Below are 72,089 nucleotides of genomic sequence, written 5' to 3'. Positions count from 1 at the left end.
GTTTAAAAAAAAGAACAAAATAAATCAAAAATCGAGCTACATAGTCCAGCTAAAAAAAACACCATAATTGCCAAATTCACTTGCAAGCTAGAAAGCATGGGTCAAATCTTCTCCACTTGTTCCTCCTTGATCCCGTTATTGCCGTCAGACGGAGGCAGCCTCTGCAATAAAATAGTTCCCACTGAAACGCTATTCTGTCATGAATCAGGTATAAATCAATCTCTTGGCTCTCAATTGTTAACTCTGGGAGACATGGATCGGCGATTCGGTGGGAAACAATCGACGGGAACTCCTTCGTTTGCATGGTCGTGCACCGTCGTCGTTGTGTCGCTACTTGCCGGAGCTTCCGTTTTTCATAATGGTCATGCGCCGTCGTCATTGTAATAGCCCAAACTGTGTATCAGTAATTATCTCGATCAATTACACTAATTTAATTACCTTAATATTTGATCAAAGTTGAGGCTATTACACTAACCAATTTTTAATTGATTAAGTCTTATTTGAAATTACAGTTATATCATCACAATAAAATTTATTTAGATCGAGATTTAACTGTACAAACACGCAAAATAACACTAGTAGCTAAATGAAAGTATTCGCCCTCTAATCTAATAAATTGTATTTTATTTTATGTTAAATTGTAGTTAGTATCTAACCACCTCGTATCACATGCCCATAAATTCAAAATGATTTTTTTTTTTGAAACCAGTCGAAAATAAATTCAAAATGATGAAGCATGTGAAAACATTCAATTGATCTTTTGAGTAAAAAAATAATAAAAATAAAAATAAAAATCATCAATTTAATCAATTATTTGATCAAGAATCATTATCCATTATAAAATTTCGAAATCATCGTTCCACAAACATTAGATATGAAATTGGGATCAATTATGGTTTAAAAAAAAAGTACAAAATAAATCAAGAATCCAGCTACATAGTCCAGCTAAAAACACACCATAATTGCCAAATTCACTTGCAAGCTAGAAAGCAATGGTCAAATCTTCTCCATTTTGTTCCTTCTTAATCCCATTATTACCGTCGGACGGAGGCAGCCTCTGCAATAAAATAGCACAACAATCGCATAGAAAGTCCTTTGAGGCATTTTATCGAACAGGTCGTATGCGACAAAGAAAACCCATGCATAAAGGGCAAGAGGCATACCAGATCAGGCTTGTAGATATTATGAACTACGGAAGCGCCGACAAGTAGCGACACAACGACGGTCATTCTCGCGTTCTTGAATCGATTGGAGTGGAATGATAAATCTATTTCTTCGCCTCTTTGAGAATAAATCAGAATTCTGGTCGAAAATGGTTGGATCTATGAGATTAGAACAACTAGTACATCTAATTCGATTAAGGTATGAATAATCAGGAATCCTATCTTTTTTTTATCAAAAAAATCTGAAGTAAAGAATCGATGGCGCACGACCATGCAAACGATGGAGTTCCCGTCGGTTGTTTCCCACCGAATCGCCGATCCATGTCTCCCAGAGTTAACAATTGAGAGCGAAGAGATTGATTTATACCTGATTGCGTTTCCACGAGCCCCTAGCTACATGTGTTATAAAATTATATTTTTGTATAATTCGATAAATTTTATTCTTTTTATTATTATTTTAAATAAAATAAAATATATAATAATAATAATAATAATAATAATAATAATAATAATAATAATAATAATAATAATAATAATAATAATATAAAAAATATCCAGATTTGAAAGCAAACATAGTCATTCAAGTGAGATTAAAATTCAGATCCAACGCCTAGAAATCTAACCTGCGAGAATTGAAGAGTTGAATAACAATCGGGCAGAAATCGAACGTTGATTTTAGATCTGTTAGTGTTGGGAGTGTTAATGAAGCGTTCATTGACAACGATCGCCAAATCTTAGCCGTCGGATCCTAACATGTACAAATTTTCAACTAAAATATAATATAATATATATAAGATATTAAAAGTAATGTAAATTATGTAGTAAAAAAGTTATATTGCAAACTCATTCAATCGCAAATTATTTCTCAAGAATCAAGCCATTAAAATTAATTTTGAATTTTCTAACATTTAATTCGATTTCATTGAATTGCCAATAATTTATGAAATATGAACACAACAATTTATGAAATATATTTATGTTTAGTACAACTAAAATTTTTAGGTTTTTTCTGTTACTTTGGTTATTTTTTCTTGAAAACCAAAAACCAAAATTTAAAAGCCAATTCTTATTTTCAAAAAAAAAAAAAAAAAAGCCAATTCTTAAAGAGTTAAAACTAAAATCGGTCAGAGAACCAAAATAACCAAAATTCCCGGTTCACCAACCTTTACAATTAGACTCCAAACTGTGTATTAGTAACTATCTCGATCAATTACACTAATTTAATTACCTTAATATTTGATCAAAGTTGAGGCTATTACACTAACCAATTTTTAATTGATTAAGTCTTATTTGAAATTACAGTTATATCATCACAATAAAATTTATTTAGATCGAGATTTAACTGAACAAACACGCAAAATAACACTAGTAGCTAAATGAAAGTTGATTCTCATTCTAATCTAATAAATTGTATTTTATTTTATGTTAAATTGTAGTTAGTATCTAACTACCTCGTATCACATGCCCATAAATTCAAAATGATTTTTTTTTTTTGGAAACCAGTGGAAAATAAATTCAAAATGATGAAGCATGTGAAAGCATTCAATTGATCCTTTGAGTAAAAAATAATAATAAAAATAATAATAAAAATCAACAATTTAATCAATTATTTGATCAAGAATCATCATCCATTATAAAATTTCGAAATCATCGTTCCACAAACATTAGATATGAAATTGGGTTCAATTATGGTTTTAAAAAAAAACAAAATAAATCAAGAATCGAGCTACATAGTCCAGCTAAAAAAAACACCATAATTGCCAAATTCACTTGCAAGCTAGAAAGCATGGGTCAAATCTTCTCCACTTGTTCCTTCTTGATCCCATTATTGCCGTCAGACGGAGGCAGCCTCTGCAATAAAACATCACAACAATCGCATAGAAAGTCCTTTGGGACATTTTATCGAGCAGGTCGTATGACAACAAAGAAAACCCATACATAAAGGGCAAGAGGCATACCAGATCAGGCTTGTAGATATTATGAACTACGGAAGCGCCGGCAAGTAGCGACACAACGACGACGGCACACGACCATGCAAACGACGGAGTTCCCGTCGGTTTTTTTCCATCGAATCGCTGATCCATGTCTCCCAGAGTTAACAATTGAGAGCGAAGAGATTGATTTATACCTGATTCGTGGCAGAATAGCGTTTCCACGACCCCCTAGCTACATGTGTTATAAAATTTTATTTTTGTATACTTCGATAAATATTATTCTTTTTATTATAATATTGATACAAAGGATAAGAATTAATCCTTTGAAATAAATTAGTAAAAATAACAGCAATAATGTATGTAAGAAAAATAAAATTAACAAAATTAATAAAATAACAACAATAATAGATAACTAGTCGTTAGCTTTAATATTTTACTTAAAAAAAATATTTTGTTATTATAATTAGATTGAAATCGTGATTTATATATTTCAGTAAAAAAATACTAATCCCGCATCCTGTTACGCATATCATAGAATATATTGACATTTCAGAAATGAATAACCTCATAAGTCATAACTTAATATTAAGAAAAATTATTCATGAATTCAAAATTATAGTTCTAAAATTGAAATACCGCTATATTATACTACAAAAAAAAAAAAAAAAAAACTCCTTACTTTTTTAGCCACGGTTTTATCAACGGTTTTACCTTTGGCTAAACAGAGTGTTTTTTTGGTAGTGTATAATTACAAGTTACAATTTCTTTTCCTTCTCTATTCTGCTCAATATTATTCCAAATTTATTCTCTAACTAGATCAAGAAAGCTTCTCAAGAATCAAGTTATCAACCCTTGTGTTTTTGATCAACTGTCGCTTGCGTTTTTCCGAGTACTACACGTAGAAGACTTGTGCGTAACATGAGATGAATCAAACGCTTTCAGACCAACGCCCAGAACATCAACAAATTTTCTCAATGCATTCGCCAGCACCGTAATATGATCATCTACGTGTCCTGTTCATGATATAAATTCGATCGATATTTTGTACCACATGTCTAAGTTCGATATATATTTATGAGTTGATTAGTTTGTGCTCCTTATTACTCTCTGATATGATATTAAACTATTTGCTACTCTGATCTAGTAAGTGTTAACACGACCGCACAACACTGTGTTCCGGAATGATTAAATTTAGGGGGAGCTTTAGTTCATAAGATAGGGGGAGTATTTGCACTTGTGTGTGTGTGTTTTGTCCAGAAAGGCAAAAAGGGGGAGTTACATGTTTTGCACATGTCTTTTAAATTATTTCCTTATTTCATTCAATTTCTATATTTATAGTTTTGTCTTTCTTAGACAAGTTTTAAATTGGTAATTATTGTTATATCTTGATTCGAAATATTTTATTCTGATGATATATTGTTTCTAAACTTTGTAGGCTCTTATTTATGGAAACATATAGAAGATCTATTTAAAGGAGAGCATGGACCGATCGGAAGAACAACGAAAAAGAACGAGAGAAAAGAGTGAACGTAGAGAGCAAAATTCACAGATAAATTACCGCAGAAATTCTGAAGCATTGAAGATCAATCATAGAAGAATTTCTGAAGAAATAATACTACTACGTTGTGTTGCCGAGTAGTGTTGAAAACACTGAAGAATACACGAGTGAAGTGTTGTTCTGAAAGTGGTTCTTTATTTTTTATTTTTCGGCTTAGAACTTCCTATTGATGTTTTATTCTAGTTCTTACTAGTTTTTAGGAAGTCATTTATTTTTTCAATCTGTTGAGGAAAGTAGTTTTTCATAAAACAATCACTAGTTGGTTTTTGTAAACTGATTTGATTTTCTAGTGATTATTTCGCGATGAGGCATCGTACAAGTACTTAGTACTTGTGCATAAATATCTGTGTTATTTACTTTTGCTGTTAGTTAATTATTCTGCTGCATAGTGTTATTGTGAAGTGTTGACAACTCTGAAAAATAACACGCACTCGAAAAGTTTATTTTTGGTATTACTGTGATTTCAGACTGTACAAACCTTACATATACATCTGTACTCATTGATTCATTCGAAGGTATGACCGGTGGTTGTAGTGGAAAAAATGCATAGGAAGGTGGCTGACATTGCAAATTGGCTGCTCATGGCTCGCCAATATTCAAGTGGACACACATAAAATGGAGCTTGAGGGACATTTCTCGGAAAATTAAACAAACTTTGTGAGCTTTGAAAATTAAGTTGATATTGTGAAACATTTGAAAAATTTTGTGATGGTATTGTGTGGGAGCAGTAGATTGGATAGGAAAAATAAGTTTTTTAGTCCAGTAACTTTACTCCCTTTGGGTTTTGATCCATTAACTTTTTTGATGTGGGTTTTGGTACACTAACTTTGCATTTTTAGTGTTTTTTGGTCCAACTGCTTACGTATCAGCTTCTTATTGGTCCACGTCATCATTTTGTACCAATCAAAAGTTGACACGTATGCAATTGGACCAAAAAACATAGAAAATGCAAAGTTAGTGTATCAAAACTCACATCGAAAAAGTTAATGGACCAAAACCAAAAAACTTTGACAAGTTAATGGACCAAAAAACTTATTTTTCCGATTGGATATTAGGACGATACAGAGAATTTTGTGCGGTAGTGTTTTCTTCGATATTTTCAGAATTCAAATAATTTCTTAAATACCCAAAAAATTTCATTCATTTCGAATAAACTGATGGAGTGACTTGGTGTTTTGTGTATGAATGAATTATAGAATAGATGAAAAATATGAAAATTTTGATGTTTATTAATAGGAAAAAAAAAATTAAACGGCTAGTTCGATCTAATAAATAAAAAAAGTAGAAGAGTGAATTAAATTTTTAAAAAATTGCAACTAACATACGAATTTAAAAAATAAAAACAAAAACAAAAAGGCCAATGGTATGTATATATATATATATATATATAACGATAATATGTATATATATTTTTAAATAATAAAAAAATAGTTAAAAAAATAAGAAAGAAGAGGACAGTTTTGAAATCAAGAGCGCCCTATACGGTCATATTATTTTAAATATTCATAAATAATAAAAAAATAAAATAAAAATAAAAGAGAGTAAAGAGCACTATTGATTTAAGGGAGAATTGGAGATAAATCCCCAATCAAAATCAAAAGTTTAAAATCAGTCCCCTTATCATAACTCTTTATTCTGCACTCCCTATTGACCCAAAAACTTTATTTTAACTCCCTGTTTCATGTTTTATCTCATTTTCCCTTTTAATTCTCTTTTTTTTTTAATTTTATTTTCCCATTTATTATTATTATCTCCTATTCCTTCACTTTAGTTTTCCCCCCAATTTCACGTCTCATGTCAATCCCTAGCCAACCCCACCGATTTGCATCGCTTCTCTTCCCTCCCAATTTCTACGACGTCCAGTGAAGAAAACTAAATCTTGTGCCACCAATTTTCTCATCTTCTAGTCAACATCAAGAATCCATCGGCAGTAGGAACCCACCAATTTGTGACACCTATGGGAAACGATAGAAAGCAGGCGACAAGGGACAACGATTGGAAGCAAAGAAGCGAGGAAAGTGAGTTTCTTGTTATCTACTTGTTCGATTTGTTCAATATCTTATGAGATTTGTGCTTAATTTGTTTAATCAGTGTTTCGCTTCAAATCCTCTCATTTTTCTGAATCGAGTTTATGACAATCATGTCAAAATATCAATTTTTTCACCTATCCTAGTGTATCAACCAGTGTCACTATCTTTATTTGGAATTGGAACTTGGAAGTCTTTTTATTTGTTAGTGAGTGCACATGTGAGGACGATACTGGAAGTAACTTCGGTTGAGCCTAACCCAACCTTTTATCTCGTCTCTGCCAATTGCCATTCACTGTAGTCGAGGTAAAAAGCTTGAAATTTACTTAATATTGCTTGTTACAGTCATATGTTTCAAAGTAAGTCAATCTGCTCATCTGTTGAGAATTGAGGATAGCTTCCGAAATTCTTCATTGGCTTAACCTTGGGGCTCAAATTTTTATTCCTAGCCTTTTCTTTCTTGAAAATGTAAGGGAAGGATGAATTTGGGTGCTAGAGTGTCAGATATTCTAACACGTTCAAGTGGTGGTGAACCTGTTTTTTGCTTCAGTAACTGAAAATCCCTTTTGTTGATGTTTTTAGTGTGTGAGTTGGAGAGAATTCAGTGTCAGTTGAACATGTTTTTGTTTTTTTATTATGTATTGAGGTATAGTTATTGATTTTTATGTTGTTTTTCGTTATGACTTATGACACACTGCTTTATTTTTTTATTTAGAAATGGTTCGAAAACAAGTAGGATCTAAGGTGAAAGCTAATACCCGGAGGCCGTATGAGGCTCCAAGACGTTGTTCTGCTTCACTATTTCGGAATACGATGGAAGACCTTTCGCCTATAATCGAGAGAAGACAACTACAGTGGATCAAAGATTCTCCATTCTCGGAATGGTTGAAGATTCCAAACCTTAGCTTTAGTTCTTTGAAGGTCGAGGAAGTGTTAAAAAGGTTTGATGTTCAGTCTTTGTCCTTCAAATTTGGAGATGGTAGTGTATCGGTTCTTTTTAAGTCGTCGGAGTTTTCCACTGTGATGGGGTTAAAATATATTGGACAGCCGGTGAATATTGATTTGAAAATGGAATCTTCCTTCGTAAATCGTTATTTTGGGGATAATGTAAGCAAAGTGATCCGGTCAAGTATTCATTTGAAACTTCTTGAACTAGCATGTAAGAAGAAGAAAAAATATGTTGAGGACTTTGCGAGGATGTTTATCTTATATTTATTCAATTGTGTGATTTTTCCGGTTGGAAATTATTCGACTCCATGATTTATTATGCCATATCTTGATGATCTGGATCATTTTTTTGATTACTCGTGGGGTGATGCTGCTTACCGATTCATTTACGAGCAAATTGCTGCCCATATCGGTGATGGACAAAGTGAAGTGGAACGAAAGAAGTACTTAGATGGTTGTTTAGTCGGGTTGATGGTTAGTATTTATTGTACTTAATACATTAATCATCTAACATTTTCTTCTTGTTCATACTTAATCTAATAATATTTCAACGTAGGCATGGTTGTACGAGAGTGTACCTTCGTTTGCTATTCAGGCAAGTTTTAGGTAATTTTCCCGTGTTTTTTGTTGGGCAAAGTGCAAAATTCCTAACAATGCCGATTCTGCCGAAGAATTTTTTAACGCAATTACGAGGATGAAGGTCCTATTTGATATGTTTTTTTTATATAATATTATCCAAAATAATTATAAGGTTCTAACGTTGCAATTTTATGTTATAAATAGGTTGTTCCTGTAGTTCCATTCCCTGAAGAAAGAGTGTTTGTTGAGGAGCTATTTTCCAGCGGTGTGGTACGTAAATGTGATGCGACTTTATAAATTGTGCAATTAATTGTAATGTTCTTATTGTTTGTTGATGAAATGTGTGATTGATTTGTTATAGGTAATGTCAACAATGAATGAGTATGTTCTGAAAACTGATGTCACTCATTTGGAGAAGATTGTTAGGGAACAGTCATATGAGATTGAGAAGTTGAAACACAAATATGGTTCGAAGAATGTTGATGGAAAAATTAGTGGTCATGAAAATTCTTTTGGTAAGGATCTTGATGGTAATTTCAATGACTTATATAGTGTGCAGATTGAGACACAAGTTCCAATAAATCATGAAGATGTGAATGATGTTGCAGATGAAATGGATGGTGGAGTTGGTAAGTTAGAGGAGACGGAAGGTGAGAAAATGGAAATAGAAAATGAAATTGAGAAGGAAATTGAGAATATAGTTGATGATGTGAATGTGGATTCTAGTAAAATGACCTTGAAGTACGATGAAGAAGCCTCCGGCCAAAATATTGATGACCATGTTTCAAAGTTGCTGGTTGACGAGAGCGATGCAGCAAGTGGGTTTGATCCGAAGAAGATCACAAACATGAGAAAGAAAGTAGAGCGCGCTAGCAGGAAAAACAAAGAGAGTTTGATGAATGTTCCAAGAAGAACTTCAAAACGATTGAGAGAAAAATCCAGTAGTTTGGTTGGTAGTACGACAGAGGTTAGTTGTAATATATTACTTATAGTTGTTTATTTTTCTTTATTTGATATACGACTTATATTGTTTCTGTTTTAATTGTTATGTGTTTCATTAGGATGACTTCCACGTAGATCTTGATCGTATTGTTGAGCAGGTCACGTTGGACGTTGGACAGGTCGTTAAGGATCCTTTGCAATTATACAAGGATCAGACAGATTTTCGTGGACATAATTTTGTGACTGAATCGGAGAGAAATGTCATTTGTTCTTTCCTGTCAAGAGAAAAATTAGAGTAAGTCTTCATGTTTATTACATTGTTATTTTAATTAGTGCACTGATTTTCTTTTGCACAGTTGCATGGTGTGGAATGACTCATACCTATCAGTGGAAGGACCTCAATTATGTGATATGTTATTTGGAAAAGATGTACGAGGAGAGATAATAGAATGCTACCTGAAAATTTTTTGTCGCTCCAATAACCATGATCTCCCCATTTATGCGGTTCAACTTTGGGTTCAGCTTATTATGAGCTATCTTTTTAGTTAATTTTATTTCATCTAGTGTTCTTTTATTTAAGTACTTAAGCACCATAAAAATTGATTGTTGACAATTTAAATATTTTCGTAGCGTGATGTATTACATGTACTTGGTAAGCACTACAATAACAAACCACTTGAGGATCATCAATATGTGGATTTCCTCTCCAAGTGTACAAACAGTACTGTGGTGAAGCTACACGATCTAGAAAAGGAAGTAATGGAGATATGCAGATATGTCTTATTTCCTATTGGTGTGAGATCTCACTGGTTTTTGCTTATGTGGAATAATACAAAAAATGAATTTGTGGTGAGGAACTCAATAGACAGTTCATATGACAGGACAAGTGTAGTAGCCCGTGCCCTAATTGAGTAATTAAAGGATTAATGCTAATTAATTGAATTGGGTATTGGACGGATCGGAAGCTCCGAAGGCACGATCGGAAGCTCCGAACAGGATCGGAAGCTCCGATGAGCGATCGGAGGCACCGATCGATATTACGTCAGGCATGACGTGTGGTTGGATCGGAAGCTCCGATCAGGACCGGAAGCTCCGATCACCCCTATCCGGAGTCAACAAGTGATATTTTGACACGTGGCAGATCAGGATCTTTGGAAGCTCCGATGACAGGATCGGACGTTCCGATCGAGGTTCGGACATTCCGATCAAGGATCGGAAGTTCCGATCGTTGTCTATAAATAGAAGGCCGAGACTTCACTTTCATTTGCCAATTCCGAGTTCTCCTTTCCTTTCTAGTCCTTTTGGAGCTGTTCTGGTCTTCTTAGGCTTGGTCCGAAGGTCGGAGAGGCGTTCGGTAGTCGTAGCGGAGTCGTGCCCAAGTTCTGGAGGCATCGACATCAAAGGGCTAACGACGGACGAAGGTATAGCTTTTGCTCCCTATAAATATTTAGGAGTATGCAATAGCTTAGTTAAGGCTTTTAGAGCACTTTAATGATAGTAGTATCATTTGGCAGTGTAGAGCAGACTATAGGCGTGGACCTAGAGTTGGTAGAGCTTGCACTGTTTTGAGGTACGAAAGTACTGTTCGAGATATCCTGACTGAGTATGCATGTATTATGTGACCGCATGATTTATATGCCATGATATTATGCTGCATTCATTTGCATCTTGCTGTATCTCCTTCGAGATGTCTGTTAGTAGGGTTGTACCCTATCCTGTTAGTGGATGGACTTCCATCGATTTGGGTCCGGCGTTTTCACGGTTATCTCGGTATGGGAGCCACCTCCTGAAGCGACGGCACAACGTGCTACATACCAGGGTCCGGTCTGTCTCTGTTATCTGATCCTTGACCTCGAGTCTATAGGGAGTTCACTTTGCATGCATGTATACTCATACTCTCGCACTGAGCGTTTTATGCTCACGTCTCGTACTCTGTATTTTCTGGACACCCTATTCCATGGGGCAGGTTTGCGATTGGACGAGGAGGGTGGATCCAGGAGGGGCTAGTCAGTGTTTGGCCAGCTGGAGCTTCGTCTAGGTTTTATTACTGTTGTTTGGGTTTATACAGCTATTCGATTTGGTTGTATATTATTGGATACTTACAGATTCCTTTACTTGGGATTGTATAATGTTATTGGATTCCGCAGTTTTATTCTGATATCTGTTTTATTAAGTTAATTGCATGCCTAAGTTCTGTTTAGTAGGTGATCCGGGTAAGGGTCACTACAACAAGTGCGAGGCAGTTTGTAAGTAATGCATTATTTTACCTTTCTAATTATGTGATGCAATTAGTTTTAATATTACAATAATTCGTTTTTGTCCAGGTTGAATTTCTATTAGGATACTTGAGGATTTTCAAGGATATTGATCTTTCCAATTGCAACGTGGGATTTCCAAAGTGTAGAGCCCAAGGGCCTAATCCAGATTATGGTGTGTTTACTTGCCTATGGGCAGAGTACTATGCTCGTGATGACCCTTTTACATGGAGTAATCAGAGTGAATGCAACATAGACGGTATAAGGGCACACGTTGCCGCAACCATCCTAAACGACGAATATGGTTTGATGGGGAAGAACTAATGAAAATGAAAATGAAGTGAACAATTGTGTTGGTGTATTCTGTACTATACTTTGATCGGATGGATAATTTTGTTGATGAAGTTGGTACTGTATTTTGGTAGAATTGATGTTTAATTTCTATTTATAACTATGTTGTTGAAGTTGGATGTTTGATTTTGGTTGAATGGATGTTTAATTTTGGTAAAATTGATGTTCTCATACAACAATTAGGCTTTATTATACTTCATTTTCAAGCAAATGGTATTGCGTTTCTGATCACGCACCAACACCATAATATAAAACATGCATGGAAGATGTACCAAAATTAACAGATTCTCATACCAGAATAAGAGGTTATTATACTTAATTTTCAAGTAAACATACTACGTATTGTTAGAACCTAATGGGGGGGGGGGGATTTAGGTTCTATTGGCAACTTTAGCAATTTAAAGCGATTATGCAAATATACAAGCGAAAGACTTAAAGCAATTAATAATAAGTGCGGTAAATAAATGCGTAATATAAATAAAGCAGTAAAAGGGATAAGAGATGTTTATGGAAGTTCGACGATAAATCGTCTACGTCTCCCCTTCTTGGTTAAGATCGATTAACCAAGGATCCACTAGCACTTCAAACGACTTGGCTTTGATGGCTCCAAGGATAGCTTTACAACTTGACACAATCACCGCGCCGATACAACTCAACACTTGGCCTTAAGGGCTCCAAGGATAGCCTCAACAATCACACAACACTTGGCTTCACACTCAAGTGTTTACACCAACGATTTTCACAACCCCGAATACAACTCGATATATGAATATATTTTGAAAGCTCAAAGGGGCTACAAATTGCTCAACAAATAGCTCAAATAATGCTTAAGAGGATTGAGAGACTTGAAGATGTTGGGATGCTTGAAATGGTCTCGGAATGCCTCTATTTATAGCTGAAAATTCGGAATCGATCGGAACTTCCGTTCCCAGCATCGGAGCTTCCGAAATTTGAATTCTGAGTCACGCGGTTTGTACAGGATCGGAACTTCCGATCCCACTTTGGAGCTTCCGATCGGCGCATTAAATATGTTGTCGGGCAAAAGTCTTCCGGACAAGATTATCAGGCCGCCGTTGCAGATCGGAACTTTCGATCTATGATCGGTGCTTCCGATCTCGTCACTTCGTAACTTCTGTTCTGTTTCCGAACAATATAAAATTCCTTGAAAATAGATCGGAGCTTCCGAACCTTGATCGGAACATTCGATCGTCCCTTAGCTTCCGAAGGTCCTTCTGATCCTGATCGGAGGTTCCGAACTCCAATCGGAGCTTCCGAACTCGTAGCAGTATAAGTCTTTGAAATTTGTTTCTGATCTTGAATAAACTTGTACGCAATTGAGCCTTGAAAATTTTAACTCTGTAATAAGCTCATTGTAAACATTAGTAACATTTTAACCTAGTTTGGTTAATCATCAAAACATAAACAAAAGGGCCTTGTTAATGCATTAAAAACATTAATCTCACAATCGAGATTTATATGCGTTTAAGGCGTAACAATCTTCCCCTTTTTGATGATCACAAAACTTGGTTAAAAATAGAAAATAAAAATAGACAGTAAAAAGCATATAAGTATTTAAATTGCATGTAAAAACTCCCCCTGAAATAAGCAACAAAGTTTTTAACAAATAAATAGTTTTTACTCAATTTAACTGATTAACCAATTAATTCTCCCCCTTTTTGTGATAAGCAAAAAGTAATAATAAGTGAATAAAAGAAAATGAATATAAACTATTTTATTCCAATAGAATTTAAATTTTACATAAGACCAAATACAACTTAAAATGCAAAATAAAAATCTAAGAGTCATCATTGCGAGTCAGCGGAGGATAGCGAGAGGTGAACTCATCAAATCGGGTCTCCAAAGAAGCAACTCTAGCAGTCAACTCGGAAAAGTGAGTGTGCATGCTCGTCTCCATACGATGAAGTGTCTCTAATAGACGGTCTCTAGGGAATTGGTTTGCTGGGGTTGCAGGGACCTCAGGAGTTTGAAAAGGAACATCTTCAAGGTTGGCCGCAAAGGCCTCAAAGCCGCAAGATGATGGAATATCAGAGTTAGGAGGACCAGTCGGAAAAACTTTGATTTGGATAGAGTGGGGAAGAGAGGAATATGGTAAATGAAAGGCAGAAATAGGTGAAAATCTAGAAAATGCTCTTCCTCGATCTTCAACCCTTCGAGAGTACACAGGATTCCAGGATAAATCCATCCTGGTGATAGACTGATGGTTAAAGATGTGACTTGGTGGGTTTCAATAGAAGGTATCCCCTCAAATTCAATATCAAAACGACTCAAAATCCAGTTGATAAACCGGGCATAAGGAAAAGAAACCTTTTTCACCGTCTTTACCGTGTGATGCATAGTTTGCATAACAAGACGCGGAAGGTTAAAATGTCGAGATGAAATGATATGAAATATGTGAGACCTCGATTCTAAACCACTAATCTCGGATTAAACAACAAGTAAGCGAACAAGAATCCAAGAGTAAAACAATTCAAAGTTTTTTTTTTTTTTTAAACGCCGCGCGCCCGCGCGAGGAACCAAGCTCGCGCGTGCGCAGGCTTCAACAACCGAGACCAACCAAAGGCTCGCGCCCGCGCGAGGTACCAAGCTCGCGCGCGCGCGGGCAAACAATTCAGAGGCCCAACGGAGGCCTCGCGCGCGCGCAAGGAACGCCTCGCCCGCGCGCGGAAGGCCTGGGCAGAAATGCTCAGGCTGCAAAAAATAAAGAAAGGATTCCGCGCTTGGTCCGACATGCCTTCAAATACAAATGCAATAACAGGGTGTAGGGAAACATGCCATAACAAGTCATGCTTTCAGAAGGCCTAAAAACAACCAGAAGTCTAAATCGATACAACAACAACATACTTCGATTTTAGATTACAATCCGAATACAAACTAATTCGAATAACAAAACATATCAAGTTCGAGTTCTAACATGCTTCAATCTTAAACTAGATAAACATGCTAATTCGACTTCTAAACCGAGTCTCACTTCTACTACTTGCCCTCGAAGCTAACCATGCCTCTTCTGACTTGTTCCTGCCCCACCTGTTGCCAAGTACACATACAAAACAAAGCAACAGCCGAATAACCGGTGAGAACGACATTCCCAGTAAAAGCAACATAACAAGTAATACAAGTAACAAACATGCTTTCAATACAATAACGAAATCAATAACATCGTAATGAAATGCATGTCTTTAAACAGGGATATCAAATCTGATAACGAGGGATTGCTGCTGTGCCTTTGGGATCCCGAGGATAAGATCACGTAACAACTCACCGACTCTCCCAATCGAGGTGGTGCCACGTATCTCACTCCTCTAGACTTTGAGCAACTATAATGAGTATGCTAGCACCAGACGAAACGACTACGACCTGGGCCACTCATTCATAGTTCCCAAACGTCTAAGAAAAAAGGGCGGTTCTGCCCGCTGAAACAAGATTGGCTCAAGATGAATGCATAACAGAAACATAAAACATAATCCTTTTAGCAAAAACCAATACAATCAAACAATACACAAGTTCCTCATGCTAGAACAAGTGTAGATGCAAGTATGTGATTTCAAAAGGGAAAACTCGAGAACCACAGTCCCGAGTATGCTATCCCGCTACGATGACTGCTTTTACCTTTCAATGCAGTAGCTCCAACTCTGGATAAGCTACAAAAGAGATTGTATAAACAACTACACAATCTAACAACAACAAGGCACCGGTTCAAGGAAAACTCTTTATACCGTTCTTTGTCCAACTCTCGACGAACAATGCTGCTAACACAGGGCTCGACAAACTCCAACGAATCTGTAAGAATTCAAGAGTTGATCAACAACCACGATCACTCACACGCCAAGACTTCAATCAATACAAAAACGATTCGAAAACCCAAACTCAAACCGACGGCATAACGGCTATAAACTGAACAAACCGGAAATGCAGACAACAGTTCAATACTGATATCAACTCATATCAATGCCCAAAACAACAATAACAAAGCAAACCCATCAATCTAAAAATCCACATTTTCGAAAAAGGCTTCCAAAAATCATAACAAATCCGAACGTCGCTCTAATTCAAAACCGACAGATAATAAACGATCCGAACTCTGTCTAGAACAACATACTCGAATCTCGAACGATTCTAACAACATCCAAAAACTAGAATGTATCGGATCAAAGAAGAACTTACGATATAACAGAGCTCTCACTGCAGTGATCACTAATCTGCCTTCAGAAATAAATTCCAACGGCCGGATCGAGCTCGGACTGAAATCAGAAAGCTTGAAAGCTCAATGAATCGACTTCAATGGAGGGAGGCGATGCAATGGAGGTGATGGAGAAGAGAATGGGTCCAAAAGCCTTATAAATATCTATAAAAACCGATAATTGCGTTTTAGTCCCTGAAAAATCCAATTTTTGCAAAAAGGACCCTGATCAAAATCAAACCGGCTCGAGAACTCTGTAATCTCTGATTAACTCAAATAAATTCAATTAAGATAAAAACGGGGCGTTACAATTCTCCCCCACTAAGAAGAGATTTCGTCCTCGAATCCACAAGAACCATAACTCATAAGATAGAATAAAGAACTAAAGACAGTAAGAAGAACTCACGTCATCCGAATAACTCCGGAAATCGCTGTCTCATGTCAGATTCTGTCTCCCAAGTCGCTTCCTCGACGCCGTGACGGCTCCACTGCACTTTCACCAATGGAATCAACTTGGTTCTGAGTTGCTTTTCTTTCCGATCAAGGATCTGAATCGGTCGCTCAAAATAGCTCAGGGTCTCGTCTAACTCGGCTTCTTCAGGCTGAAGGATATGATAAATATCTGGTTGATACTTTCGCAGCATAGAGACGTGAAAAACGTCGTGAATACCAGATAAAGACGGAGGAAGTGCAAGTCTGTAGGCAAGATCGCCTATTTTCTCGAGAATTTCGTACGGACCGATGAATCTCGGAGATAACTTTCCTCTCTTACCGAATCTGACGGTGCCTCTGAACGGAGAAATCTTAAGGAATACACGGTCTCCCTGCTCAAAACTTAGAGGTCGACGTCTGACATTCGCATACTTTGCCTGTCTATCTTGAGCTGACTTCATTCTGGTCTGAATGATCTTAACCTATTCTGCCATAACTCGAAGCATATCCGGCCCCAAATCTGGTGACTCAGATAAATCATCCCAAAACAACGGAGATCGGCATTTCTTACCATACATTGCCTCAAAAGGCGCCATACCGATACTCGCTTGGAAGCTGTTGTTGTAAGAAAACTCGACAAGAAGCAAAGAATCCTGCCAACTAGTGCCAAAGTCTAGCACTACCGCTCGCAGCATATCCTCCAACGTCTGGATAGTCCGCTCTGACTGTCCATCTGTCTGAGGATGATAAGCTGTACTCAGATGCAATCGAGTACCAAGTGCCCCCTGAAGACTGTGCCAGAAGTGAGAAGTGAATCTAGGATCTCTGTCTGAAACGATCGACTTCGGCACACCATGCAATCTCACAACATTGCTAACATACAACTCAGCCATCTGATCATGACGATACGTCATCCTGTACGGAATAAAACACGCAGACTTCGTCAATCGGTCGATCACTACCCAAATAGCATCGCATCCTCGAACGGATCGTGGTAGCTTCGTGACAAAATCCATAGAAATGTGATCCCATTTCCATTCAGGAACAGATAGGTTGTGCAAAAGACCACCTGGTCGCTTCCGCTCTGCTTTCACTTGCTGACAATTCAAACACCGAGATACAAATCTCGCAACATCGTCCTTCATTCTCTTCCACCAGAACTGACTCTTCAGATCGTTGTACATCTTACGACCTCCAGGATGAACGCTAAACCGACTGCAATGAGCCTCTCGGAGAATACGCTGTCTCAACTCCGAAATATCAGGCACAACAATACGATTATTCACGAACAAAACATCATCTCTAACCTGGAATTCAGACTGATGGCCCGATCTGACTTTCTCTACTGAAATCTGGATGCTCGGCTCAGACTTCTGTGCTTCTCTGATTGCAACAAACATCTCTGGCTCGGCTTGAATAGCAAACACTCTGATAGTCTCCCTATCTGTTTCAAACTCTAAACCAGAAGTGCAACAATCATCGATCAACTGGGAAACACCCATAGTAGAAAGAGATAAAGAACAAAGCTTTCGGCTCAAGGCATCTGCAACTGCATTAGACTTCCCCGGATAGTACTTGATTTCACAGTCGAAATCCTTCAATAGATCTAACCATCTCCTCTGTCTCATATTCAGCTCTGCTTGAGAAAACAAGTACTTAAGACTCTTATGGTCAGAAAAGATCTCGAAAGACTCACCATAAAGATAGTGACGCCAGATCTTCAGAGCAAAGACGATCGCAGCTAGTTCAAGATCATGGACAGGATAACGAGTCTCATGCGGTTTCAGCTGCCTCGATGCATACGCTATCACATGCTTATGCTGCATAAGAACACAACCCAAGCCTCGGTTAGAAGCATCACAATAGACTGTGAACCCTCCAGTACCCTTCGGAATAGTAAGAATTGGAGCACTGGTCAGTCTCCTCTTTAGATCAACAAAGCTAGCCTCACAATCTGGAGTCCAGACAAAAGGCGCATTCTTCTGAGTCAGCTGGGTAATAGGCTTGGCAATAGACGAGAAACCCTCGATGAAACGACGGTAATAACCAGCTAAACCCATGAAGCTTCGGATCTCAGGTACTGATGTCGGTCTAGGCCAATTCATAACCGCTTCGATTTTGCTGGGATCGACAGAAATCCCATCTTCAGAAATAATATGACCGAGAAAGACAACTCGATCTAACCAGAATTCGCATTTCGATAGCTTGGCAAACAACTGCTCAACTCGTAAAATCTGCAAGACGATTCTCAAGTGCTCTGCATGGTCAGTACGGTTCTTCGAGTAGATAAGAATATCATCGATGAAAATAATGACGAACTCATCTAAATAACGCTGAAAGATACGGTTCATAAAACCCATAAAAACAGCTGAAGCGTTAGTCAAACCGAACGGCATGACTATAAACTCAAAGTGACCATACCTCGTTCTGAATGCGGTCTTAGGAACATCTTCCTCTCGCACTCTCAGCTGATGGTAGCCTGACCTCAGATCAATCTTAGAGTAGACAGAAGAACCCTGCAGTTGATCGAACAAGTCATCTATTCGGGGTAAAGGATACCTGTTCTTAACTGTAGCCTGATTCAATTGACGGTAGTCGATACAGAGCCGCATAGAACCATCCTTCTTCCGAACGAATAGAACAGGAGCACCCCAAGGCGATACACTAGGTCTGATGTATCCCTTGGCAATCAAATCCTCAAGCTGCTCCTTCAACTCTCTCAATTCAACAAGTGCCATACGATAAGGAGCTTTTGAAATAGGTTGAGTACCTGGCACTAAGTCAATGCTGAATTCAACCTCTCGAATGGGTGGCAATCTAGGAACATCTTCCGGAAACACATCAGCAAAATCTCTAACCACTGGTAAGTCAACCAAAGCTGGGCTAGATTTCAGTACATCAACCGCATAAACCAAAAATCCTTCTGCACCTCTCTGTAACAAACGAGTCATAGATAACACTGAAATCAAAGGAATTCTAGATCGAGAAACCTTACCAAAGAATTTCCACTCGTCTGCCATTTCAGGTCTGAACCTGACAACTTTCAGAAAACAATCAACTATTGCCCTGTACTTAGTCAAAGCATCTATACCGACAATACAATCAAAATCTGACAACCCAAGCACAATACAGTCGAATTCTAACAAATTCCCCTCGAAACAAAATTCACAGTTCCTGACTAGTCGGACAGAAACAATTCCTCCACCCAAAGGTGAAGTAACAGCTACTACTGTAGGCAACAATTCAGTTGGCAAAGCATGCAATAACACATATTTCTCATAGATAAAGGAATGGGAAGCACCTGTATCTATCAAGACATGAGCAGAATGACCGAAAATCGAACAGTTACCTGCTATGACATCGTCAGGTGCTGCCTGAGCCTGATCCTCTGTCAATGCAAAGACTCGTGCTTGCTGTCTCGGAGGCTGATTTGCACTAGAGCTACCTCCCTGTCTGTTCTGCTGTTGCTGGGGTTGGAAAGAGTGCACTGCAGACGACTGCCTCTCCGGCTGAGCTGCAGGTCTAGACGAACTCCCACTCTGAGCTCTATCTCTATTACGTTGAGGGCACACTTTAGAGAAGTGTCCCGGTTGCTGACATGTGTTACAATTGCCGAAGACTCCCACACACTGATCCGGTGAGTGTCTTCCTCCACACTTGCTGCAGTACAAGGATGATGACCCAGAACTCGGTCCTGAACCGAATTGCTTCGAACCACTGGAACTGGACGAACTGTTCCCCTGTCTCTTGAACTGTTTACCTCTTGCCTTGTACTGATCTTTTCTGTTTCCCCCACTGTTTCCACCTTCATACCTCTGCTGCTGGTTCCGATGTTGAGGTGGCTGATTCTGGTACTGAGATGGTTGGTTCTGATACTGCCTCTGCTGCTGAGGTGCCCCCTCTGATTACCTCTTTGCCTCCACAAGCCTGCTTCTGCTCCCTTTGCGTAATTCATGGCATCCGCAAAGTTGCTAGGCCTGTTGGTGTTAACCAACGTGAAGACATCGGGGTTCAACCCGTTGATGAACTGATCTGCCTTAGCTTCTTCATCTCCGGCAATTAGCGGTGCAAAACGCAACAGACTATCGAACTTAGCCACGTACTCTTCAATGTTCAGATTCCCTTGCCTCAGATTTGCAAACTCTGCTCCCTTATCCTTACGATACGAGATAGGGAAAAACCGCTTATAAAACTCAGATTTAAAAAGAGTCCAAGTAACCTCTGTACCTCTACTCTCAATTGCTTTCTTTGTCATGATCCACCAGCTCTTAGCACCACCACGCAGCTGACGAATTACTAACCTGATTCGGCGGTCATCTGTGTAGTCAATGGAATCAAACAACTGATCCATATCATCCAACCAACTCTCACAGTCAACTGGATTTTCTGAACCCATCAACAATGGCAGATTGAACGACTGAAACCTCTTCAGCAAGGTTTCCATAGGAGTCGCTGAAGCATCCAACTGATCAACCTCAGTGCTAGCTTGCTCAGTCGCAGGGATAACTGGTGGTGTGTTTCTGTTTATCACTCGACGAGGACCCATCTGATAATCAAAGGTTAGCACACGAGATATCTCAATCGCTACCATCAGTGCCCTTACAACCGCTTGGAATACCGAATACCAGTCGAGAACAGAAACAGTTATATCTCAAGTAGATCATGCTTTATTAATTTAAATCACACAACCATGTAATTCAAATAATGCTCAAACAATAAAGCATGCTCGCATGGAATTAAGTACACAATTAAATAATTCAAACACATGCGAGGAGTCATTACACACAGACTCGATCTACCCCGCTCACTCTAGTTCGACCAAGAATCTTAACGGCTTTGATACCACTTAATGTGAGACCTCGATTCTAAACCACTAATCTCGGATTAAACAACAAGTAAGCGAACAAGAATCCAAGAGTAAAACAATTCAAAGTTTTTTTTTTTTTTTTAAACGCCGCGCGCCCGCGCGAGGAACCAAGCTCGCGCGTGCGCGGGCTTCAACAACCGAGACCAACCAAAGGCTCGCGCCCGCGCGAGGTACCAAGCTCGCGCGCGCGCGGGCAAACAATTCAGAGGCCCAACGGAGGCCTCGCGCGTGCGCGAGGAACGCCTCGCCCGCGCGCGGAAGTCCTGGGCAGAAATGCTCAGGCTGCAAAAAATAAAGAAAGGATTCCGCGCTTGGTCCGACATGCCTTCAAATACAAATGCAATAACAGGGTGTAGGGAAACATGCCATAACAAGTCATGCTTTCAGAAGGCCTAAAAACAACCAGAAGTCTAAATCGATACAACAACAACATACTTCGATTTTAGATTACAATCCGAATACAAACTAATTCGAATAACAAAACATATCAAGTTCGAGTTCTAACATACTTCAATCTTAAACTAGATAAACATGCTAATTCGACTTCTAAACCGAGTCTCACTTCTACTACTTGCCCTCGAAGCTAACCATGCCTCTTCTGACTTGTTCCTGCCCCACCTGTTGCCAAGTACACATACAAAACAAAGCAACAGCCGGATAACCGGTGAGAACGACATTCCCAGTAAAAGCAACATAACAAGTAATACATGTAACAAACATGCTTTCAATACAATAACGAAATCAATAACATCGTAATGAAATGCATGTCTTTAAACAGGGATATCAAATCTGATAACGAGGGATTGCTGCTGTGCCTTTGGGATCCCGAGGATAAGATCACGTAACAACTCACCGACTCTCCCAATCGAGGTGGTGCCACGTATCTCACTCCTCTAGACTTTGAGCAACTATAATGAGTATGCTAGCACCAGATGAAACGACTACGACCTGGGCCACTCATTCATAGTTCCCAAACGTCTAAGCAAAAAGGGCGGTTCTGCCCGCTGAAACAAGATTGGCTCAAGATGAATGCATAACAGAAACATAAAACATAATCCTTTTAGCAAAAACCAATATAATCAAACAATACACAAGTTCCTCATGCTAGAACAAGTGTAGATGCAAGTATGTGATTTCAAAAGGGAAAACTCGAGAACCACAGTCCCGAGTATGCTATCCCGCTACGATGACTGCTTTTACCTTTCAATGCAGTAGCTCCAACTCTGGATAAGCTACAAAAGAGATTGTATAAACAACTACACAATCTAACAACAACAAGGCAACGGTTCAAGGAAAACTCTTTATACCGTTCTTCGTCCAAATCTCGACGAACAATGCTGCTAACACAGGGCTCGACAAACTCCAACGAATCTGTAAGAATTCAAGAGTTGATCAACAACCACGATCACTCACACGCCAAGACTTCAATCAATACAAAAACGATTCGAAAACCCAAACTCAAACCGACGGCATAACGACTATAAACTGAACAAACCGGAAATGCAGACAACAGTTCAATACTGATATCAAATCATATCAATGCCCAAAACAACAATAACAAAGCAAACCCATCAATCTAAAAATCCACATTTTCGAAAAAGGCTTCCAAAAATCATAACAAATCCGAACGTCGCTCTAATTCAAAACCGACAGATAATAAACGATCCGAACTCTGTCTAGAACAACATACTCGAATCTCGAACGATTCTCACAACATCCAAAAAGTAGAATGTATCGGATCGAAGAAGAACTTACGATATAACAGAGCTCTCACTGCAGTGATCACTAATCTGCCTTCAGAAATAAATTCCAACGGCCGGATCGAGCTCGGACTGAAATCAGAAAGCTTGAAAGCTCAATGAATCGACTTCAATGGAGGGAGGCGATGCAATGGAGGTGATGGAGAAGAGAATGGGTCCAAAAGCCTTATAAATATCTATAAAAACCGATAATTGCGTTTTAGTCCCTGAAAAATCCAATTTTTGCAAAAAGGACCCTGATCAAAATCAAACCGGCTCGAGAACTCTGTAATCTCTGATTAACTCAAATAAATTCAATTAAGATAAAAACGGGGCGTTACAAAATAGAATGTATAAATCTAAATATTTGCAAGTGGAGAGGTCTCAACTGCGAGGAACGATAGAAGTGGTAATGAGTTTTTGAATGATTTGAAAATCAGGACAAAGACTCTTGAGGTGGATACAATCATCAGCAGCAGCCAGCATTAGCTGGACGACCAAGAATGGTAGAAAGTAACAACTCGCGATCAAAAGTAGGATCATTTTGAGGCCAGTTTTGCGAGAAGTATTCAACGGGTCCATTCCTGGGAACATCAAACCAGGAGGACAAATCAGCAGAAGAAAAATGAATATGCCTGCCTTGAACAATCGTGGCAATGGTGATCTCATCATGACCTAATTCGAGTTCAAGATTGGCATAGAACTCGTGAATGAGAGAAATGTAGATGGAGTCAGGGACAGATGGAAGAAAGAAAGATTCCCACTGTTGAGCCTTGATAAGGTCCAACAAAAGGAGATGAGACTGGGCCAAATAGGCGGAATCTAAGATACGACCAGGATGAATAGTATGGTCCTGATAGTCTTCGGGAATGGGCCTAAAGATAGCAGGCTGGGTCGGATCATGGGATTGGGCTTGGCTTGTAGTGGCTAAAGCACGACGGTGTTTGGATGCCATTTAGAGAGGTTTGGATCGGATTAAAGGGAGAAAATAAGATGATTTCTAAGTGTGAAAAATCGGAATGAGCGATCTGATATTTATAGGGACGGAATCGATTGGAAGCTCCGATCTGCAATCGGACGTTCCGATCGTGCGGTCGACTTAAATCAAGCCACGTGTCGATCGGAAGCTCCGAACGTTCTTCGGAAGTTCCGATCCTAAAGCGGTAATTAATTTTAAGGCGGTGAAAATAATTCAAAAAGCCGGATAAGATGTGGATCGGAAGTTCCGATTTGTGATTGGTGGTTCCGATCCAGAATCGGTGGTTCCGATCCACCTGAGGTAAAATTGCGATTTTTGACTCTTTAATTTTAAATTTTGCAAATTAATTCTTAAACAGATAAACCATATAAAAATGTGAGCTTTATAATATTGAAAAATACAATTAATTTGTATTATCCAACATTAATTTGCTCGAATTTTAATATTAAGCTCTCCCTTAATATGACATTAATTTTAACTTATGTCTACAAGCGATTACAACTCAATCATGCCAAGTTCACCATGCAAACGAATAAAAGTATTTTCATCTAGTGGTTTTGTAAAAATATCGGCAATTTGATTTGACGTGTCAACATATTGAAGTTCAACTTCATTTCGTTCGATGTGGTCACGAATAAAATGATGACGAATGTCAATATGTTTGGTGCGCGAATGTTGAATCGGATTCTTTGTAAGACAAATGGCGCTAGTGTTGTCACAGAAAATAGGGATTTTTGAAAAAGAGACGTCATAGTCGAGCAATTGATGCTTCATCCAAAGAATTTGCGCACAACAACTATCGGCAGCCATATATTCGGCTTCGGTTGTTGACAACGCAACACAGTTTTGCTTTTTGGAAAACCAAGAAACTAAACAGTTTCCTAAAAAGAAACAGGTTCCACTAGTGCTTTTTCGGTCCACCTTATATCCACCAAAGTCGGCATCACAGTAAGCTTTTAAATCAAAGAAAGAATTTTTTGAATACCATAAGCCGAGATTTGGAGTATTTAAAAGATATTTGAAAATGCGTTTTAAGGCGAACAAATATGATTTCTTTGGACATGATTGAAATCGTGCACACAAGCAAACACTAAACATAATGTCCGGTCTACTAGCAGTAGCATATAATAAGGAGCCAATCATACTACGAAAGGAAGATTGATCTACAGTTTTACCATTTTCATCCTTGTCGAGTCTGATTGCTGTGCTCATCGGTGTGGATGATGATTTTGTGTTCTCCATCCAAAATTTCTTTAGAATCTCCTTGATGTATTTGCTTTGGTTCACAAAGAACCCATCCTTGCACTGTTTGATTTGCAATCCGAGGAAATAGTTAAATTCCCCCATCATGCTCATCTCAAAGTGTTCCTGCATAAGATTGGATAAATCTTGACAAAGAGATTCGTCAGTAGAACCAAATATTATATCATCAACATAGATTTGCACATTCAAAAGATCATTTTTGACATTCTTGGTGAATAAAGTAATGTCGATCTTTCCTCTTGAAAAACCATTTGAAAGCAAGAAATTAGACAGTTTATCATACCAAGCTCTAGGAGCTTGTTTCAATCCATACAAAGCTTTGTTTAATCTATACACATGATCAGGCAGTAAAGCATCAACAAAGCCATCAGGTTGCTCAATGTAATCCTCTTCTTTCAATTCACCATTCAGGAAATCACTCTTAACATCCATTTGAAATAACTTAAAATTTCTAGAGCAAGCAAAAGAAAGTAGCATGCGAATGGATTCTAGTCTAGCAACAGGCGCATATGTCTCATCATAATCAATGCCTTCTTCTTGACTATAACATTTCGCTACAAGCCTAGCTTTATTTTTGGTAATAGTGCCATTCTCATCAAGTTTATTCCTATAAACCCATTTAGTGCCAATAATAGATCTATCATGCGGCCTAGGAACAAGATTCCAAACATCATTACGTTTAAACTCATTCAATTCATCTTGCATAGCAATAATCCAAGAATCATCTAATAAAGCATCATCAATGCACTTACGTTCAACATGTGAAACAAAAGCAAGATGATTGCAAATATTATTAAGAGAAGAACGAGTGGTTACTCCCTTCGAAGGACTTCCAATGATAAGATCTATAGGATGATCTTTGTGAAGCGTCCAATCCTTTGGAAGTGGTGTTTCCTCAACAGAAACATCTAAATCATTTAGACTTGATGAAGCCATCTCTTCTTCGAGTAATTCTACATCATCATTGTTAGTGCGAGAGACTATTGACATAGATTCATCAAATACAACATGCATAGATTCTTCAACAAGTAAAGTACGTTTATTAAAAACTCTAAAAGCCTTACTTGTTGTGGAATATCCAAGAAAAATACCTTTGTCGGATTTGACATCAAATTTGCCAAGGTTGTCCTTACCGTTATTATGTATATAGCATTTGGAACTGAAAGCCCTAAAGTATAAAATGTTAGGATTTCTCCCCCTCCATAATTCATATGGAGTTTTCTTGAGATTTGGCCTTATTGATACACGATTAATGATATAACAAACAGTGTTCATTGCTTCAGCCCAAAAATATTTTGGTAGAGAATGCTCACATATCATGGTCCTTGCAATCTCCACAAGTGTCCTATTTTTTCTCTCAACGACCCCGTTTTGTTGAGGAGTCATAGGACAAGAAAAATTGTGACCGATGTCTTTCTCTTCACAAAAAATTGTAAAACTCTCATTTTGAAATTCAGTTCCGTGGTCACTATGGATCTGTTTTATTGAAAGATTTTTCTCATTCTCAACTCGTTTGACAAAAGTTTTAAAATAATCAAAGGCATCATTTTTGTGGGCTAAAAACAATGTCCACGTGTAACGTGAAAAATCATCCACAATGAAAAATGCATAAAGCTTCCCTCCTAGGCTAGCGTTCCTCGAGGGACCACATAGATCTAGGTGAAGAAGTTCAAGGGACATAAAAGTAGATACAAAATTTTTGCTTTTAAAAGATTCTCTTGTATGTTTGCCAAGTTGACACGCATCACAAACATAATCTAATTTTAAATTGAGTTTTGGCATACCAATAACTAAATCAAGTTTAAAAAGTTTTTCTATGGTACTAGGACCAACATGACCTAGTCGTCTATGCCAAAGAATGTTATCATCAACATTCAAGGATACAAGGCTTTTAATATTTGATAAAGATAATTTTTTTAAAGAAACCTTGTATACATTTTCACTTCTATATCCTTTGAAATTTATGGATTTGTCAGTCGTGAGTGATATAGTGCAGTGTTGGGAAGTGAACTTGACTTCATAACCTCTATCACACAATTGACTTATGCTTAGTAAGTTATGCTTAAGCCCTTTCACTAGGAGTACATCATCAATCAAGCAGGATTTAGATATACCTATTGAGCCGATTCCTTCGATAACTCCTTTGCTGTTGTCTCCAAATGTGACAATTCCTTTCTTCTTTGGTTTGATGGATTGGAGTAGCTCTTTGTTCCCGGTCATATGTCTATAACATCCATTGTCTAGATACCATATGCTTGGAAGAACAGCTTTCCTATTTCCCTGCAAAAATTTATTTTGGTACCCTTTAGTTCTTTTGGGTCCACAGAGTTAGAAAAGAGAAATACAAAATAGATTTCTAAGAGTTCAGTCTCTCATAGCGACATCATCGCCACTTTCCAAGAGTTCTCCCAGTAGTAGGTAGGGCTATGGCCTTTTAAAAACCTATTTCCTTGGACAGAGCAGCGTTCATCAGGAAGACCAGTCGCAAGTCAAGGCAGTTTAAACCGGTCTATGATGAACTCCCTTGGATCATGATCTCATAATGCCGACTAATGAGTTGTTAAGTACTCTTAGGCCTCCATTTCATATAACTCTTTTGATCATATTGAAATCTCAAGGATCTACATTTATATCTAGCATGACCAATTTTACAAAAATAAGAGCATGTAGGGGGTGATCTCATTTTTGCCTTAGCAATTAGGCTAGTAAAGTCAATTGATTTCTTACCATACCCTAGTCCACCCTTATCAAAACTACATTTCTACATTCTAAGTAAATTATTCAAATTATTACTACTAACATTGAACTTATCAAAAGATTTTTCTAAGTGAGCTATGTCATCCTTTGATCTTAGGTTTTCATGATCCTTAGTCTCTAATTCATGTTTGAGCTTTCTATTTTTTTTTCTAAGAGATTTAGCCATATCAAACATGTTTTTATATGCATGTAGTAGTTCGTCATAGGAAGGTACCTCATCATCGTCGTCGGAGACGATGTCATCACTTTTAGCCATGAGGCAGATGTTTGCTTCCTCCTCGTCATCGTCGCTATCACTCCAAGTGGCTATGAGTGCTTTCTTCTTTTCCTTGTCAACTTTCTTCTTGAGAGGACACTCATTTGCATAGTGGCCTTGTTGTTGACAGTTGTACCAGGTAACTTCTTTGTCCGTCTTCTTTTTGAAGTTGTTTCCTCGCATAAATCTTTTGAATTTTCTTGCAAAGAGTGTCATATCATCATCTTCATCTTCTTTGGATTGGCTAGATAGAGCAATCCCCTTTGCCTTGATATCTTCTTTCTTTATTTCTTTCCTTGTTGACAGTTCCAACTCATGGGTTTTTAGAGTCCCATGAAGTTGATCAAGGTCATAGGAAACGGTGTCACCTTTGTTGGATTCTATGATAGCCGTCCTCTTGGCATCCCACTCCTTGGGTAAGGCGCGTAGAGCTCTCCTCCACACTTGTTTGGTTGGATATTGTTCCCTGAGTTGGGATAGCTCATTGATAATTTGAGTAAGCCTTCGGAACATAGTATCTATATATTCATTTGATTCCATCTCTAATGTTTCGTATTTGAGTTGGAGTAGATCGATCTTCGTTTCTTTGACTTGATTAGTCCCTTCATGGCATATCTCCAACTTGTCCCATATCTCTTTAGCGGATGAGCACATTGAGATCCGGTTGTACTCGTTCATATCTAAGAAATAATGAAGAATATTCATGGCTTTAGCATTTTGAGATATAAGTTTCATATCCTCCTTAGAAAAGTCGTCCATTCCTTTAGGAATTTTGACACCCTCAACCTCTTTAGTAGGTATGTAGGGACCTTTCACAGTAACCTTCCAAAGGTCATAGTCTACAGATTGGATATATAGGGACATTTGATTTTTTCAATATCCGTAGTTTATGCCATTGAAAAGAGGAGGACGATTTGTTGATTGCCCTTGAGCATAGTCGCTCGCTAGATTTTCCATAAGAACCTTTTTGAAAATATTTTGTAAAAAGGTGGCTCTGATACCACTTGTTAGAACCTAATGGGGGGGGGGGGGATTTAGGTTCTATTGGCAACTTTAGCAATTTAAAGCGATTATGCAAATACGCAAGCGGAAGACTTAAATCAATTAATAATAAGTGCGATAAATAAATGTGTAATGTTAATAAAGCAGTAAAAGGGATAAGAGATGTTTATGGAAGTTCGACGATAAATCGTCTACGTCTCCCCTTATTGGTTAAGATCGATTAACCAAGGATCCACTAGCACTTCGAACGATTTGGCTTTGATGGCTCCAAGGATAGCCTTACAACTTGACACGATCACCGCGCCGATACAACTCAACACTTGGCCTTAAGAGCTCCAAGGATAGCCTCAACAATCACACAACACTGGGCTTCACACTCAAGTGTTTACATCAACAATTTTGACAACCCCGAATACAACTCGATATATGAATATATTTTGAAAGCTCAAAGGGGCTACAAATTGCTCAACAAATAGCTCAAATAATGCTTAAGAGGATTGAGAGACTTGAAGATGTTGGGATGCTTGAAATGGTCTCGGAATGCCTCTATTTATAGCTGAAAATTCGACATCGATCGGAACTTCCGTTCCCAGCATCGGAGCTTCCAAAATTTGAATTTTGAGTCACGCGGTTTGTACAGGATCGGAACTTCCGATCCCACTTCGGAGATTCCGATCAGCGCATTAAATATGTTGTCGGGCAAAAGTCTATCGGACCAGATTATCAGGCCGCCGTTGCAGATCGGAACTTCCGATCTATGATCGGTGCTTCCGATCTCATCACTTCGTAGCTTCCGTTCTGTTTCCGAACAATATAAAATTTCTTGAAAATAGATCGGAGCTTCCGAACCTTGATCGGAACGTCCGATCGTCCCTTAGCTTCCGAAGGTCCTTCTGATCCTGATCGGAGGTTCCGAACTCCAATCGGAGCTTCCGAAGTCGTAGCAGTATAAGTCTTTGAATTTGCTTCTGATCTTGAATAAACTTGTACGCAATTGAGCCTTGAAAATTTTAACTCTGTAATAAGCTCATTGTAAACATTAGTAACATTTTAACCTAGTTTGGTTAATCATCAAAACATAAACAAAAGGACCTTGTTAATGCATTAAAAACATTAATCTCACAATCGAGATTTATATGCGTTTAAGGCGTAACACGTATTGATACAAATGGTACTGCATTTCTGAACCACGCACCAACACCAAAATGCAAAACATGTATGAAAGATGTACCAAATATAACAAACTCTCATACCAAAATTAGACGTTATTATACTTCGTATTCAACAACATGTACTACTTATCAATACAAATTATACTGTGTTTCTGACTACGCACCAACATCACAATATAAAACATGTATGAAGATGTACCAAATTTAACAGATTTTCATACCATATTAAGAGCTTATTATACTAGATTTTCAAGTAAACCTACTACGTATCAATACAAATGGTACTGCATTTTTAACCACGCATCAATATATTATGTGGTATACTTTAAAATAAGATACGGTACAACGTAAGCTAATTTGTGGTACATTAAACATATGGATGTGGTACACTTTCACTTAAATTTCGGAAATACCATATCATACATAGTTCTATAAGTTCAAAACATATGCTACCATACCATTTCTATTAACAATGTTCTAATAATTTGCACGCGCATAATTTCTAGCGCTCTCGTTGGAAAAGAATACTAAATGATAAAAATATTTGAATTTTTGAAATATATCACATGATTAACTGATAAAATAGTCATTGATAACTTGTTAAATTGTAACAAATGGAGAAACTACAACTTAGTCTATATTATCTTATTTGATATGATTACGTGACATTTTTATTTAATACATTATATTGTTATTTGATAGCATCTTGGTATCATGTAAGGTAAGGTGGTAAAAACTCCACATGAATTTGTGGTACTATATCATATATTATGTGGTATACTTTAAAATAAGATACGGTACAACGTAAGCTAATTTGTGGTACAGTAAACATATGGATGTGGTACACTTTTACTTAAATTTTGGAAATACCATATCATACATAGTTAGTTCTATAAGTCCAAAACATATGCTACCATACCATTTCTATTAACAATGTTCCAATAATTTGCACATTTCTACATATACTCAAAATAAGATACGGTTCCATATGAATTTATTGTACTATATCATACATTACGTGGTACACTTTAACATAATATACAATACAAAGAAAGAATGATATGTGGTACAATAAACACAAGGATGTCATACTCTTTTAAGTTAAGGTGGTAAAAACTCCACATGAATATGTGGTACTATATCATATACTATGTGGTATACTTTAAAATAAGATATGGTACAACGTAAGCTAATTTGTGGTACAATAAACATATGGATGTGGTACACTTTCACTTAAATTTCGGAAATACCATATCATACATAGTTCTATAAGTCCAAAACATATGCTACCATACCATTTCTATTAACAATGTTCCAATAATTTGCACGCGCATAATTTCTAGCGCTTTCGTTGGAAAAGAATACTAAATGATAAAAATATTTGAATTTTTGAAATATATCACATGATTAAGTGATAAAATAGTCATTGATAACTTGTTAAATTGTAACAAATGGAGAAACTACAACTTAGTCTATATTATCTTATTTGATATGATTACGTGACATTTTTATTTAATACATGTACTGATTATATTGTTATTTGATAGCATCTTGGTATCATGTAAGGTAAGGTGGTAAAAACTCCACATGAATTTGTGGTATTATATCATATATTATGTGGTACACTTTAAAATAAGATACGGTACAACGTAAGCTAATTTGTGGTACAGTAAAGATATGGATGTGGTACACTTTCACTTCAATTTCGAAAATATCATATCATACATAGTTAGTTCTATAAGTCCAAAACATATGCTACCATACCATTTCTATTAACAATGTTCCAATAATTTGCACATTTCTACATATACTCAAAATAAGATACGGTTCCATATGAATTTATTGTACTATATCATACATTACGTGGTACACTTTAACATAACATACAGTACAAAGAAAGAATGATATGTGGTACAATAAACACAAGGATGTCATACTCTTTTAAGTTAAGGTGGTAAAAACTCCACATGCGTATGTGGTACTATATCATATATTATGTGGTATACTTTAAAATAAGATATGGTACAACGTAAGCTAATTTGTGGTACAATAAACATATGGATGTGGTATACTTTCACTTAAATTTCGAAAATACCATATCATACATAGTTCTATAAGTCCAAAATATATGCTACCATACCATTTCTATTAACAATGTTCCAATAATTTGCACGCGCATAATTTCTAGCGCTCTCGTTGGAAAAGAATATTAATGATAAAAATATTTGAATTTTTGAAATATATCACATGATTAAGTGATAAAATAGTCATTGATAACTTGTTAAATTGTAACAAATGGAGAAACTACAACTTAGTCTATATTATCTTATTTGATATGATTACGTGACATTTTTATTTAATACATTATATTGTTATTTGATAGCATCTTGGTATCATGTAAGGTAAGGTGGTAAAAACTCCACATGAATTTGTGGTACTATATCATATATTATGTGGTATACTTTAAAATAAGATACGGTACAACGTAAGCTAATTTGTGGTACAGTAAACATATGGATGTGGTACACTTTCACTTAAATTTCGGAAATATCATATCATACATAGTTAGTTCTATAAGTCCAAAACATATGCTACCATACCATTTCTATTAACAATGTTTCAATAATTTGCACATTTCTACATATACTCAAAATAAGATACGGTTCCATATAAATTTATTGTACTATATCATACATTACGTGGTACACTTTAACATAACATACAGTACAAAGAAAGAATGATATGTGGTACAATAAACACAAGGATGTCATACTCTTTTAAGTTAAGGTGGTAAAAACTCCACATGAATTTGTGGTACTATATCATATATTATGTGGTATACTTTAAAATAAGATACGTTACAACGTAAGCTAATTTGTGGTACAATAAACATATGGATGTGGTACACTTTCACTTAAATTTTGGCAATACCATACCATACATAGTTAGTTCCATAAGTCCCAAACATGAAAATTCATACCTCAACATAAATTATATCTAATATTCTTTCGCAAAAATAAAGTCTAAATTCGTCAATCCCACAAAAGAACATATGACTCTCTAGTTGAACAAAACATGATATAAGAACGAGAATTTCAAGGGAACGATGCACCACTAATACTTTTGCAGGATCATGGACACTTTTTAAGCCTATTGTCGCAAATTCTTCGTTCTTCCATCCTTCTCTTCCTGTAAATTAGAAAATGTATTAGTATTTTTTTCATAACAATGATAATCTTGCAAGACACTAATATATAATTGTATGATTTTTACTGGTAAGTCAAATAGCTAACAACTAAGTTAACAAACCATAAAGCAAAAACTAGTTAATGGGTTCTTTGCAGCTGCGGCGGTTGTGACCTTTCTTGCGACATCGACCATAATTTGACACACGTATTATGACTTGCGATGGTATTCTTTGAGTTCTTCTTCGGCCCGGTTGGCTTCGAACATCGGGAGGATTGATTACAAACGATTGACTAAGATTGGACTCATGCATCTCGAATGTAGGGATAGGATTTAAGATTCCTCTATATGCTTCACGGTAGAACTCTATCTTAAAGTATTTGTCGCAAAAATCATATAAAGACAATGATTTTGATTCTATTGCGGCACATGCATGCTTGCATGGAAGACTATTAATCTGCCAACCTCTGCACGAACAAGTTATAGCAGACAAATCAACAACAAATGATTTATCCCCGTCCACAACCTCAAAACTCAGGCCACTTGCTTTACGCACTTTCAAGCTGCGAGATTGGGCATATGTCTTTGCAAGAAAATTCTCCTTTGATGGACTCAATCTTTTAATCATCACCATTGTCGCTTCACGTCGTTCGTGCATCATTTCCATAATTTGAATGCGAATATGGTCCACCATGGCCACAATAGGGAGAGATCGGGCTGGTTTCACCCAATTATTCCAACACTCGGCCATGTTATTATTTATCACACCCCAACGCTTTCCTGGAAACCATGCATTTGCCCAACTTTCGGGGCATGAATTGACTATAAACTCTCTAGCAAGTGGCATCGATGTTATTATATTGTTAATATGTTCTTCAAACTCTTGCTTTGATGGGGCATACACAGCTTTCTTGAAAATAGATGACCAGTGTTTTTTGTTGTGGAGTGGGTATCTTCGCATGACCTACATTCAAATAACCAAAACAAAATATATAAATAGTGCACATATACTGAAATGCTAAAACTAGTGCACATATACAAACCTGTTTCATGAAATTATCCACCAAATGCCGCAGACAATATGCATGATGACTGCATGGGAATATTAACTCAACTGCCTTGATTATCCCGGGATGCCTATCGGAGAAAAAGGTAAACTGATCGAATACCATAAAGTGATGTGAAACTAGAACACCTTTGAGATGGAAACGAAACCATCCCCAATTATCATCATTTTCAGAATCCACAACTGCATATGCTAAAGTAAAAAGATCATCGTTAGCATCCTTTGCAACGGCAACCAAAATATTTCCCTTGTATTTATTTTTTATGTGAGTGCCATCCAAGAAAATCAAGGGTCTACATCCACTGATAAAACCAGTTGCACATGAATTGAAACAAATGAATAATCATTTAAATTTATTACTAAGAAGGTCAATTTCACACTCAACAATACTTTTCGGATTAGTTACTTTGATAGCATTGCAATACCATCTTAGTTTGTCATAAGATTCATCCTCTACACCATGAATGTCATGCAAAGACATTTCTTTCCCTCTCCAAACCTTGTGGTAATTGAGATCGACCCCATAATCTCTTTGTATATCTTTCAACATCATACATGGTCGATAAGACGTTTCTCCTCTCAATCTCTCCATCACAACATTGGAAACCCATGCAGCATCAGCTCTAGGATGTCCTCTACTACGAAGATTATCATCTCCACATGTATGTGTTAGATTACATTTTCTAATTCCAAAGAGATTGTCAGCTTTGTATCTTGAAGCATAAATTCTCCAAGAGCAGTCATTTGCGCTACATTCAAGAATAACCTTCTCTTTATCATTCTTTTTATACAAAAAAGACCGTCTCGTAGCAACTCCATACTTCTTGGCATATACTCGAAATTCTGCAACATCCTTGAATATCTGACCCACTCCTCAAATGCAATTACTCCAAACGTCTATAGAATTTCTTAACAAACCCACTTGAAGATGATCATCGTTATTAGTGAACGTGTCATCTTCAGATCCAAACCTATTTTAAGTAATGAAAATTTTTATTAACCTCCCATTTTTTTAATTGAAGTAAATTATTAACATAACACAAATAAAAAAGGGAGAATAAAATACTCATATTCTAGTTAATAGTTCAAAACTCTAATGATTTGAAAAATATAAGTTACTTCTTACATAAGATCTAGATTCGCAAAAGCACTAAACATAATATGACAAAAAATGAGATATCAATAAACAATATAGTATTAGTAGTTGCACGCTGCAAATGACTTACCAATAAAAAAATTAAATAAATATTTATAAACATCAACCAAATTTATATGAAAAACAAAAAATCAAGGCAGGAGTTTTTACCTCGTGGAATTGTAAGATCTCATTTCGTCTTTTTCCACAGCCCTCATGTTAATTATTGTAAGTTTCATAGATGTGTGAAGATGAGTCATAATACGGACGTCATCATCTTCGTTCAATGTAACATATTTTTTCTGATGAGGGGCTAGATACTGCAATGTCATAGTTTGTGGAGTAATCTCCTTACATTTTCTTCCAAGATTCAGAAACAACTCCATTAGACTGAAACCATTATATATTGAAATCATATAAAGGTCATCTTTATAATCGCAGCTACCCAAAAATAAAAAATTAGATGATCCAGATGCAGATTCCATTCCTAAAAGAAATTAAGCATAAATATTAGTCAAATGAACGATTAAAAAATTAAATAAAAATCAATAACTATACCTCAATATACATGATAAAAAAAACAAAATCTTAGTAAACAAGAATAAAAGTATCTTCTTTCAACTCAACGAATTCAAAGTCCTGATGAGAAAGATAATTGTTGCATCAAAATTCATCCTTCCCTTACATTTTCAAGAAAGAAAAGGCTAGGAATAAAAATTTGAGCCCCAAGGTTAAGCCAATGAAGAATTTCGGAAGCTATCCTCAATTCTCAACAGATGAGCAGATTGACTTACTTTGAAACATATTACTGTAACAAGCAATATTAAGTAAATTTCAAGCTTTTTACCTTGACTACAGTGAATGGCAATTGGCAGAGACGAGATAAAAGGTCGGGTTAGGCTCAACCGAAGTTACTTCCAGTATCGTCCTCACATGTGCACTCACTAAAAAATAAAAAGACTTCCAAGTTCCAATTCCAAATAAAGATAGTGACACTGGTTGATACACTAGGATAGGTGAAAAAATTGATATTTTGACATGATTGTCATAAACTCGATTAAAAAAAATGAGAGGATTTGAAGCGAAACACTGATTAAACAAATTAAGCACAAATCTCATAAGATATTGAACAAATCGAACAAGTAGATAACAAGAAACTCACTTTCCTCGCTTCTTTGCTTCCAATCGTTGTCCCTTGTCGCCTGCTTTCTATCGTTTCCCGTAGGTATCACAAATTGGTGGGTTCCTAATGCCGATGGATTCTTGATGTTGACTAGAAGATGAGAAAATTGGTGGCACAAGATTTAGTTTTCTTCACTGGACGTCGTAGAAATTGGGAGGGAAGAGAAGCGATGCAAATCGGTGGGGTTGGCTAGGGATTGACATGAGACGTGAAATTGGGGGAAAAACTAAAGTGAAGGAATAGGAGATAATAATAATAAATGGGAAAATAAAATTAAAAAAAAAAGAATTAAAAGGGAAAATGAGATAAAACATGAAACAGGGAGTTAAAATAAAGTTTTTGGGTCAATAGGGAGTGCAGAATAAAGAGTTATGACAAGGGAACTAATTTTAAACTTTTGATTTTGATCGGGGATTTATCTCCAATTTTCCATTGATTTAATCAGGAGCACTTTTTGTGGGACAAAAGAGAAAGCTCTTCTCAATTTTGCCACATAAGACATTTCAAAAAATAAATTTTCTCAATTATATTTAAATATAATCAAATACGTTTGGGAGAGAATTATTATTTAAAATAAAATTTAGTTTGACCATTATTTTATAAATTTTATTGCTTTCAAAACTCGTCCCCACGATTTATTCTAAAATTCAATTTTTTCCTATATATTAATAAATATTAGTATTTTCAAATATTTATTAAAAATTACGTACCATCACCTCGAGAGGGGGATGTGATGGTCGTTGTTGGAAGTGGACAAAGCGTGGCAGTAACACTTAGAAATGGGTGTTTTCCAACCTCACCCATCGCAATCAACAAACTCGTCTTGGTGGAATTTAATTTGGAATCTAAAGCTCGCTCTCTCCCAAAGTAAAAATCTTTACATGTCATGTTAATTTAATTATCCATAACTTCTTCATTCCCTCGGAATATATATAATTTGGCAAAACATCATGTACCTGCAGTTTCAGGTATTTGTTCTTTGTGCCACATGCATCTCGATGGCTTCAACTTGTCATGTGTTGTTTTTTTGCTCCTAGCTCCAATAAGTCAGTGTGGAAAGAGGCGATATTTTGGGGATTTTTTTACAAAAATTTCGGGCTGCTTCTTTTCTTGATATCTTATTTGGGGTGTCAAAGTCCTTAATTTTCACAGTATGAGTTGTGGGTTGGAGGCAATTCGTGCTATTCTCGATGGTGCATGCATGATGGATGTTTGGGCCCGGATGGACGGACACCTTATCAAGGCCATTCAATAGCGCTAACTTTCGGAGGATAATTTTCTAGGAATCCAGCATATGAGAGGATGGCTAATGCTGCTGCATGCTCACAAAATTGCTAAATTTGATCTGTCTTGTTCGCGTCCTTTTACGTAGACCTTTTCTTACTTTCCGTCTTGGATTCAAAATCAAAATGTTAAGGAAAGACGTCTGAATGTTATATTTATTTTCAAAAAAAAAAATCATAGCAAGGTGTGAAATCAGTTACTAGAGACCCGTCACGTATCCCCTCTACCTAATTATCGTCCCGATAAGAATCAGAAAGCTATTTTTTCTCCCGATATCGTACCCGATACTTGTCGAGACCGGAATATTCGGGATCCCGGGTAGGGAGTTGTCAAAAAAATTTTAATTTTTTTTTAAAAAATACTATTTATAATTTTATCGGTATAAAGAAAAAAGAAATATTCAATTACAAACATATATAAATTAAAATATTAAGGATAATAGTTCAAGATTTTTTTACAAAACTAAAAAAAAATTGTTACTATGTTTTTAATAAATTTTTTCAGAACTAAAATCAAGTAATTTTTTCACGAAATGTGTTTATGCACCCAATTTCACAGCAAAATTTGTGATTAACACATGAAAATTTTGTATTTTCACATTTTTTTGAAGTATATACAATTACCCCAACTATTATATATCTATACCTATTTATTAAGTGAGAACCCCTTAGAGAAACCAATTTGGTCTCTTGGTATGATCTCAATTTAAATTTCAAATTATTAAAAAAATAATGGTGGGAAATAACCAATGTAAATATATAATTCATTCTCTTTTAATTATTTCTCATATAATTGCGAATAATATTTAACCAAGAAACATTTATTTATTTTCACAAGTTTATTAGATTTTTTTCCAAAATTAATTTTAATAAAAAATTTCGTCACAAAATGGGTGTTCAAATACGCTAGTATATATTATAAGTCTTCATTATACAATATGCATACATTATATTAGGGTTTTTCCCATGGGTACATCTCCTAACCGATTTATTCATACTTTTCAGGTGATTTTGTAATAGCTAAAACTAAGAATGACTAACAGATGGAGGAAATAATTTTTTTAGAGTATATCCAAAGTCATTAACTAATTTTTTTTTCCCCATAATACATCTAAATAAACCACAGATGTAATGGCGGTTTGGGTTTGAGACCTCATTTTATTATAAAATTTTAAAAGAAAATTTATATATAGTAAATTTCCATGTATATTAATATTATATTTATATAATCCATCTAGATAAGATTACTTCGAAATTTCCAAGGATGAGGCGACCCGCGTGGTTGCCACCTTTGAATTCCCACGAGAACTACTTCATCAATGCAGAAGTTGTTCGACATTAACATGATCACCCCAGAACCTGAAATCAATCATCGTCATGTTCTGTGTTGATGTAAAATTCTACTCCGATGATGTTAACAAGCAGAGTCCCTCCCCCTTCGATGGACTTGAGCTTCGCCAAAAAATCGAGATTCGTACCGTTCCAACCTCAGACTTGAATTCGATCGAGAGAACTTGTAGAACAAATTCTTGGAGACAGGGACCTTGTGCCGTTCAAACTAGACAACATCGAGTATTACAGAGAGACAGATGAACTCGAACCCATGGTGGATCGTTCTTACGACGACGACCAATTGCATAGCCACGACTTGGTACGAGGAGCAGAAGACAGTGAATCCCGATGGATTCGACGAGGAATACTTGGCAGCCATCAGTGTTCCACGAACTTTGCATGAGTTGTGTTATGAATCTTCTTTGATGGCATGCGAATCTGCGGCCAAGTCGTGTATTGAATCACTTGAAAAGTTCACATTGGAGGATTCAGAGAAAAGCTCAAGCTCGTGCACTATATGCTTGGAAGAACTGCGGGAGGGATCGAGAGCGGGTGACCAAGCTGCCATGCTCGCATGTATTTCATGGAGACTGCGTTATCCGCTGGTTGAACACGAGTCATTTTTTCCCTTTGTGCCGTTTCATGATGCATACGTCCTCATATTTGGTTAGTACATACAGAATTAGAAATTTTGGCAACAGTTTAGGATTGTGTTGCATGAATTTTTTTGTGTTTTTCAGTTTGTACATAGTTTTAAATAGGTCGTACAATAATACAGACGGATTAATGAAAGTGCAGTTAGTGTTTTTGTTCTTTCAATATATCGTTTAATTTTCATTATCTTATATATCTATGTATCGTTGATTTTATATGGCTTAATTTTCAATAAAACAAAAATTATTAGACAAACAAAATAGTCTTTTTTAGTCTTTAGATGTTTTGTTATTTATCAAAATGACACTCAAATTTATTTTTTTTGCTGAAAAAACATTTTTCAGCAAAAAAAGTTGGGTGATGCTACATGTACATAGAAGATTACACGTTGGATTACACATTATACTTGAAATCACCAAATTATCCATCCATTTCATTTGGAAAAACTCTTTCAAAAGTACATCAAGGAAAATTATGTAATTTTAAGTGCAATGTGTAATTCAACGTGTAATCCTCCGTGTACGTGTAACATTTTCCAAAAAAACTAAAGCAATTATATAAAGTTCAATCAATAACAGCAGAATACCAGATGACTGGACTTCAGCAGTAACTAAGGGGGAACGCTAACAGATCAGTAGATCCAATCAGCAGAAAAACAGAAGAATTTTATCAGTAGAAGCATAGAAAAACACTATTTGAGGGGGAATAACAACAATACAAAATCAGTAAGAAGAACAGATCATTAGATCCTGACCAATTAATATCAGAAGACGCTCACCAATAGCACAATCAACGGTAGAAAAGAACCCCATCATATTAGAAAAATCAAGAGACATCAGAACAACATGCATCAAACATAAACAGATTCATCGAGTTATGAAGTTTCTCTTTTACAAGAGTTGATTTGTTTGTCACAAAGGGGGAAATGACAAAGTGATACATTGCTCAAAGTGTTGTCAAACACCAAAAAAGGAGAAATTATTAGGAAATCAAATATCTAAATTTTGGCTTTTAACAAAACAATTGTGCACATCAATAGCAGAAGCCGTGAAACATAAGCAGAAACATAAGAGCTTAACAAGGAATAATAGACAACAAATAGAGAGCAACAGAAAATAAGAAAGAAAATCAGTAGACAAACAAATCAAAAAGAACAGAAACAGAAGCAGAAGAGCTTAAAAGTAAAAGTAGAAGCAGAAGAAGCATTACAGTAGAAGCCCTTTCTAAACCAGTTAAAACTATTACCTAAAGGTCGCTAAGTACACTAAGTAGACTCAGATTTGCGTAGTCACGGTGTACCTTCTTATAGTGAATGAAAGGACAATAAAATGTCTATTTATCAATGGATGTATTTGAATCAAAGATGATCGTTATCTTGTACATATAAATAGAGACCACGTCACACAGAAGAATCCATCGGCTTACAAGAACTCACACCACTTACAACTTAGCGATGAGAAACTGAACACTTTCAGTTGTTATATACATACAAGAAGAGTTTGATGTTGCGTGTTTTTCGCTCGCAAGCGCACGATGTCAAGTTATAATATAGGAATTAAGTCCAAGTCGATCCCACGGAAAATGAATAAATGATATTATATCAAATATTTGCAACTAATAAAATCATAATACTATGTAGAGCTACGAAAATGGTTTGATTTTTATAAAACTAAAATTTGAAAGAAACACAACTAAATAACCACGAGTTCACGAGAGAAAAATTCAATAAGCGATGAATGCTAGAGGTTCGACTTCACTTGATTGTACACCACAATTTATTTCTAATGATTGTTCAATTATTAAATCTTTTAGTTTATTAGCCAAGAATTCCTATTATTTTTTACTACCTCTCTCGAGTGTCAAGCAAAAATTCGTATTCAATAGCAAACTCAATATGTCTATCTAAGTTTAACTATTAAATCCGATAAATGGCACGAGAATTCTTCTAATGACTTCTATGGAGTTATATGCCTCTCGAACAGTATAAACACCAAAGATGTATTTTCCTATGTCGTACAAAATCTCCTCTCTCGAGTGATAGATTCTAAATAAAATATCATTCAATCTATGTCCAGTAAATTGAAAGCATTAAAATCGGAAAAATACAAATAAACTGTGCGAAGAATTCAAATATATAAAACAAAATATCTCAATCATGGTTTCCAGTCAAGATCCGTCTACCTCTAGACTAAGAAATTAGTTCATAATAAATTCAAAGATCAAATAAGACATGTTCTTCAAATAATCCATAAAACTAGAAAACAAAGTTCAAAGGAAAACTAAAACGAATTAGAATGAAGCTTCTCCATCGCCGGATGTCGCCGTCTTCAGTCTTCGTACCAAATTCTCGAGCTCTTGTGCAATTCAAAACTCTCAATAGCCGTCCTTATTGCTCTCCAAACTCTCTAAACCCTCGTATCCCTCAGAATAAGTTGTAAAATTCTTTTTTAAACTTGATTAGAAACTTTCCATATTTTTGGAGACTACTCAGCGCTGGAGCGCTGGCTTTTGGCGCTGGGGCGCTAAAGTTTCGTATTTTATTTTCCAATGAAAGACGTCTGGCGCTGGAGCGCTCTAAGTGAGGCGCTGGGGCGCTATGGACATGAATTTACGGGCGCTGGAGCGCTATAAATATGGCGTTGGGGCGCTACTTGTTCTTCCATTTCACCATCTGCGCAGCATGCATTTTTGTAAAAATCATATCTTGAGTTCTAGCCGTTGGATCAATTCAATTTGAACGGTGGAGATCGGATTTGGATGTCTGTAGAAGCTCCAGTAATTTTGTAAACTTTGCTGTCTATAATTCGGCTTTCCGCTTCTTCTCTCTACTTTTGCGTAATTCCTTGCATCTCACAAAAACAACTACTAACACGCATAAAATCCACTCCATACATAACAAAAGCCAAGTCAAATCATATATAAATTAAGTCCATAAAATACACTTATCAAATTCCCTCAAACTTAGACTTTTGCTAGTCCTGAGCAAAATAATAATGAGCAATATAGTCGACCTTCGAATTTATACATTCCAAGATTCAATACACATGTCGGCTAATTTTCTCAAGAGTTCTCGTGTGTGTGTTTGATTTTCCAATCTCATCTACCCACCTAGATTTCGGTAAAATCATGCAATCCGTAAGCTTCATAAAATCATTAACTCCGCTCTCAAGTTTCAAAATACTCTCAACCAAGTTCAACTTTTACTCACACAGATCAACATGAATTTTTTGGTTAACATTAGTCTCAATTATAATCGGCAGGAGATAAGCATCCATATGTATATCAATGTAAACAAGGACTCAGAATTCAAAGCAAAAAGATTGAATATTTTCAATTTGTGCAGGATTATGAGTAGCTAAAATTTTTTATTTGCATTGCCATACATTAGTCTTGGCTTTCTTCTATTACATACATCTCCATCTTTATGTCTTGTATTTGGACTAGAATTTCAATCCATTTTTTTTCAAGGCCTCCCCTCACCTTACTTTCTCCACCATTACTTTTATTTGAAATTTTTAGCTACTCAATTTGTTTTGGATTTTTCATGAATATAGAATGGCTAAAAAAAGCTCAATAGATTCGAAAAAAACGCCTAAATCACTTCTGTGTTCATAAAAATCTATCTCAGTTTCAAGCAAAAATCACAAGAGTTAAGAATTAAATCCTCTAATCCACATCACAAATCCACATAATTTTTCTCTAATTGTTAGGAGTATCAAAAATCATGGAATTTGTGCATAAATGTGAGAACTCAAGATTAAATATAGCTAACATGAGCTTTTTCAGCGAAAAAAAAAAATTTATTCTCATCGCCAACACAATTACAACATCATGCCTTCAACTCCAACTAACTCATAAAAAATTTCATAATTTCACAATTTTTAAACATCCCCCCAAACTTAAATTGTGCATTGTCCTCAATGTACAGTATTCATTAAAAACAAGGGACACATACTTTAGGCACCAAGCGTCAGTACTTGGCACCATCTTAATCACTCAAAACTCTTCATCAGGGGTGGCTCCTAAACTCTTTCAGCTCCATACTTTTTCACCTACACAATTCAAAATCATTATTAATGTCTATATTCCTCATGATAAAAATAAAAATAAAAACAACTAAAAGAAAATAAAAAAAACGCATAAAAACTAGCTTGGGTTGCTTCCCAAGAAGCGCTTAGTTTATAGTCAATAGCCCGACTGTATTCCAATTCTAGCCCGGTTCCGCTTTGTTGAGGGTCTTCCCTTTCGCTTTCACCCTCCAAATATATTCAACAACCTTTTTAAACTTTGATTTCTTCTTCGTTTTCTTCTTTGGCACCTTCGGATCATTCTTCTTCGAATCTACCTCATGAACAAGTTTGGGATGGCCATCCAGCTTCACAACTCGCTCAATCATGCATAATTCCTCGATGGATGAATTACTTGATTTCTTGAATATGTTAAAAATAACTCTTTCGCCGTCCACACCCATCGACAACTCCCCATTCTTCGCCTCAATCTTGGCATCAGCAGTGGCCAAGAAAGGTCTCCCCAATATCAGTGACATATTTGCATCTTCCTCCATATCTAGCACAACAAAATCCGTCGAAAAAATAAATTTATCTATTTTTACCAAAACATATTCAATGATTCCAAGCAGATATGTGATAGATCTTTCAGCTAGCTGCAATGCGATCATTGTGGGCTTCACCTCGCCAAGTTCTAAGCTCCTGAAAACAGACAAAGACATCAGATTAATGCTAGCTCCTAGATCGCAAAATGCATTATTAAAATAAAAAGAACCAATAGTGCAAGGAATAATAAAACTCCCTGGATCCTTGAGCTTTTATGGAATCTTTTTTTGGAGCACAACACTACATTCTTCAGTTAATCTCACCACATCATTCTCTTGCAGCCTCCTTTTCTTGGACATCACCTCTTTAATAAACTTCGCATAATTCGGAATTTGTGCCAAAGCATCAGCAAAAGGGATGCTGATATGTATCTTCTTGAAAATCTCCAAGAATTTTGAGAACTGCTCGTCCACTACCTTCTTCTTGAACCTTTGGGGGTATGGAAAAGGAGGTTTGTACATCGATTTCTGCTCAGGTTCGGACTCTTTCTCCTCGACCTTCTTCTTGTCAACTGCAACATTTTCAGATGTCTTGCTCTCATATTTGCCCTCTTCATTATCCACGTGCTTCCCACTCCTCAACGTGATAGCATTACACTGATCCTTGGGATTCACCTCAGTATTACTTGGGAATTGGCCTCTGTTATTATTTTTCAGTGCGTTCGCCAACTGCCCAATGCTAGTCTCCATGGATTGAAATAAAACACCCATGTTGGTCATGTTAGAGTAGATGCCCTGCAAGCCAAATGTTGGTCAGAGATTTTATTGACTCAAGTGTAATAATAATCTTTATTTTTATATAATTATTCTTTTATTTGACATTTTCTTTATCTGTATACCCATATCTGTATACCCATGCAAGTTGCATAGATAAAAACCTTGAATATACTATAGTAAGATATGAGGTTGTACATATGATGACAATCATGAAACACATATTATTAATTATTGTATATTCTAAATCAAGTTCCTAGTTGATTGAGCCGCCCAAAATAAGGACAAGGATCGCTCGAGCTCGAGACTAGAATCTGTGATGATGTGTACCACGTTTCATTGGTATGGACATAGAGATGTTCAATCATATAGATTGGTGCTCATACGATGAGTTCACTGAACTACCCTCCCTCGGACTTCCCAAGTGGTTATCATTCATCGAATGGATAAGTCCGTGGTTATGGTTGTACACCATTAGTCCTTACGACCCGGGACAACACTGAGGCTCTACATGCTAGGACTTTACTTTGACTCGTTTACCGACTCCATGAGGGTCATCAGGTGGCGAGGTTGGGTACAGTTGCGACACATGTAGGAGCCAGTGCATTGTAGTCGGAGATTTACAGCTCACCTAAGGGTGTGGATATCCTATGTGATCAAGTTAGATAATAGTGCATGGAATCTTTGGCCAGAGTGTAAGATGTATAGTAGAGTAGTGTTTACCAAGTTACACATGCGATGCCACTATGTATTCTCAAAGACATCACATCGTTATCTAAATTCACATGCAACCCTCGATGAACCAATGGTTGCAGTTTCGATCGGGATATATGAGATAAAGGGACTGTACTGTACGTTAACCATAATCGACTGGTTCTTGTAGGCACTATCAGTGATACCTAGGGAATCATGGGGCGGTGCTACTTAACGCTCTTACCATGATTCGATGGGTTAAATCAGAAATGAGTTCTGACATTTTATGATCAAGGAGTTGATGCATAGAATGAGACTAATAAAGGTAAGCCTAGACCCATAGCTAGCTGTATCCCTGAACCATTGAGAGTTACACAAGTACTGGTTTTCCTGTTTTCGTTGAGATAATAAATTCAAAGAGTTGAATTTATGATAAACAAATTTAACTGGATCGATAGATAAGCTTTATAAATGGTTTATAAAGGCTTATAGAAATTTTAAGAGCAAAATTAATTAAAAGGGTTTAATTAAATTTTCCAAGTTGGACTTGGATTTTAACGACTCATAAAATTATATATTGTTTATAATAATATGTATATATTAATAATATATATATATATATTAATAGTGTCGGTCATTATTGGCCAACACATATTAATTATATTATTATTATATATATTATATTATTATAATATTATAATAATAATTTTGAGGAGTAAATGAGTTGTCTCCCGACAACTCATTTACTCACCCCAATCAATATTTCAATTGATTGGGGAGAGTCTCAAAATACAATAAGGGGAAGAAATTTTTTCTTCTTAGCGCTGCTCGAATTGTTCGAAGCTTTCTCTCTGCAAGTTCTCTTTCTTCCAGTCTTCTTCTTTGTTAATTTTTCAACGAAAAATTTTCTATTTATTTTAAGTGCAATTTAGAAGAGGAACATGAAATCCGATCGTGGACCTGATTCGAAGATTGAAGAAAGGTGAAACTCCAGTTGATCGTTCGTAGGGATTTACAACAAGAGCTATTTTTCGAAATTGTTTCGAAATAGTTGGAGCCATCGTCAATTTTTTAAGATTGATAGGTATAAATCTTTTAATACCCTATGAATGATTTATTTAAACCATACGAGTGTCCAAGCATATTTTGAACATCAAAATTTATTTTTAAACTTCCGCTGCGCCTTGGGCACGATAGAGATCCGAGATCCAACAGGTCACATGCGTCTCTAAGCTGTCAAGGCGAGTCTCAGTCCTCGCCATCCTCTTGCTCAATTCCTGTACAAAAGCATTAACAACATCCTCCAAAGTAGGCTTACCCTCACCCTTATTTGTATTGTATCTCGGAGGAGGATTCAACACAATATTATTATTTTCATATGAAAAATTCTCATGATTAAGCAAACTAGGATGATATTGATTGGGTACAGGATTACCTCGATAGTTTTTGTAATTTCTGTTGTTCACATATTGAGATAGCTCCACACTCTCAAATCCATCAGCAGAATTTACGGCAGTCGCCAGCGATGCTGTCTTAATAGAAACTTGATTGCCTTTGGTCAGTGCAGCCAACTGTGTAGAAATAGTAACCATCTGAGCAGTCAAAGCAGTGAACACATCAACCTCATGAATTACAGTAGACTTCCTTATCGTAGATCTCTCACTCGGCCACTGATAACTTTTAATAGTCATTTGTTCAAGCATCTCATATGCATCCGCAGAAAATTTAGAGAATATCAAACCACCACCAGCAGCATCCACAGAAATACGAGTTGGCTCATTCAAACCATTGTAGAATAATTCGATCTGTTCCCAATCTAGAAAATTATGGTTCGGACACTTCCTAAGCAATTCCTTGTAACGCTCCCAAGCTTCTTAAAATAACTCATGATCTTGCTGTTTGAAAGTTGTGATCTCAATTTTCAGCTGGGCAGACTTGGCAGGTGTAAAGTACTTAGCCAGAAATTTAGATGTCATGTCTTCCCATGTAGTGATGCTCCCAAGAGGTAATGATTGCAACCAACTATGAGCATTGTCCCTAAGAGAGAACGGGAACAATCGTAGTCTGATGGTGTCTTCAGTAACACCATGAATTTTCACTGTGTCGGCAATCAGAAAATACGCAGGTGCAAATTTGGATCTTCAGTAGCTTCACCCCTGAACTGATTTTGCTGCACCATATTAATCAAAGCTGGCTTCAACTCAAAATTATTTGCTATGATATTCAGCCGAGCTATCCCAGAATAATGATTATTGATCACCGGTCGAAAGTGATCTCTGATCGGCACCGGAGCATTATTGAAAACGCTTTCCCTTTCTTCAGTCATTTGTTGCAACTCTTCTCTTCTAGCTTTTCTCAAAGCTTTAGCAGTTTTCTCGATTTTCGGATCAAAGAGCAGTGAGTCATAACTTTGGCTTTTTTGCATAAATTGCATAGACAGGAAAAATTTAAAATTAGAACCAACAAAATAAAATAAAATACTCTAAATCAAAATTAAGACTAATTAGCACAAACTAATATAAATCAAATAAAATTCACTCCCCGACAACGACGACAAAAACTTGTTGCGTGTTTTTCGCTCGCAAGCGCACGATGTCAAGTTATAATATAGGAATTAAGTCCAAGTCGATCCCACGAAGAATGAATAAATGATATTATATCAAATATTTGCAACTAATAAAATCCTAATCCTATGTAGAGCTACGAAAATGGTTTGATTTTTATAAAACTAAAATTTGCAAGAAACAAAACTAAATAACCACGAGTTCACGAGAGAAAAATTCAATAAGCGATGAATGCTAGAGGTTCGAGTTCACTTGACTGTACACCACAATTTATTTCTAATGATTGTTCAATTATAAAATCTTCTAGTTTATTAGCCAAGAATTCCTATTATTTTCTACTACCTCTCTCGAGTGTCAAGCAGAAATTCGTATTCAATAGCAAACTCAATATGTCTATCTAAGTTTAACTATTAAATCCGATAAATGGCACGAGAATTCTTCTAATGACTTCTATGGAGTTATATGCCTCTCGAACAGTATAAACACCAAAGATGTATTTTCCTATGTCGTATTCAAAATCTCCTCTCTCGAGTGATAGATTCTAAATAAAATATCATTCAATCTATGGCCAGTAAATTGAAAGCATTAAAATCAGGAAAACACAAATAAACTGTGCGAAGAATTCAAATATATAAATCAAAATATCTCAATCATGGTTTCCAGTCAAGATCCGTCTACCTCTAGACTAAGAAATTAGTTCATAATAAATTCAAAGATCAAATAAGACATGTTCTTCAAATAATCCATAAAACTAGAAAACATAGTTCAAAGGAAAACTAGAACGAATTAGAATGAAGCTTCTCCATGGTCGGATGTCGTCGTCTTCAGTCTTTGTACCAAATTCTCGGGCTCTTGTGCAATTCAAAACTCTCAATAGTCGTTCTTATTGCTCTCCAAACTCTCTAAACCCTCGTATCCCTCAGAATAAGTTGTAAAATTCCTTTTTAAAATTGATTAGAGACTTTCCATATTTTTGGAGACTACTCAGCGCTGGAGCGCTGGCTTTTGGCACTGGGGCGCTCAAGTTTCGTATTTTATTTTTCAATGAAAGATGTCTGGCGCTGGAGCGCTCTAAGTGAGGCACTGGGGTGCTATGGACATAAATTTATGGGCGCTGGAGCTCTATAAATATGGCGCTGGGGCGCTACTTGTTCTTCCATTTCACCATCTGCGCAGCATGCATTTTTGTAAAACTCATATCTCGAGTTCTAGCCATCGGATCGAGTTGAAATTTTGACAACAACTTTAAAACATCCTAAAATTTAATTTGAATGGTGAAGATCGGATTTGGATGAATAACTTTGCTGTCTATAATTCGGCTTTCCGCTTATTCTCTCTACTTTTGTGTCATTCCTTGCATCTCACAAAAACAACTACTAACACGCATAAAATCCACTCCATACATAACAAAAGCCAAGTCAAATCATATATAAATTAAGTGAATAAAATGCACTTATCATTCGACGCTTACATAGAAGATCATATACAGAAGCCGAAGAACACTAGCACACACATTTAAACTTATTAGTTCTCTTAGGATCATTTTGTGTTATGTGTTGAGTTGTAAAAACTCTATAAACTAATCAGTTGAGTGAACTGACCAAAACACTTTTGTAAGATCACTCGAGAACTAATTTGTTTAGTGTAGGAGTCTCAGTTGTAGGCGGCAGAGTAAGTCCTAGCTGAGGTGGGGTGTTACAAGAGTTGTAATACTCAAAGTCTTCTAGTAGTACCTTCTGGCAGAACCAGAAAAAGAGGTGACGTAGAAGCAGTTGAGTCTCCGAACATCCAAAAACAAACTACTGTGTTATTTACTGCTTTATACACTTTCTTACCAGTAGAACCAACTGATGCATTCCAATCTCCTAGTTGACCTCTTTCCACACAAGTATACTTGTTGGTCGACTTTCGAGATCCAAGAAAAATGAGAGTTCAGTTACTGAACTCACTAGCTGCAAGGAGATACTGCCTCTACAAATCAGCATCAGAACAGTAGTAACTATTGGAATATATCTTGTGCATATCTTTGTATATTTGTTTCCTTTTATCATTATCTCTTTAGGTTGTATAAATATACAGTGTATCATTCATTTGTGAAATATATCTGTAAGACCCCTGTCCCACATGGGAAAAATGAAAGGTTTAAAATGAGTTTAAAATGGGGTACAATGGACTTCTATAGCAACTTGGGTTAATCATTTTCGTAAAGCGAGGACAAATACGAAGTAGTTGCTATAGGGGCCCATTGTGCAGTCGCGCTTGCGCGGGCCTGGACCCGGGGCGTGACAATATCAGAATATATTTTCTCATACGCTTCTACATGATATCAAATCCTAAGGCTTACGCCACTAACACTAGCTCCTAGCTACCGCCGTCGCCGCCGCCGCTCCACCTTTTTTTTCCGACGGCCACATCTATGGCTACAAACACCAATCCGGCCGCATCCCCAAACACTCTCGCTTATCTCGAGCAAAAAAATTACAAAAACAACTTTGAAATCTACCTAAATAAATTAGAAAAATTACCCGCAACTACTGGAATCGAACCTGAGACCAATTGGTCTCAGGACCTTAACCTTAATCATTGGACTAAGGCCTCATCGACTAAAGTAGTCATAATAATTAAGTTAGAAACTAGTGGAACGACATATGTTTGGCCTACACATTTGAAAAACAATGTTATGAAAAAGGGTGATTGACGACCCAAAATCTTCACATTTAACATTTTAATTTATAAAATGTAAAAACTAATTAACAAAAAAAAACTACTCTCCACCAAATAAAAAAGTATATTATGGTAGCACAAATTAAAGTAACTTTTCTTCAAGGTTGTGTTTGGATTGATGGAATTAAATTCATCGACTTGTTTTGATAACAAAATTTGAGTATGCACTCTATATCAAGTTAAGGAATTTCAATAAGAATTGTGTTGAATTATATTTCAAATAAATTAATATGAGTATCATATATTTAATTATTCATAGAATCAAATTCATTTCTCCAAATCTAGCTAATTCATCGATTCTAGTCCAATATGAACGAAAGACTGTGATTAATGCATGCATAATCAAAGTAGGCCAAACGATTTTTTTTTATTGATTATTATCCTTATTGGGGGCACGTATATTGATTGCTGAACATAATAAAACTTTATTTTCTCTTTTTTTTAATAAAATAAAATAATAATATTGTAGTAACCCAGATTCCATTTTAAGATAATAATATGTTAAACATGATTAATGATTAGTAATTAACCAATTTCGGAGTATAATTGGACTTCAGAAGGAAATTTGGGCTTTTGACTTTGGGCTGGATCGAAAGCTCCGAACCCAGATCGAAAGCTCTGATCCCAGCCACTTCGGAAGCAGATCGGAAGCACAGAGATCGGAAGCTCCGATCCAGGAACGGAAGTTCTGATCTCTAACTGCCAGCAATGCTCGATGACTCAGCCGCGAATTTTGACAAGTGTCGAACGGCGGGCAGATCGGAAGCTCCGATCGTTGGATCGGTTCCGATCCTGGCATGTCAAGCATGCACGCAGTAAGCTGGATCGGAAGCTCCGATCCCGAAATCGGAAGTTCCGATCCTGGCCGGGAATTTTGCCTATAAATAGGGCTTGTCTGATTTTATTTGAATTACGAATTCTCGAGTTTCTTTCTTCAGTTATATAGTGTGAGTTATACACTTGAGGGCCCTATCAGTTATAATAGAGGTTCTGGAATAACCAAGTTGTGGTTATAGTCATCCGGGACTAGCGACTTCAAAGGGCTTTCTACGAACGAAGGTATGTTCTGGGAATCTGTTTAAGTTTTGGGAGTACTTATTAACTTAGTTAAGACTTATAGAACTTGTGTAGTGATACGGTAAACTTTTGAATATAGGCTTGAAACCTAGGATCTATTATACTTGAACTATCCTAGAGGTACGTACACATTGACTGAAATTGCCAGCGAGTATACATGTTTATATGTTGCATTTATTTGGCATTATTATATGACATGATATATGATTTACCGTTTTCCATATTCATATGTCATGTGCATATACACGTTGAGTCTATATCTTGTTATACCTGATTATAGAGCCGCTCAGCTCTATATTTGATAGTCTGTCACTGAGAGTACCGCGACGGCGGGGGCATTTATGTCTGACTACTTTGGTTTACTAGACGAGTGTGGTTGCACCCAGAGGTTGATCCGTGCGATGGCAGCACTCATGTGGCGCCGGTACTAAGCATGACTTTTCAGATGACCCTTTACCAGTCATCATGTTGCATGCATCGTATATATATGTTTACTCATGTTTATGTACTGGGCGTTAGCGCTCACGTCCTAGTTGTTATCTTGGACACCCTATTCCACGGGGCAGGTCGCAGGATGGACGGAGCTGATAGTTCTAAGGCAGGACTAGGGAGCAGGAGCCTTGAGGAGTTAACTATACAGCAGGATTCGATATAGCTGTATAATGTTTACTTTTAAAATTATTCGATATGGATGTATCATTACAGATTTAAGCCTGAATATGTTTTACTAAGCTGATATGTAATTATGGATTATATTTCCGCACGTTTTACTCTGTTAAGTGTTATTGCTTTATTAAGTTTAATGCATGCTATTAGTTGTCAGTTAGTAGGTGATACCATGCAGGGTCACTACATTTTTGGTATCAGAGCATGCTTAGATTTTGAGATTAGTACTTGGGATTTAGTTTAGACTTGAGTAATTTTGCGCATTTGGGATTTTAATGTGCAATTTATTTCAGGATATGGTTGACGAGAGTCACGGTAGTGTTGGCCAGAGAGGTGGTCATCATCATCGTCACCACCACCATCATGTTGAACAACATCGTCATCATGAGGGTAAACGTCGCTACTCTATCAATAAATTCATGCAAGTAGGACCGAAACCTTTGGTGGGAGGCGAGAATCCTGAGCAAGCAAGAAGTTGGATGTCTAAACTCGAGAGTACTTTTCGTGCTTTCGATTGCACTGAGGATCAGAAATTGAAAGTTCTAGAATTTGTTCTAGAGGATCGAGCACGTTTTTTGTGGGATGCCAAAGCTGCTCAGGCACGTACTGAGAGAGGACAGGTGACTTGGGGGGATTTCTGTCAGCAGTTTCAAAAATTGTATTTTCCTCCCGCTGTTCGTCAGACACGATCTATGGAGTTGCTGACTCTGAGGCAAGGATCAATGAATATTGATCAATATCAGCAACGATTTCTTGATCTGCTACCTTTCAGTCCTCATATCAGTAGCAGTGATGCGTCCAAATATGATATCTTTCTGCAAGGCTTGAATCAAGATATCTACTCACAAGTTGTCGTCTGTGATGATCCAACATCTTATGAGACTTTGGTGAATCGTTGCCGTCTGGTGGAGACCAGCAACAGGAGGGCACAGTTGATGATGCCATGACATTCTAGTGGATCTGTTGAGCCTAGAGCTCAATCTGTTGTGCAATCTGGACCTATGTCTTCTTCTACTCCTACTACTTCGTCTGGTTCTCGCGGTTCACGAGGTATGTTCCGTTTTGGGAAGAAGAAGAAGAAGGAGGAGTTTTGTAGCCATTGTGGAGGAAAGCATCCTGCAGCTTCATGTCGGAGATCTACTGGTGCTTGTTATATTTGCGGTCAGCAGGGACATCTGTGGAGAGATTGTCCTCAGCGCATGGGTTCTTCCAGTGGATCGGGATCACAGGTTGGATCTTAGGCTTCTACTTTTCCACGACAGCAGCCAACACCACAGAGTTCTTCTGGTTACCGTCCACAGTCTCAAGGGCAGGTATTTGCTCTGTCTCAAGAACAGGCTACTGAGGGAAGCGATCGCATGTTGGCAGGTACCTTTTTGTTATGTGGTATTCCTACACTTGTCTTAATTGATACTGGAGCATCGCATTCCTTTATTTCTAGTCGTTTTGTTAAGAGACATAGATTACCTTATGTATCATTAGATATGGATTTAGTTGTATCTACTCCGCTGGAGCAGGAGATAGTAACTAAGCGTCTAGTGATGGGTTGCCTTCTAGAATTTGAGGGTAATACGTTATTGGCTAATTTGATGATATTAGCGATGGCAGATTTTGACTGTATTTTGGGAATAGATATGCTGACTTTGTATCACGCTACTGTGGATTGTTATCAGCGTCTGGTATAGTTTCATCCTGTTGAGGGTGATAGCTGGTATTTTTATGGTGAGGGTGCACGACCTCCGATGCCACTTGTTTCGGCTCTGAAGGCATGTCATGTCTTGGAGTCAGATGGGGAGGGCTACCTCATCTATGCAGTTGATATGTCCATGAGTAGTACGGGTATTGATCAGTTACCGATAGTCAGTGAGTTTCTTGATGTATTCGCTGATGAGATTCCTGGTTTTCCTCCGGTTCGAGAGGTTGAATTTGGTATTGATCTAGTAATAGGAACTACGCCTATATCCCGAGCACCTTATCGTCTGGCGCCGTCAGAGATGAGGGAATTGAAACAGCAGTTACAGGATCTTCTTGATAAGGGATATATTAGTCCGAGTGTTTCTCCGTGGGGAGCACCTGTTTTATTTGTCAAAAAGAAAAGATGGATCGATGCGATTATGTATTGATTATAGACAGTTGAATCGTGTTACCATCAAGAATAAGTATCCTTTTCCGCGGATTGATGATCTGTTCGATCAATTACAGGGTACTTCTGTTTACTCGAAGATAGATCTGAGATCTGGATACCACCAGATGCGGGTACGAGACTCAGATATTTCTATGACTGCTTTCAGGACCAGATATGGGCACTATGAATTTCTGGTGATGCCATTTGGTTTGACGAATGCACCAGCAGTCTTTATGAATCTGATGAATCAAGTATTTCGAGAATATCTGGATAGATTTGTCATCGTCTTCATTGATGATATTCTTGTCTATTCTCATGACAAGGATGAGCATGCACAGCATTTGAGGATTGTGTTGCAGACATTACGAGATAAGCAGTTGTATGCAAAATTGAGCAAGTGTGAATTCTGGCTTGATCGGGTAGTGTTTCTCGGTCATGTGATTTTTAGTGAAGGGATATCTGTTGATCCTAGTAAGATAGAGGCAGTGCTGAACTGGTCTCGTCCGACGACGGTTGCTGAGATTCGTAGTTTCTTGGGTCTAGCTGGTTATTACCGTCGGTTCATCGAGAATTTTTCACAGTTGGCCAGGCCTTTGACTCAGCTTACTCGGAAAGATGTTACCTTCATTTGGACTTCGGATTGTGAGGAGTCATTTCACGAGCTGTATAGACGTCTTACTACTGCACCTTTGCTAGATCTACCTTCTGGATCAGGAGGATATGTTGTTTTCACTGATGTCTCTGGTCAGGGGTTAGGATGTGTTCTGACACAGCATGGACATTTTATTGCCTATGCTTCTCGACAGTTGAAGACGCATGAGAATAATTATCCAGTACATGATCTCGAGTTAGCCGCCATTGTATTTGCACTCAAGATCTGAAGGCATTATCTTTATGGCGAGAAATTTGAGATATTCATGGATCACAAGAGTTTGAAGTATTTATTCACTCAGGCAGAGTTGAATATGTGACAGAGACGCTGGATGGATCTTTTGAAGCATTATGATTGTGAAATCAAATATCATCCAGGTTCTGCTAATCTTACTGCTGATGCCTTGAGTCGGCAGGTGAGACTTTCTGCACTTCAGACTAATGAAGTATCTCATATGATACAAGAGTGTTGTTCTTTGAGTTTTACGCTCAAGCACAGAAAAGGAAAGAATGGAATTCGATTGTATACTATTTTATCTGAGCCAGCATTGTATTCTCGTATCAGAGATGCTCAGATATCTGATGTTAAGACTCAGCGTTTGGCACGTTTAGCCAATGGGGTTAATACATCTGGATTCCATTTTCAGGCAGATGGATTATTGTGCTTATCTAATCGAGTGGTTGTACCTAATATTGCGGAGCTCAGGAATGATATTCTTTCTCAAGCTCACAGGAATCGATTATCAGTTCATCCTGGAAGCATGAAAATATATAAGGACTTGCGAACTAGATTCTGGTGGAAGGGAATGAAGCGTAGTGTGTATCAATTTGTTTCTCAATGTTTGGTTTGTCAACAGGTCAAGACTGAACACCGACAACCAGGTGGTTTACTGCAGAATCTTGAGATTCCCGAATGAAAGTGGGAGCACGTGACTATGGATTTTTTCACCCACTTACCTATGACTTCACATCAGTGTAATGCTATCTGGGTTGTTGTTGACCGTTTGACGAAATCAGCACATTTCATTCCTTACAACCGGGAGTATTCCTATGATCGCATGACACACTTATATGTCCAGGAGATAGTGCGATTGCATGGGATTCCAGTGAGCATAGTTATTGATAGAGACCCACGATTTACCTCACGTTTTTGGGGTAGTTTTCAGCAGGCGTTGGATACCACTTTGAGTTTGAGCACTGCATATCATCCGGAGACTGACGGGCAGTCAGAGCGGACGATTCGTACTTTAGAGGATATGCTACGTTCTTCTGTTATGGACTTTGGCTTATCTTGGCAAGATCAGTTACCTTTGATCGAATTTGCCTACAATAACAGTTATCATCGTAGTATTGATATGGCACCTTTCGAAGCATTATACGGTCGACGGTGTCGTACTCCGTTATTCTGGGATGAAGTCGGGGAACGACAAGTCGAGGGTCCTGAGTTGGTGCAGCAGATTGTAGACAAAGTGGATTTGATCAAACGGAGGATCAAAATTGCTCAAGATCGACAAGCTAGTTATGCTAATATTCATCGCAGGCCACTGCAATTCGAGCCTGGTGAATATGTATTCTTACGAGTATCACCTTTCAGGAAGGTGATGAGATTCGGTGTTGAAAGGCAAGTTGTCTCCTCGTTTCATTGGGCCTTTTCAGATACTGGAAAAGATCTGAGATGTTGCATATCGTCTGGCGTTACCGCCAAATCTTTCCAGTATACATAATGTTTTTCATGTGTCATTACTTCGACAGTACATAGCTGATGAATCTCATGTGATTTAGTCTACTGATATTCAGCTAGAGCCAGATCTGTCTTTTGTTAAACAACCACTCCGTATCCTAGACAGGAAGGAGAAATTTCTTCGGAACAAGGTTATACCACTTGTGATGGTGCAATGGCAACGCCGAGGCGTTGAAGAAGGAACCTGGGAAACCGAGAGCCATATGCGAGCAGAATGTCCTGATTTGTTTGCTTTGTACTTTTGATTACCATGTAAAGATGTAATTACAGTTGTTGTAATAAAACATGGTTTGATGTTTTATTATTGTTATCTTAATTTGTCTTTAGATTTTATTTCGCGGATGAAATATCTAAAGGTGGGAAGAATGTAGTAACCCAGATTCCATTTTAAGATAATAATATGTTAAACATGATTAATGATTAGTAATTAACCAATTTCGGAGTGTAATTGGACTTCAGAAGGAAATTTGGGCTTTTGACTTTGGGCCGGATCGGAAGCTCTGAACCCAGATCGGAAGCTCCGATCCCAACCACTTCGGAAGCAGATCGGAAGCTCCGATCCAGGAAAGGAAGTTCCGATCTCCAGCTGCCAGCAATGCTCGATGACTCAGCCACGAATTTTGACAAGTGTCGAACGGAGGGCAGATCGGAAGCTCCGATCATCGGATCGGAAGTTCCGATCCTGGCGTGTCAAGCATGCACGCAGCAAGCTGGATCGGAAGCTCCGATCCCGAAATTGGAAGTTCCAATCCTGGCCGGAAATTTTGCCTATAAATAGGGCTTGTCTGATTTCATTTGAATTACGAATTCCCGAGTTTCTTTCTTCAGTTATATAGTGTGAGTTATACACTTGAGGGCCCTATCAGTTATAATAAAGATTCTGGAATAACCAAGTTGTGGTTATAGTCATCCGGGACTAGCGACTTCAAAGGGCTTTCTACGGACGAAGGTATGGTTCGGGAATCTATTTAAGTTTTGGGAGTACTTATTAGCTTAGTTAAGGCTTATAGAACTTGTGTAGTGATACGGTGAACTTTTGAATATAGGCTTGAAACCTAGGATCTACTATACTTGAACTAGCCTAGAGGTACGTACACATTGACTGAGATTGCCAGCGAGTATACATGTTTATATGTTGCATTTATTTGGCATTATTATATGGCATGATATATGATTTACCGTTTTCCATATTCATATGTCATGTGCATATACACGTTGAGCCTATATCTTGTTATACCTGATTATAGAGCCGCTCAGCTCTATATTCGATAGTCTGTCACTGAGAGTACCGCGATGGCGGGGGCATTTATGTCTGACTACTTTGGTGTACTAGACGAGTGTGGTTGCACCCAGAGGTTGATCCGTGCGGTGGCAGCACTCATGTGGCGCCGGTACTGAGCATGACTTTTCAGATGACCCTTTACCAGTCATCATGTTGCATGCATCGTATATATATGTTTACTCATTTTTATGTACTGGGCGTTAGCGCTCACGTCCTAGTTGTTATCTTGGACACCCTATTCCACGGGGCAGGTCGCAGGATGGACGGAGCTGAAAGTTCAAAGGCAGGACTAGGGAGCAGGAGCCTTGAGGAGTTAACTATACAGCAGGATTCGATATAGCTGTATAATGTTTACTTTTAAAATTATTCGATATGGATGTATCATTACAGATTTAAGCCTGAATATGTTTTACTAAGCTGATATGTAATTATGGATTATATTTCCGCACGTTTTACTCTGTTAAGTGTTATTGCTTTATTAAGTTTAATGCATGCTATTAGTTGTCAGTTAGTAGGTGATACCATACAGGGTCACTACAAATATAATCGAAGATGTGCCATTAAAAAACTTGAAAATTTTATAAGGTGGGTAGGTGACAAATTCTAAAACTTGGGTTTACTATATTTTTTCACTTTATTACAAATCATACATTATTTTTAATATTAACATAGGCTTTCTAATTAAGATTAACTAAATGGATCGTGTTACTCAAAATTTTTGTGACAAGTATGAGAGCTAATTAATAGTAAATTCTGGGACAAAATTCGAAATTGATCAAATTTAAAAGGTTAATTTAAATATGTTCACAACATGAAAATTTTTAGTATGGATTCTGAGTTCAAACAATTTAAAAAGAAAACGAAATGGTATAAATTGAATCGTCCTAGTCTCCTAGACATTACTAAAATACAATAATATTTAAAATATATTTTTTTTTGGAAAAAAATTGACTAGAGATTTTAAGTAAAACTTTTGGGCAAATTATAACACAGAATACAGTAAAAGAATTTGAAGAGGATCAAATATCATGTAAGAAACATTTTTGTTACAATTTAATTTAAAGATTTTGGATTCAATTTGTCAATACATTTTCGAAAATAAAATACAAAACACAATAAACGAAAGTTGATTAGCCAAAATGATGTAGTGACATAAACTTCTTTTAATTTAAAAAAATCGAGGGTTCAATCTCATGTTAAAGCAAAAAAAACTCCACCATCATCATAATAATGTAAAAAAGAGTTGACTTAGGTCCAAAATTCATAATTTAAGATTTTTTAAAAAAAAATATTTCTATTGTACCAATTAAAATGTGAGTTCTCATCTTTGAAAATTACTATTTTTTAAAGACTTTTGATGAGAGAAAGAATTCGTATAATCTAGGGAAAATTGCAAATTTAGTCCTGTAAGTTTGTCATTTTGCGATTTCGGTCCTCTATGTTTTTACATTTCAGTTTTAGTCCTGCATGTTCTGATTTTTGGCAATTTCGGTCCTTTTTATTCGAAAATGCTTACGTGACACTGTACACGTCAGCTCCACATCAGCACTGAATTGGTACCACGTCAGCGCCACGTCGGAAAAAGGACTAAAATTGCCTTTTAAAGAATACGGACTAAAACTGAAATGTGAAAACATAGAGGACCAAAATCGCAAAGTGACAAATATATAGGACTAAATTTGCAATTTTTTCTATAATCTATTAAGACCTTATATTTTAAAAAATAATATAGATAAGGTATAAAATAATGTAAAATCTAGAGTTGAAATAAATTTTTTTTTAAATATTCAAATTTTACAAGAAATTTATTAACCTCCAGAATCTAAACATTTATAAGCAGGGGTTAGTCTATGCTACACCGGGAGTGCTTCACCCCTAATTCAACACCATTAGATCATGTGGGTCCCTTGTATTTTTATGAAAATTTACATGTATGTGGATAATCCAAGGACTAATGTTTGACCACATCATTGGGGGAGAAGTACTCCAGGTGTAGCATAGAATAATCCTATAAGGAGGAAATACTTTTCTCATTTGGGTAATGTTATATGTACACAGAGTCTTACACGTTGGGTTACACATGATACTTAAAATTACATGATTATCCTACATGTATTTTTAAAAGATTTTTTCCAAATCAAGTAGACGAATAATCATGTAATTTTAATTGTCACGTGTAACCCTAATGTATAAGACTATGCGTACATGTAGCATTACTCGTATGTTATGTAATATGGTTTTTCACTTTTCTTATATGAAAAGCACACGAAGCAACGAAGTGCAGGATGAATTAAATATTTAGTTCATTAATAGTATATATGTCAATTACAATCAAATGGTATCAAATTATATATATATATATATATATATATATATATATATATATATAATTTTGATCACCTGCACCTTAGGGTGTATCGGATTTTAGTGATCGCACACGAAAAAATCTGCACCCTAGGATGCAGGTGATCATTACTATATAAATATATATATATATATTTGTTCTGTTTGTATTATGTTGAGAGATTATAGTTTTTTGGTACCAAAGATTGTTTTTTTTATGTCAAACTTTTGTCTAAGACTTATTATTATAGTTGCTTCCTCATGATCAGAGTTATTTTTTACGGCATTATTATTTTCAAATTCATTGCTAGCAGCCAAGACTGGTCACCAAGAATGGAAACTTCTATGTCCTTTGTGTGACAGAGACTGACTTCTCTAAAATTCTATTCTATTGAATCTTCAATCCCTCTTGATTTTCTCTAAAATTCAATTGTATTTTATCTTCAATCCCTCTTTCTTTCACTACAAAGAATTCGCAGATTAGTAACGGCAATAAAGACAAAAATAAGATTTCGTTACTAAATAGTTACAAAACGTAATAAATCCATAAATAATATATTTTTGTAGCAGAAAAGAATACGCATTACAAATATTTGTAACGAAAAACATTAATATGTCGCTAATTAGTGACATATATTTATTCACGTTACAACTTTACAACGGAATATACATTTTCGTCAAAATTTCTTCACGTTTGTAACGGCTTAAATAATTTTGTTACTAAACTGTAACGGATATTTTATGCTGTTATAAATTTGTGACGGAAATAATGTTTCTGTTACAAAAATTGTGACAGACAAAGTTATTCTGTCACAATTAATTTTTATTTCACATTATTTTTAAATTTTTTTTGAATTATATATTTTTGGATAAAATTATCCTTATATTTTAGGTTTCTTAGACTCATATTTTAATAAAAACTAAAAATTTCAAAAAAATTCAAAAAAAATCATATTTTAAAAATTTATCATATTATTAAATATCATTTTAAAACTATTTTATTTTGTTTAACAATATTTAAACTTTATTAAAACTAAACATAATATTATATTAGAACTTTTTTTAATGCGATTAAAGTTGAATACAGTTTAACTCATCTCCCTCCCCTAAATCACTCCCACTGCCGCGCTCCACCCAATCTCCCGGGCTCCACTTGTGGCAACCCGGGCTGTAGTCCGGGTGGCCCGAATTTTTTTTAAATTTTTGTATATATAAATTTTGAAAAATTTTGGATTAATTTGGTAGTAGCCCGGGTAGCTCAATTAAAAATATTAATGGATTCGGGAGTTCACTGCTCCCGCTACCTCGCGGTTAGGGTTTTCCATTTCTGTGTTCGTTGTCAGCGTTAACTCAGTTATTCTTCAACCTAAATTTGATCTTTGACAAGCAGAAATCGTATCTGGAGGGAAGGTCACTGCAATGTTCGAAATCTTCAAGCAGAGAGGTCTGGTTTGAGTCTTATTCGTGATCTTTTTTTGTAAAATTTTTTTGTTTGAGTCGTGTTAATACTAATTTTGTGATCTTGATTTCAAATTATGGTATCGTGGTTCGTTATTGTTGGTCGAATATATGAATTGAAGTTTGATTCTTAATATTATGTTTTTATTTTCCCTCAGTAGCATTCACTACAAGAAAAAAAGCCAACGGTAAAAAACCGTTTTCGTAAATTGTTTAAAATTGTTGTTAAAAGTCGTGTTGTTAAAAAAGACGCTCAAAAACAACAGTTAAAAAACGTTGTCTTTTTTGGCAAAGACAACGGTTTTACAACGATTAAAAGTCGTTGTCGTTTCTCTCAAAGACAACGGTTTTTATAACAAGGCATGTGACAACAGTTTTAAACTATCTACAGCAACGGAGAAAACCCGTTGTTTTTTTTAATATAAAAAAATTAATATATAAATTTTCAATATTATAAATCAATCAAAATTTAAATTTTGAAAAATTAAATTTAATATGCAATTTTTCACTATTACAAATCACTAAAATTAGAATTCTAATTCAATGCATACTAGAAAATACACTTTGTTTTCAAAGACGCCGCAACAATCTCTTTTTTCTACTGAACATCTCATCTTGCTTTAGAGAAGATAAGGTCTTGTCTTCATCAACTTCTCCTAGTGCAACAGAAAAATACACTTTGTTATATGTATCAAATGTAAATAAGTATTGAAATTAATAGAAAATATATATGTGAAGCTTGCATGCATATGTTTTGAGACAATTTAAAGGTCTTTAACCTGTCTAGAAACATAATCTTAAGAATTAATTACCTGAGTTGAGACTTCTTGTTTTAAGCTTGCTATGAAAATTAACCATCGTAACGCGTAAAATCTTGACGAAATTGTAGAGGCCATCACCTAGAAGGAGAGCAATAGATATGGAAACCTGCCAAGATAATATACGCAAATCAATGAAATTCAGGGCTCTTGCGTCATCCCATAGCATTCCAGTTCCCATGTAAGTCATTCTAAAATCTAAGTAAAAACATGAGCAGAATATAAAACACAATTAAAAGGTCTTATCTACAGTAGACTTCTCATCAACTAAGCAGAGAAAGTAAAATCCAAAGTAACCGGATTATCTAACTTTGATAAGAAGAGAGCATTCAACAAATTCAAATACTCGATCATTCAACAAAATGCATTCAGATCCAAATGGACCGATCTACGCAGACCTTATCTCTTTAAGAAACCATATATTTTGATCTATCCACCATGGATCTAACGTAGAGGTAGCTGTTGTGAAAATTCCTCGCAAGCGTACGAGTGTCAAGTTTTAATATAGTGATAAAATGAGATATCGATTCCACAGGGAGTAAAATGAAAATATTCAGTACTTGTAATTAAAATAGTCTAAACTTTATCTAGAAAATCAAACTTTCAGAAATTTCGCATAAAAATAAAATAGCAATGAAGTTTTGATTAGCACGCACACAACTTTCAGATAAAATTCAATCAGAGAAAAATGGTCTAGAGGTTTAGATTTCACCTGGTTTCAACAACAATCAATCCTAATTAATTAATCTTCATGAATTTCAATAAATTAATAGCCAAGAACACTTAAGTTTATTATTTTCCTCTCCCGAACAACAAATAATATTTATCAACTACAATTAAATTCCAATATCCCTATTAAGAATTTATCGCAGTGATCTATCACAAAACAATGTTCTTTTTAAAATCTCTGTTAAAATTATACACTCTCCCGAGCTGTATAAATAATTAACAGTGTAGTTTCTAATGGTCCTATTCAAAATCTTCTCTCCCGAGTGCCAGATTTCAAATAAATATAACAAATCAATTATTGATCAGATAATTGAAAAGACAATCAATTCTAAAAAAAAAACAATTAATCTAGAAAAAACTCAATTCAATAAAATCAAAAATTGATGAAAATATCTACACCAGGTTTCATCTGACCTCTAGACTATAAAAATTTAGTTCATAATAAAATTCTAAATAAAACAATAATTCATAAATCCAGACATATTCAGAATTAAATAAAAGATAGAAAACAAATCCGTCGTCGACGCCGAGTCCGGTCTATCGATCTCCGTCTTCGTTCTTCAGATAAGCTCCAGAATATTCTTCAGAAATCACAAAATCAATTCCCAAAGTATTTCTCTGATATGCGTTTATGTGTGTGGCGGCTCTCCCCATTGTCTGAAAAAAATTCCTTTTATATCACATGAAAAAGCCCACTCAAAAGCCCAATAGAATAATTTCCCGAAATAATTAAAACATCAGATACAGCGACGGGGCGGGCGCTTCACGTAGCCAGGCGGGCGCGTATGACTTTCTGCCTTCAGTCTTCAAATCTTCCGGAAAGATGCGCGATAGCTCTTCTTCTCCTCTTCTTTAGCGCTTCATCAAGCGCTAACAACATTAAGGCCCAGTAAGAAAGCCCAATTGCTTTACCCGTTTCTTTCTTCTCCTGTTCTTCTTTTCTACAAATTCTCATTTTCTTCTTTTTTCCAAATAATTCTCCAACAAACACAAAAACAACAAAACCCACACATAAATCTGCTCGAAACCAACAATTAATAATTAAAAACATAATTAATTAAGTGTATAAAATACACTTATCAGTAGCAGAAGGATCAAGCATGAATACTTCAAGCAATTAACAACAAAGAATCAAAAGCAGCCGAGCTAAAACAGAAGAAAACACAGCTGAAATCTGAACAGCGATATACCCACGTTGAAAACTCGCCGGAAAAGTGAAACGATCTGCAAAATCTGGGCTTCGATCAGAATAGTTCCAAGCTTCAAATCCAACCTATAAACAGCCAAAATATCATAGGAATTGGCTGGAAATCGGTTGGAAATGGAAGAAAATCGGGATTGAAAGACATCACGCAAAATTATTAATGAATGGAAAAGAAACAACACCTGATTTAGATGAAACTTCTGCATGTTTCGATCATGAAAATTCCATGCAGTCACTTTACCTGAAAAACCTTGTACATAAAGCTTTAGAACCACTTGAAAAGGAGGAAAAGATTGTAGCTATACCTGAACATAATTTTTTTTTATTAAAATGAGATGAAAACTTATAAAAATACATACATGTGCTAAGAAAATTGTAGCACACAAAGTAACTTACCTAAGTACGCTTCCAGTCATAATCCACAGTTCTGTAACATGCAGGAATAAGTATCCAAATTCATGCAAAAGAATGAAACTATCATTAATATAACACGACAGGAAGAGCTCATGATATACAAGTTAAATAAACAAGTTCTTAGTAAACACAAGCACTAGTATGGGTGAAAGCAACAGTGGTAAAAGAAGATTATCAAATCTACAGAATATTGGACAAAATTAATATCAAATCTAATGAAACAAAACAGCGGTAATGATTCGGTTTTGCCCTAACCCTTCCTATGTCCTAACAAATTGAACAATATGTCTTTCGGATTTGGTTTTGCCCCTGAATTTTATGTTGGAAGCATATATATCAACAGTACAAAGGTATTTTCTGCAATTGCAAGTTCAGAAATCTAATGTTAACCTCAATCAACACGTTGATATATGATTTCTTTGCCTTAAAGTAAAACTCTGCCATAACCGTGAAGGGAAGTAAATAATATTTTAAAAAATATATATATTTTTTAATTTTTTGATAAATCTGTAAATATAAAACCTAAATTAATTAATTAGGTCAAAGTAGTTCAAAAGAAGTAGGAAAATTGTCCGTGAACCGCGCAGCTAGTAGGTTAGTCAAACGACACAATTAATTAAAGAACTAATTCGGGGAACTAGCACGACAAATCAAGTTTTAAAATAAAGAAAACAATGCAAAAAAAGAGCGCGCAAGTCATCATCAACACTCAATGAGAGCAAATCTCAACAATTTAGTTTCAATTACAAATTTTTAGTTTTAGTTCTTGTTCTATTTTCCATGCCCATGATGTATCTAACGAGACAAAGCATTCCACATTATTTTCTAGTTTCACGGGTAATTGGGAATTTTTATTTTGGTATAAAATATGACCGTGGTGAGTTTCAAGATGTATCTAAATATATAAATTTTCATACCTGATTAGGTTGTCGAAGTTGACAACTATATAAAGATAAAGCATGAGATATACGACCCCCAGCTTTGGCATAGGCTTATGCAGTGCGGGCACATATAGGTTGATCTCCACCATGCCCCATGAAGAACTCAAATCGGTGTGGACTATTCTTTTCAATTTCAACTAGAGCTGAAATATCTGTATCAGCAGCCTGCAACACTAGATCTTCAAAATGTGTTTATTTCATGGACATAGGTATTGAATTAAAGTTATTTTATCACCTGAATAACTTTAGTTTGCCAAGGCTTGTTAACACAAAGGCCACGACGCTCAAACAAACGCTTACATACAGCTTGTCCGGGTCGACCTCCCATATTAAATATCATAATCCCAATAGGTTTTATAACATATATACCTTCTTCAACAGCTCTTGCAATAAGCCCTAAGCCAAACTGGTCCTCCACAAAGCCCTGAAGACAACAAATAATAGCTCAAAAAACCAGTGAGGTATTTGACATTGAACACATTGGATTGAGCATATTTTGAATGGAATGAACAGCTCTGCGAATGTGAGGAACCGGATCTAGAATGAAATGATGGCATATGAGACTACACGTAGTTCCAACATTAAAAACAAACTGAAATATCTTTAACATAAGACAGATAAGCATTGCAGAGATGCAGGTCAAGCGACCAAAAATAATTTTAAACTGCAAATAAAATAACCTGACTGAGCTGATCTAGTTGAGAATTGGATTTGTGAATGTTTTCAAAAGGCAATTAAGAAAAAATTCGACAAATTTCGAGGAGACGAAAAAAAACCCAAGTTTTTGAATGAGTACTCAACATTGAAAGAGTTCAGAACTTCAGATACATTACTTAAGCTGTGTTAATGACACATTCATGTATAAACAAAACAATCACAATCACAATACAACATACTCCATCACGAAGCATTTAGATGCTAGTTAGTGAAACAAACCTAAGTATACGTGCAATAAGAATGAAAAAGTTTGCACAGGACACCAACCTGGAGGGTGCAATAGTTGCTCAGGGAATGTAAGAATTCTTTGCTGGCATTTTCTGTAATCATCTTGGACATGGCATCAGGATTAGGGTTAAGAATCTGCATGGTAAACAATTTTGGAAGAATCCTTCAATCACCAGAATGGACTCGAAAAAAGCATAAATTTGTCAATACTTTGCAGACATGGAAAACTTATCAATTTCCGAAAAGTTGCATGAAGGATTTCATTCATAAATCGATGAGAATACCTGAGGTATCCATATTTGCTTGACCGGGTCGCATTTTATGAATCTGATCTGCTCAAAATTTAAAAATGTAGAAAAAATATTTTGGGATTACCATATGCTTTATATTTGTCAAACTTTTGAGGATATTCTTCAAAACACAGTGTCCCCTAAATTTTATACTTTGTAGGACTGTATCATTATTATTCAAAGTATGCCTTTTAGCCTAATTCAAGCAAAGGAATGATAACACCTCCGCTGTCGTAGGGGAGATTACAACATTGATTTCCCCATCGTCACGATGGCATCAATGACATCATACAAAGATACAACAGACATGGGATAAATAGCAGTTAAAAAAAATTTCACACAAACAGATTTACCTGCAAACAAAGCAACAGATCTCAACGATTTTCAGGAAGTTGCCAAGTAATATTTTAATGAAAAGAGAAAATCTCTTCCAAATTGCCATACTGTAAATATATCCTAATATTTTCAATTTAACTCATATTGCAATAACGAATGCTGATTATAGAAAGAACTATTGAATTGGATGTGAAGAAACTTTGTGGCAGTAGACTAAACAATGGAGATATTGTATAAAAATCATATCACCTAAAAAAACAATCAAATGTACAAGGACAACTAGAAAAACAGACTTACATATTGTAAAAGGATACCATATGACTGGAGAAGTACTTGAACATAATGTAAATCCAAGAGAAACAAAACTTCTGCACACAAGGCAACAAGGTCGAAACCGAATTCCAGATTCGTCAGCCGATAGTGTAAAAATCATATTTAATTCATTTCTCATTCAAAACAAGTTCTCTAAATTGGAAATGAAAGCTAACTCATTTTGCTACATTTCATCTTTTCAGAGATTTTCCAAATAAAATAATCTAATAGTCCTAAATCTTTCTGCAAGAACACAACTGAAACTCGGACATTCTGTTTTCCGCAGATTGGAGCAGTTTCACTAGAAAATTCATATAAAATTCATTTTACATTCAAATGAGTTATAAATGGTGGCAAATCGAAGACAACACATTTATCTACAAGTTTTATGTGAATTTCAACATCAAATATGCTCCAATCAATACCAGATTTCAAAATGACAGTAGATGCAAGAAATTATTCATCATACAGAGCAGGTTTCAGAAAAAATGGGCACTCTTTAAATTTTAATTCAAATAACCTGATTCCAGTGACAAATAAAAGACAACACATAGCACTATACTATATTGTTAAACTCGATCACCTCATAAGAAAACAGCAAATTCAACACTCTGGAGCAAGAGATTTCTAGCCTATATATGTGTGTATGTTTACTGTCTTGGTGAAATCAATGAAGATTTCTTGCCTCATAAGCTTGTCCGAACTCCGAAGTACACTGTTTTCCCACCAGAGAGCAAGTACAATCGATCGAACAGCTCGAAAATAGTCCGCCTGTCTCGAGACAAAGCTCGCAATGTTTGTGTCACAAAGAATGCAGAAATGCTGCCACAGAATCAAACAAGCCCGGGTTTTAATGAGATTCTGTATATGCAATCAAGAAAGAGATTTTTGAGCGATCACCTGTCGAGTCCACTGGTTGGTTAGTCGAGGAAAAATCGAGCAGCTTGGTCGTGCAAGTACCGAGCTGAAGCCTTGCAATTCCAACCATAATCGAGATCTCAAGCACTAAGCAACCTACTCTGGTGGACGTCGCACCTTCTCCGATGATGTAAGGCAGTGGCGAAGAAAAATCGAAGGGAGAAGAGAGGGAATCGGGTTTGCCGATTTTGGGGATAGGTTTTCTTTCTTTTCTTTTTTGACGGTAGGTTTCGTTTTTTTTTTTTTATAATAATAATTATTATAAGGGGTAAGTGAATATGTATATGTAAATGTATTAAAGGTATCAATAAAATAATTTAAATTTAAAAAGTGTTACAAAAGAAAACGGCTCTACGAAACTGTTGTCTTTTAACCTAAAAAAAACGCTCATAGACAACAGTTGATAAAAACAATTGTCGTATGTCCAAAATAAACGCTTATAGACAACAGTTTTAAAGAACCGTTGTCTTTTACCACCAAAAGACAACGGTTTTAAACAAAACAGTTGTCGTTTTTATTGAGAAAACGCCCAAATACAACAGCTGTCGTTTGAGTGTTGTTAATTAACATTTTTCTTGTAGTGATTTGGCTTTAGAACTTTGAAGATTTTGAATTTCATTTGGAATTTCCAGGTTTGCTGGGGAAACTAATGCAGATATCATAAGTACTACGGGACTGGGCAAAAATCAGCTAGCTATTGTCCTGCTCTGAATTCTCTGTCTTGTTATTTTTTTCAAAATTTCAAACTCCGATTGTGACCATTTGGTATTAAAATATGAGGTTTCAAAGAAGGAAGGTTAAAGCAAGAACACTTCGATCATTTTGTTGCAAGAACACTTCGATCATTTTGTTGCATGGATAAAACTAGAAAAATTAGATTAATCATGTAAATTGGGTATACGGTGTCAAAATTGTGATTGATCGTGTAAATTCTGATTTAGAGTGTGTGCACAGGTTTAGCAACTAACCAGTGCAAATTGGGTATACGATGTCAGAATTAGTAACGGATTTATAAATTTCATGAGCAAAAATTAAACGAGATAGGCGAGCTATGTTAGCGTTGAAATTTCAAGGTGGCGGGGAATGATCATGGGTAATAATTAAGAATTAAATTTTTTTGATCTATTTAGCCTCCACTTCGTCCAATTTTTCATGTAACAAATCTCATTTCAAGCCGCAAACGAGAGGCACGAGAGGCCAGCTCTCTTTATGGGGTTCCAACAGTTTCACTAATATTCCTTGAAAACTTTTATTTTTTGTGTAAATAATTCAAATGATTGCGTCTAGATGATATTTTGTTTATTATTTAGTTCTAATTATTTCGTGCAATTCATACAGCATTGTGGAAACTTTTGTTTTCTGTGTAACTAATTACAATGATTGTGTCTGGATGAATATTTTGTTTTAATTCTCAGTTCTAATTGTTTCCTGTAATTCAAGCGGCAGAATTTGAAATTGAGAAGCCAATTATATGTGCGGTCTTCTAAACTGTCTCCAAGTTCAATGGTATTGTCCTATTTTGGGACTGATTCTAATGATTGTGATTTTGTTTATTATTTAGCTCTAACTATTTTGTTTGTAATTAATCTCATTTCAAGGTGCAGAAAAGATACTTATATATGTCACCAGTTTCACCGGTACTGTCAAAATTTTTTTTTATTTGTAACTAATTTTAATGATTGTGCATAATACTTTGTTTACTATTTAGCTCTACTCATTTTTTCTCTCAGCGAAAACACCAAATAGTTTTGTTTCTGAGTTTACTGGTAAACTTTGATTTTCTGTGTGACTAATTCCAATGATTGTGCCTAGATGGTTTTTTTTTTTTAAATTTTTTTTTGCATGTTTCCTTTTGGAAAATAAGTTTCTTTAAATGAATTTCAGAAACCAAGCATTGTCATCGATGGGGTGAAGAATGTTGTTATACCTTCATTCCAACATTATTGGTTGCATCGCATAGTTGAATATTTCAGCAATCGTGACATAATAAACTTTTAGATCCTTTTTTTTCTTGGCAATCAGAGTTTTGTTTTTGGCCATCAAAGTTTTGTTTATTTTGTTCTAATGAGCTAATGATTTGACATTTTGTTCTAATGGGCTAATGATTTGATATTTTGTTTCTTGGTAGACAACTCTCTAAGAAGTGTTGGAATTTATTTCTTCCAGCTCTGCAGCTATATATGTTTCCTCACACTTTTTCGGAAGTATAATATGCGGGTTTTTTCTCCAAGTTTGAAAGAAGGTTGGAGATTTTATTGAAATTCGTCGTGA

At 36.3% G+C, this 72,089-nt stretch overlaps 2 protein-coding genes and 1 non-coding gene across 7 annotated transcripts; 1 reads left to right on the top strand and 2 right to left on the bottom strand.

Moving 5' to 3' along the window:
- Positions 1 to 2,885: 2,885 nt before the first annotated feature.
- LOC140859803 (uncharacterized) lies at positions 2,886 to 3,303 on the bottom strand. Its single transcript, XM_073262365.1, has 2 exons — positions 3,122 to 3,303; positions 2,886 to 3,014 (listed from the first exon to the last, which is right to left on the bottom strand). The coding sequence occupies exons 1-2, from the start codon at positions 3,245 to 3,247 to the stop codon at positions 2,955 to 2,957; spliced, it is 186 nt and encodes a 61-aa protein (XP_073118466.1). The 5' UTR covers positions 3,248 to 3,303; the 3' UTR covers positions 2,886 to 2,954.
- Positions 3,304 to 48,101: 44,798 nt separating this feature from the next.
- LOC140869959 (small nucleolar RNA R71) lies at positions 48,102 to 48,207 on the top strand. The gene has a single exon (XR_012146946.1). It is a non-coding gene; the product is annotated as a small nucleolar RNA R71 (small nucleolar RNA).
- A 16,615-nt stretch (positions 48,208 to 64,822) lies between these two features.
- On the bottom strand, positions 64,823 to 70,071 carry LOC140863841 (methionine S-methyltransferase-like). Of its 5 annotated transcripts, none has more exons than XM_073267571.1 (10): positions 69,801 to 70,071; positions 69,586 to 69,722; positions 68,886 to 68,956; positions 68,247 to 68,289; positions 68,002 to 68,097; positions 67,253 to 67,441; positions 66,994 to 67,182; positions 66,059 to 66,089; positions 65,845 to 65,912; positions 64,823 to 65,731 (listed from the first exon to the last, which is right to left on the bottom strand). In XM_073267571.1, the coding sequence occupies exons 3-7, from the start codon at positions 68,927 to 68,929 to the stop codon at positions 67,069 to 67,071; spliced, it is 486 nt and encodes a 161-aa protein (XP_073123672.1). In that variant the 5' UTR covers positions 68,930 to 68,956; positions 69,586 to 69,722; positions 69,801 to 70,071; the 3' UTR covers positions 64,823 to 65,731; positions 65,845 to 65,912; positions 66,059 to 66,089; positions 66,994 to 67,068. The 5 variants fall into 5 exon arrangements, 4 of the variants coding, with proteins under 4 accessions (XP_073123672.1, XP_073123673.1, XP_073123671.1 ...); XM_073267572.1 differs by having other exon boundaries at positions 65,845 to 65,903; positions 66,994 to 67,196; positions 67,387 to 67,441; XM_073267570.1 differs by having other exon boundaries at positions 65,845 to 65,967; positions 69,801 to 70,070.
- Between the last annotated feature and the right edge of the window lie 2,018 nt (positions 70,072 to 72,089).

This window comes from Henckelia pumila, chromosome 4, assembly GCF_033568475.1.
Source record: "Henckelia pumila isolate YLH828 chromosome 4, ASM3356847v2, whole genome shotgun sequence".
Lineage (NCBI taxonomy): Eukaryota > Viridiplantae > Streptophyta > Magnoliopsida > Lamiales > Gesneriaceae > Henckelia > Henckelia pumila.
This window is presented reverse-complemented; position numbering and strand designations above follow the sequence as displayed.

What these genes read in the sequence shown, in the direction of transcription:
- LOC140859803 (XM_073262365.1), bottom strand. Translation starts at nt 3,247, where the DNA reads ATGGATCAGCGATTCGATGGAAAAAAACCGACGGGAACTCCGTCGTTT. An exon ending in ATATCTACAAGCCTGATCTG is followed by an intron (nt 3,015 to 3,121) that starts GTATGCCTCTTG and finishes GTTTTATTGCAG; the next exon opens with AGGCTGCCTCCGTCTGACGG.
- LOC140863841 (XM_073267571.1), bottom strand. Translation starts at nt 68,929, where the DNA reads ATGTTCAAGTACTTCTCCAGTCATATGGTATCCTTTTACAATAT. An exon ending in GCAACTATTGCACCCTCCAG is followed by an intron (nt 67,442 to 68,001) that starts GTTGGTGTCCTG and finishes TGTTGTCTTCAG; the next exon opens with GGCTTTGTGGAGGACCAGTT. An exon ending in GGCAAACTAAAGTTATTCAG is followed by an intron (nt 67,183 to 67,252) that starts GTGATAAAATAA and finishes CTAGTGTTGCAG; the next exon opens with GCTGCTGATACAGATATTTC.